General features: G+C 37.8%; 2 protein-coding genes across 2 annotated transcripts; both read left to right on the top strand.

Annotated features, from left to right (window-relative positions):
- Positions 1-30227: 30227 nt before the first annotated feature.
- On the top strand, positions 30228-48676 carry LOC104120645 (uncharacterized). The gene is made up of 3 exons (XM_009632448.1): positions 30228-31205; positions 47237-47262; positions 48076-48676. Exons 1-3 carry the CDS (start codon positions 30228-30230, stop codon positions 48674-48676), a joined length of 1605 nt encoding a protein of 534 aa, XP_009630743.1.
- Positions 48677-57521: 8845 nt separating this feature from the next.
- Positions 57522-60904, top strand: LOC104120635 (phytochrome-interacting ankyrin-repeat protein 2-like). The gene is made up of 3 exons (XM_009632441.4): positions 57522-58526; positions 60091-60262; positions 60369-60904. The coding sequence occupies exons 1-3, from the start codon at positions 58404-58406 to the stop codon at positions 60581-60583; spliced, it is 510 nt and encodes a 169-aa protein (XP_009630736.1). The 5' UTR covers positions 57522-58403; the 3' UTR covers positions 60584-60904.
- Positions 60905-72089: the final 11185 nt, after the last annotated feature.

Below are 72089 nucleotides of genomic sequence, written 5' to 3'. Positions count from 1 at the left end.
AATCCAATTCCGGAAGTTGGAGTAGGTCCGTAATGTTGAATGTGACTTGTGTGCAAAATTTAAGGTCAATCGGACATGATTTGATAGGTTTCAGCATAGATGGTAGAAGTTGAAGTTTCAAAGTTCATTAAGTTTGAATTAGGGTGCGATTCATGATTTCGATGTTGTTTAATGTGATTTGAGGCTTCGAGCAGGTCCGTGTTATGTTATGTTATGGGACAGGCTGGTATGATTGGACGGGGTCCCGAGGGGCTCAGGTGTGTTTCGGGGTGGTTTCAGACCAAATTGGAGTTGTTTGGACTGCTATTGCTGAAGTCTAGTTTCCTTCTTCGCGAACGCGAAGGGAATCACACATTCACGAAGGGGAATTTGAGGGGGACTGTTGGTTGGCCTTCGCGAACGCGAAGCAGGGGACGCAAAAATGAAGAAGGAACTGGGCAAGCCTTCGCGAATGTGGACAAGGCAACGCGAACACGAAGAAGAAAGGAAGAGTGTGGCCTGATATCATTTGGCATTCGCGAACGCGAACGCGAAGGAGCTGGTCAGCTGGTCATCACGAACGCGACAAGGAGTTCGTGAACACGGTGAAGTATTTGAGGCAGTTGGGTTTTGGCCTTCGCGAACGCGAAGCAATGGTCGTGAACGCGAAGAAGGCCTATCTGGGCAGAATTAAAAGTTCCAAAAACGGGGGTTTGAGTTCATAACTCAAAGTCTAATTGGGAGCTCGGTAGCAGACAATTTTTGGAGAGATTCTTGCGTGGGTGTTTGGGGTAAGTGATTCTTAGCCAGTTTCGATTAATTTTCATGATTATATCTTTGAGTCCATCATTTAATTCAGATTTAATGGAGGAAACATCAAGATTTTTGTAAAATCTTCCAAAAACAAAAATTTAAGATTTGGAAGTCGAGTTGTTATTGGAATTTGATAAAATTGGTATGGTTGAACTGGTATCGGAATGGATGTTCGGATTTCATAAAAATTATGTCGGGTTCCTAGGGGCGGGGCCCGCATTGACTTTTATTGACTTTTTGGAATAAAATTTTAAGTCGACGTATTAATATCCGAAATTATTTTCGATGAATTTTAATGAAGTTATACAATTAATCTGGATAGATTTGAGCGGTCCGGAGGTCAATTCAAGCAAGAAAGCGATTTTGGAATATCGGCATAAATTCAAAGAGGTAAGTGTCTTGCTTAACCTCGAGTGGGGAAATTACCCCTTAGGCATCAAATCTTATGTGCCATTTGTAAAATATGAAAAGTCGTGTACGCGAGGTGACAAGTACGTACTCGGCTTATATGTGTAAATTTATATTGAGTTAAAGTCTTGAGCATATTGTGTGATAAATTGGGTAATTGTTGGTATATATTTAATCATTTATTTGTCATGTCTAAATCCTTGTTATTGTTGAATCTGTTGTTATATCACAATTTGATGTGATTGTTACTTGATTATTTATGTGATTTCGTGAATTTGTTGGTTTGATAATTATTGGAATTGAATTTTATTATGGATTTTTACTCTGCAAATAATTAATTAAATAAGCTTAAGAAGAGGTGTTTATAAAATTATTAAAAAATTTGAATTCAATGAAGACTTTGCTTTATGTTGAGTAATTTCTATCTCTATTGGTTGTTTTTGGGTGTTGTACACATTATGTGGAGCTTTGGCTATTTGTTGTGAAATTAATTAATTTTGTTATATACTTGGAATTTGTTGTGGCCATTGAGCAAACTATAATGTGAATTGATTTTGTTATGTTGCCGTGATAATTTGCCGTGTAAATTGTTGTGTTGTGTGAATTATTATTTTGAGGATATAAGGGTGGCATTTCACCGTTGATATTATGTGGGTATAAGGGTGGCATTTCACTGTTGTTGTGTTGTTGGAATATTGTCTGGGCGGAGTGATAAGGGTGGCAATATGAGCGATAAGGGTGGCTATTGATATTCTCTGGGCTGAGCGATAAGGGTGGCTATAGGAGCGATAAGGGTGGCTATAGGAGCGATAAGGGTGGCTATTGTCAGGGACGATATGTGATGATGTGGGGTTGTGGTGTTGATGATTTTCATGAGATGTTGTGATTTTTTTGTGTTTATTCTTACACCTTGTTCAATTTGTCTTGTTGTTGGTAAATTGATAGCAATCTGATTTATGTTAAAATTGAGAGCATGTGGCTATGGCCATGCGGATTATAAAATGAAATGTGGGCACGAGGTGCCGTGAGTAAATAATGAGGATATTTGGCACGTGAATTGTCCGTGCAGTTGTGATATGAAATGTGGGCACGAGGTGCTATGATGAAATGATAATTTGCACGTGAATTGTCCGTGGAGTTGTGATATGATTTAATTATGGGCACGAGGCGCCGTGGGAATATAAAAATGGGCTAAGACCCGTGTTTATGAAAAATATGAAAATGGGTTGTGACCCGTATTTTTTTATGATTATGAAATGAGGTGTCACATGGTGTCTTTTTAATTGAAAGAATTATATTCAAAATATTTATTTGGAAGGATTTTTATTCAAAACGAATTATATGAAAGAATTGTATTTGAAAGATAATTATTTGAGGAAATTATATTTGAAAAGATTTATTGAAAGAATTATATTTGAAAAATAATTATTTGAGAAAACTACATTTGAAAGAGAGTTATTTGGAAGAATTTTATGTGAAGGATATTTATTTGAAAAACTTGATTTAATTGGGCGTACATGTATTATTAATTGTTGAGTGATATTTATGGTATTCTTGTTGTCTTGCTGCGCATACCACTGGTTGTTTTATCCTGCCCTTATTGCTATCTGTTTCCTAGTATTTTGTATATTATATTGCACAAGTTATTAGACTAGTGGGTGTCTTGACTGTACCTCGTCTCTACTCCATTGAGGTTAGTCTCGATACTTACAGGGTACCGACCGTGGCGTACTCATACTACACTTATGCACATTTTTGTGTAGAACCAGGTATTGAAGATAATGGACTTGAGTAGGTTTAAAGCGGGATCGTAAGGATTCAAGGTAGAGCTGCTTGGTCGTCGCAGTCCCTTAGAGTCTTTCCATTTCATTGTACTGTTAACTTGTAATCAAACAGTATTGTATATTCGGTCCTCGTGATCATTCTATGTATTTAGTTAGAGTTCGTGACTCAGTACTACAAGTCTTGGGAGGTTGTACATTGTAATTATTTTCGTTGTTAGTTTAAAAAATATGGCTTCAAAAATGTAATGAAAACCGGCTTACCTAGTTTTAGAGACGAGGTGCCACCACGACTCCTGTGGTGGGACTTTGGGTCATGACAAGTTGGTATCAAAGCTCTAGGTTCATAGGTTCTACGAGTCACGAACGAATCTAGTAGAGTCTTGCGGATCGGTACGGAAACGTCTGTACTTATCTTCGAGAGGCTACAGAACTGTTAGGAAATTTCCATTTCTTTCATTCCTGTCATGCAGAATTTGTTGAATTTGGAATTTGAACCTTTGTATCTCCATTCTCTCACAGATGGTGAGGACACATGCTACTGGGTTAGCTGAGCAGGCATCCGCACATACTGCTAGGGCTGCAAGAGGCCGGGGTCGAGGTAGAGGCCGAGGTAGAGGTCGAGGAAGGGCACGTGTTCCGACTAGAGCACCTGTCAGAACAACAGTTGAGGAGCCACTAGTAGCTCCAGTTGGGGGACAGGTACCAGAAGCACCTGTTGTTACCCCCGGACTTCAGGAGACCTTAGCACAGTTCTTGAGTATGTTTGGTACATTAACTCAGGCGGGATTGATCTGTGTTGCACCAAATATTTCACAGATTGGGGGAGTAGCTCAGACTCCTACCCCAACTCCAGAGCAGCAGGTTCATGTTGGTCAGGTTCCGGGTGTAGTACTGGTACAACCTGTTATTCTGGTTCGGCCTGAGGTCAGGCCGAGGCATTAGAAGAAGAACAAAAGAGACTTGAAAGGTTTAAGAAATATGATCCACCAACTTTCAGTGGCACAGCTACAGAGGATGCCCAAGGATTTCTGAAAAATTGTCACCGGATTCTCCGTACCATGGGTATTGTGGAAGTGAACGGAGTTGCCTTTACTACATTTCAACTGTCAGGCGCAACATATCGGTGGTGGCAAATCTATGAAGAAGGTAGACCAGCCGATGCAACACCACCAACTTGGACTCAATTTTCGGAAATGTTCTTGAAAGAGTTTGTTCCCCAGACTCTCAGAGATGCGTGGCGCGCAGAGTTTGAACGGTTGCGTCAGGGCACTATGACAGTGTCACAATATGCTATCAAGTTTAGTGAGTTAGCCCGTTATGCACCTATCTTGATTCCTACAATTAGAGAGCGGGTCCGCAGATTCATTGAGGGGCTCGAATATGATATTAAAATATGCATGGCTCGAGAATTGCAAACTGATACTCTATTTCAACAAGTAGTGGAGATTACAAGGAAGATTGAGGGTGTTTTAGGCGAGGAAAGGGAGTCTAAGGAGGCCAAAAGGTCTCGAAAATCTGGAGGTTTTAGTGGATTTTACTCTTTAGCTAGAAACCATTATAGCGGAGGCTCGAGCAGTCGGTCAGCCCAGTCCGCACATCAGATTACTCGGAGTGCTCCAGTTTACGTTGCACCACCGACACGAGATTCTTACAGTGGTTATTCCAGTTATCCGACACAGACTTAGTACGAGCAGTCGCGACCTCAGAGGGGTTCTTATGAGTGTGGTGATACTAGGCATATCATGAGAGATTGTCCCAGACTTGGGAGGGGTGGATTTCATCAGAACACTCCAGCTACAAGCTTTATTCCAGCTGATACTCCATGTGCACAGTCAACTAGAGGTGGAGGACATGCGGGTAGTGGGCGCCTAAGAGGTGGAGGCCCGACCCGTTGATATAATCGCTATGTTTGGGCTGAGGCCAATACACGAGATGGTGTTGTTACAGGTACGATCCTGATTTTTATTATAAAAGGATATTTTCCTTAACTTGATTCGGTTCTGAATATTGAGGTGAATCCTCATATTATGCTCCACCTATGGGTGAGCTTCGTATATTTGTGACCCACTTATATGTGTATCCCTGTTGGGAGATTTAAAGATGTGAGCTTGTGTCTGTCATTTTATTTTTGTGCACCGCTGAGGGCTATAAGTCCAAAAGCAAAATTTTATTATGTAATACAGTGGGTTTAATGTGTTTCGAAATAATTGATTCCAATTTTTATGAATTATATGCCCTACCGGTAGGAGGGTTCATTATATGTTGTGAAAATTATTTATGAAATATATTGAAAAGAAGAAAGAAAGGAAATTAAAAATTTCAGTTGGCATAATGTGCAACATACTTGTGATTCGGAGTTGAGGACGAGATCCTCGCATTTTTACATGATGTGAAATATTTAAACTGGGCTGCAAGCCGCGATGGAAGTTATGTAAGGACGAGGTCCTTGTGGTGAAATATTAATGAGTTTAAAATTTTTCCTTTGTGAAATTTAATTGTACAATAGTATTAATAGGGACTCATGCCTGTTAGACTTATTTGATAATTTTTGTATATTTTTCTGTGCATATTCAGTCATTTCTGTGCTGTAAACATTGAGTTTTAACCTATAAGATGAGTGTCGAGGTGGCGTTAAATGTGACTCATTAATCCGAGTAAGCAATCATGAGGTCTTCATGCCTCACATTCTGTTTTCAATGTTGTGAAAATTCGAAATGAGGTGGTGGTTAATATGGGATTAATTATGAACAACTTTTAAGACCTAAGATGTGGTGATGAGCATGTATATGATGTGCTTCATGTCCTGATATCATAATGATAATGCAGTGCTTGTAATGCTGATATTGGTGTTATTTATATATACCTTGAGGTATTTTATTGGGTTGTGGATGTGTTATTATGAGTTGTTTTAGTGTTACTCTGGCAGGTGGATAGGCCCAATTACATGGGAGACTCTCCCGAAATTTCTGAAAATTTTGGGAGTTAGTAAAATTTGAAGGATTGAGAATTGCAAAAGAAGAGATAAATATGTTATGTGTTTGAGGGCGAATGATCCTAAGCGGGGAATAATGCAGTACCCCAAAGAAAGCTTTGAATTACTTCAACACTATCGAGAAAATTGATGTGTGCATAGGCATGAGTTGCTATAGCCAGTTTAGACTAATACCGTGCGTCGAAGTAAAAAAATCAGGCATTTTGGAAATGATTGGAGGGTTAGGGATTTTTGCTCTAAAGCTTATAAGAATGGAGAAAAGAAATAATCTCAATTGAGATGGTGTTGTCGGACCCGTGCTAAATTGCGGGAATGTAGAATCACCCACAAGTATGTGTGCAAGAATATACTTAGTAATTTAAAATCCTTAGAAAGATTCTTAGCACGTTCGAGGACGAACGTTTATTTTAGAGGTGGAGAATGTAATGACCTGACTTGTCGTTTCAAGAGTTTAAGTCCCGTTCGGTGGCATAGGGCCCAGAGCAGCTTCGTATTATGCGTATTGACTTGTGTGCGTGGTTGAATTCAGTTACCGGATGATTCAGAGTGATTTGGGACACATTGTCCCTAAAAAGGAAGCTTAAGTCTTAGGATTTTGACCGTAGTCGGAACTATGTGAAGACAACTCCGGAATGGAGTTCCATCAGTTCGGTTAGCTCCGTATGATGATTTTGGACTTAGGAGCGTGTCCAGAAAATATTTGGAGGTCCGTAGTGGAATTAAGCTTGAAATGGCGAAACTCAAAATTTTGGAAAGTTTGAACGGGGGTTAACTTTTTGATATCTGGGTCGGAATCCGATTTCGGAAGTTGGAGTAGGTCCGTAATGTCGAATGTGACTTGTGTGCAAAATTTGAGGTCAATCGGACGTGATTTGATAGGTTTCGGCATAGATGGTAGAAGTTGAAGTTTCAAAGTTTCTTTAAGTTAGAATTAGGGTGTGATTCATGATTTCGATGTTGTTTAATGTGATTTGAGGCTTCAAAAAGGTCCGTGTTATGTTATGGGACAGGTTGGTATGATTGGACGAGGTCCCGAGGGGCTCGGGTATGTTTCGGGGTGGTTTCAGACCAAATTGGAGCTGTTTGGACTGCTGTTGCTAAAGTCTAGTTTCCTTCCTCGCGAACACGAAGGGAGTCCCGTGTTCGCAAAGGGGAATTTGAGGGGGGCTGTTGGTTGGCCTTCGCGAACGCGAAGCAGGGGATGCGAACGAGAAGAAGGAACTGGGCAAGCCTTCACGAACGCGGCCAAGGCAACGCGAACACGAAGAAGAAAGGAAGAGTGTGGCCTGGGGTAGTTTGGCCTTCGTGAACGCGAAGGAGCTGGTCAGGTGGACATCGCGAACGCGACGAGGAGTTCACGAACGCGAAGAGGAGATGATGGGGCAGAAACAGTTGGTCTTCGCGAACGCGACGAGGAGGTCGCGAAAGCGATGAAGGATTTGAGGCAGTTGGGTTTTGGCCATCGCGAACGCGAAGCAATGGTCGCGAACGCGAAGAAGGCCTATCTGGGCAGAATTAAAAGTTCCAAAAACGGGGGTTTGAGTTCATAACTCAAAATCTAATTGGGAGCTCGGTAGAAGGCGATTTTTGGAGAGATTCTTGCATGGGTGTTTGGAGTAAGTGATTCTTATCCAGTTTTGATTAATTTTCATGATTATGTCTTTGAATCCATCATTTAATTCAGATTTAATGGAGGAAAAATCAAGATTTTTGTAAAATCTTCAAAAAATGAAAATTTAAGATTTGGAAGTCGAGTTGTTTTTGGAATTCGATAAAATTGGTATGGTTGAACTCGTATCAGAATGGATGTTCGTATTTCATGAAAAATATGTCGGGTTCCGAGGGGCGGGTCCCACGTTGACTTTTGTTGACTTTTTAGAATAAAATTTTAAGTCGACGTATTAATATCCAGAATTGTATCTGATAAATTTTAATGAAGTTATATAATTAATTTGGATAGATTTGAGCGGTCTGGAGGTCAATTCCATCAAGAAGGCGATTTTCGAATATCGGCATATCTTTAAAGAGGTAAGTGTCTTCCTTAACCTCGAGTGGGGGAATTACCCCTTATGCATCGAGTCTTATGTGCCATTTGTGAAATGTGAAAAGCCGTGTACACGAGGTGACGAGTACGTACTCGGCTTATATGTGCAAATTTTTATTTGAGTTAAAGTCTTGAGCATATTGTGTGATAAATTGAGTAATTGTTGGTATATAATCATCTATTTGTCGTCCCTAAATTCTTGTTATTGTTGAATCTGTTGTTATATGATAATTTGATGTGATTGTTACTTGATTATTTATGTGATTCCGTGAATTTGTTGGTTTGATAATTATTGGAATTGAATTTCATTATGAATTTTTCCTCTATAAATAATTAATTAAATGAGATTAAGCAGAGGTGTTTATATAATTATTAAAAAATTTGAATTAAATGAAGACTTTACTTTATGTTGAGTAATTTCTATCTCTATTGGTTGTTTTTGGGTGTTGTACACATTGTGTGGAGCTTTTGGCTATTTGTTGTGAAATTAATTAATTTTGTTATATACTTGGAATTTGTTATGGCCATTGAGCAAACTATAATGTGAATTGATTTTGTTATGTTGCAATGATAATTTGCCGTGTAAATTGTTGTGTTGTGTGAATTATTATTTTAAGGATATAAGGGTGGCATTTCACCGTTGATATTATGTGGGTATAAGGGTGGCATTTCACTGTTGTTGTGTTGTTGGAATATTGCCGGGGCGGAGTGATAAGGGTGGCAATATGAGCGATAAGGGTGGCTGTTGATATTGTCTGGGCGGAGCGATAAGGGTGGCTATAGGAGCGATAAGGGTGGCTATTGTCAGGGACGATATGTGATGATGTGGGGTTGTGGTGTTGATGATTTTCACGTGATGTTGTGATTTTTTTGTATTTATTCTTACACCTTGTTCAATTTGTCTTGTTGTTGGTAAATTGATAGCAATTTGATTTATGTTGAAATTGAGAGCATGTGGCTATGGCCAGGCGGATTATAAAATGAAATGTGGGCACGAGGTGCCGTGAGTAAATAATGAGGATATTTGGCACGTGAATTGCCCGTGCAGTTGTGATATGAAATGTGGGCACGAGGTGCTGTGATGAAATGATGATGATAATTGGCACGTGAATTGTCCGTGCAATTGTGATATGATTTAATTATGGGCACGAGGTGCCGTGGAAATATGAGGGGCTGAGACCCGTGTTTACGAAAAATATGAAAATGGGTTGTGGCCTGTATTGTTTTATGATTATGAAATGAGGTGTCACATGGTGACTTTTTAATTGAAAGAATTATATTCAAAATATTTATTTGGAAGGATTTTTATTCAAAAAGAATTATATGAAAGAATTGTATTTGAAAGATAATTATTTGAGGAAATTATATTTGAAAAGATTTATTGAAAGAATTATATTTGAAAAATAATTATTTGAGAAAACTACATTTGAAAGAGAGTTATTTGGAAGAATTTTATGTGAAGGATATTTATTTGAAAAACTTAAATTAATTGGGCGTACATGTATTATTAATTGTTGAGTGATATTTATGGTATTCTTGTTGTCTTGCTGCGCATACCACTGGTTGTTTTATCCTGCCCTTATTGCTATATGTTTCCTAGTATTTTGTATATTATATTGCACAGGTTATTAGACTAGTGAGTGTCTTAACTGTACCTTGTCTCTACTCCATTGAGGTTAGTCTCGATACTTACTGGGTACCGACCGTGGCGTACTCATACTACACTTCTGCACATTTTTGTGCAAAACCAGGTATTGAAGATAATGGACTTGAGCAGATTTAAAGCAGGATCGTAAGGATTTAAGGTAGAGCTGCTTGGTCATCGCAGTCCCTTGGAGTCTTTCCATTTCATTGTACTGTTAACTTGTAATCAAACAGTATTGTATATTTGGTCCTCGTGATCATTCTATGTATTTAGTTATAGTTCGTGACTCAGTACTACAAGTCTTGGGAGGTTGTACATTGTAATTATTTTCGTTGTTAGTTTTAAAAAAATGGATTCAAAAATGTAATGGAAATCGGCTTACCTAGTTTTAGAGACTAGGTGCCATCATGACTCCTGTGGTGGGATTTTGGGTCGTGACAGTTAATTTGGTTATAGCCGGAGTAACCATCCAACAAGCAATAAAATGACCTTCCTGCTAGTCGATCAAGCATTTGATCAATAAAAGGCATATGTAAATGGTCTTGGCAAGTAGCACTATTGAGATTCCGGTAGTCCATGCAAACTCTCCACCCAGTCACCGTCCTCATTGGAATGAGTTCATTTTTGTCATTTTGAATCAAGGACATGCCCCTTTTATTTGGTACACATTACACCGGACTCACCCAACGACTATCGGCAATGGGGTATACAACCCCAACATCCAACCATTTTATGATTTCTTTCTTCACCACCTCTTGCATGGAAGTATTTAACCTCCTTTGATGCTTCACGCTAGGTTTGCTCTCTTTCTCTAGTTGTATCTTGTGCTCACAAATTCTAGCGGGAATCCCTCAGATATCTACTATAGTCGAACCAATGAGCTGTTTGTGCTCCCTCAAGGTCTCCAATAAGTATTCAACATTCACATCATTCAATAAATAAGAAACAATTACGGGTAGAGTTTCATTAGGGCCAAGAAATTTATACCTTAAGTGCGGCGGAAGTGGCTTGAGCTCAAGTTGTGGAGGCTCGACAATTGAAGGCTTAGCAGGAGGAGTGACTCTATTTTCTAAGTCAAGAGAAAGCTTCTTTGGTGCAAAAGTATAGGACCCAAGCCCTTCCATCGCATTCACTGATTCCACGTATCCTTTCATGTACTCACCATCAAAATTCACCAAAATAGCTGCCAATGCCTCACCAAGGAATTCCTCTTCCATCTTCACCTCGATGGCATCCTCTACCACATCAACAACATCAATGACTGAGATACTCTCGTATGCATGTAGCAATTTCATACCCTTACTTGCTTTAAAGGTAACTTCTTCGTCATTAACCCGAAACTTAATCTCATTTCGTTCTGAGTCCATGAGTACTCTCCTGGTATCAAGGAATGGTCTCCTAAAAATGATAGGGATCTCTTTATCAAAAACACAATCGAGAATAACAAAGTCGGCGGGGAGGAGAAACTTCCCCACTTTCACAAGCACATCATCAACTATTCCCACCGGTCGCTTTATTGAACGGTCAATCATTTGCAACCTCATACTTGTAGGCCTAGGCATTCCCAATTGTCACGGCCAAAAATCCAACTAGTCGTGATGGAACCTAACCCAACCCGCTAGGTAAGCCAACTTTCAATTATCCAATTCCAATAATAATTATTAAAGCAATTTAAGTGAATAAAGATCTTAATCCTATACATCCCCCAAGAGCTGGTAGTACAAATCATGAGCTTCTAAGAATAGAGTAAACAAAGCGAAAATGAAATAAATACATAGTCTATTTGAATAATTCATAAACAGAGCTTTTATAAATCTAAGGCTACCCTGAACAAGAGACAGCTACAACAGGAACGCAGGTACATCTTCAAGTCCCGCAACTATTGAGCACAGCAACAACAGCAGCCAACATCTGCACGCAATATATAGAAGTGTAGTATCAGTACAACTGACCCCATGTACTGAGTAAGTAACAAACCTAGCCTTAGGTTAAAAGTAGTGACGAGCTTCTACCAAGGTCGGGTCCAAAACCACTTAGTCTACAAAAATCCATAACAACATAAAGCAAATAATACCAGAAGCAACTCAGAGATAAAATGCTCAACCAAATCATGATTTCAAAAATAATAGTTCTCCCTTTCAAGTACATCAGTGAAAAACCCAAATCGTTTACCGAAATTTCCAAAAATATGAATAAGTTTGAAAGCAATAATTTTCCCAAAATCCTTTCAATAATAAATAAAATATCTCATTTTCTTTCCCAGATAACCAGTGTAATACAAATGCATCACTATGCCCATCTGTCAGCATGTGTGAGATATCATGAATAATGTGATACCGTACAGCATGAGGAAAACACATCTTTATGCATATATGTCATGTGTGCATGTCAATGCAGTGTATCTCAGAGATTGTACTCATGTACTCACACTCTCAGAGTTCTCAATCTCACTGTCTTGCATTCTCTCTCACTGTGCTCAGCACACTCAATCACTCAGCGCTATACAATACTTACTGCGGTGTGCAGCCCGATCCCTGTTTATAGTCGACTGCACTCACTAGGGGTGTACAAACTCATGAGGGGCTCCTACACCCCAAGCGATATAAGCACGGACAACTCACATGCCATAATATAAGTATCTGGATTCGCACGGCCAACTCACGTGATGCACGGCAAACTCACGTGCAATAATAATATAAGGATCTGCACGGCCAACTCACGTGCAATAATAATATAAGGATTCGCACGGCCAACTCACGTGCTGCACGGCCAACTCACATGCAATAATAATATAAGGATCAGCACGGCCAACTCACGTGCTGTACGGCTAACTCACGTGCAATAATAAGCCAATAAGGCCTGCTGCAGGCGGGCAACACCGATCCATATAATAGTAATAATATATATAAAGCCAACATGGCCTGCTGCGGCGTGCAGCCCGATCCCAAAAATATCCTCACAATTAGGCCCTCGGCCTCCCTCAATCATCAATCTCTCCAGTCTCTCTCTCATGGGCTCACAATGTCATGAGAATAGCCCAAAATGATGATATGATGTATCAATAAATAATAACAGAGGCGAGATATGATATGTAATGACATGAATATGACTAAGTATAATTTTCAATTTAAAATAAATAATTCACAGCTATGACCTCTATGGGTCCCAATAATACTGGCACATAGCCTCAACAAGATTTTTAATATGCTTTTCAGCTCAATTTCTTTAACACATAAAACAACATGGAAAATGGCAAGATTATTTAACTACAAAATTCCACAGAAACCATTATGTCACAATTTCTATAGTGCACGCCCATACGCCCGTCACCTAGCATGTGCGTCACCTCCCAACAATTCACATAATACATATATTCAGGGTTCATACCCTCAGCTCCAAGATTAGAAGAGTTACTTACCTCGAACAAGCCAAATCCAATGTCGAGCAAGCTAAGCAATGCTCCAGAAATTCTATTCTGCGCGTATACCTTCCAAACGGCTCGAATCTAGCCACAATTAATTTGTTTCAGCTTACAAAAATTATAGGAATTAATTTCATATCAAAATACTAATATTTTCCAAAAATCCGAAATTACGTCCCAAAAATCACCCGTGGGGCCCACATCTCGTAATCCGATAAAACTCACAAAATCTGAACCCCCATTCAACCACGAGTCCATCCATACCAAAATTACTCAAATCCGACCACAACTCGGCCTTCAATTCCTCAATTAAAGTCTATGCATTTTTCTACTATTTTCAACCCAAAATACTAATTTGTTGATAAAAATAATAATATATTCGTGTAATTTAACCAAAACCGAATTAGAATCACTTACCCCAATCCATATGGTGAAAATCGCCACAAATATCATTTCAATCCGAGCTCCATAGCTCCAAATGTGTTAAAATGGACGAAACCTCAAAATATATCTTCTGTCCAGGCATTTACACTTCGCGATCGCGAAGCACAAAAATTGTCTGCCCAAAATTTGCTTTTCGCGATAGCAAAGAACAAATTCCCAGCACTTCCAAACAGCCTCTAGTATAATGGTCATAACTCTTTTTACAAAACTCCAAATTGCAAATGGTTTAACTTTCTGAAAACTAGACACCAAGGAATATAAATTTCATTTGTTTCTCCTCTTCCAATTCCTTACAGATTTCTAGATATAAGCTTCCAAAGTCAGCCCTGTGCAATGGAGATTTCCAAACTCTTCCCGGACAGCCTATAGTGTATCCACCATAAATCTTGGTACACAACTCCAAATTACAAATGGTTTATATTTCTGCAAATTAGACATCAAGGGCTATAACTTTCATTTTTGGATCATCTCCAAATTCCTTATAGATTGCGAGATATAAGTTTCCAAAGTCGGGTTAGTGCAACAGAGATTTTGTTCTACGCGATCGCAAAAGAGCTTCCGCGATTGCGATTCACAAGGTTCCAAACTGCTATTTGCTCTTCGCGAACTGTTCGCGATCGCGATGCACACCTCTATAGGCAGAAACCAGCAACTAAAAATGGCCTAGAAATGGTCCGAAACCACCTCGAAACTCACCCGAGCCCCTCGGGACCTCAACCAAATATACCAGCAAGTCCCTAAACATCATATGAACTTAGTCGAAGCCTTGAATCACATCAAACAACGCTAAAACTACGAATCGTACCTCAATTCAAGCCTAATGAACTTTGAACTTTCAAATTCTATATCTTGTGCCGAAATACATCAAATCAATTTGGATTGACTTCAAATTTTGCACACAAGTCATAAATAACATAACGAAGCTATTCCAATTTTCAGAATCGGATTCCGACCTCGATATCAAAAAGTCAACCCCCCGGTCAAACTTTCCAAAAATTCAACTTTCGGCATTTCAAGCCTAATTCCATTACGGACCTCCAAAAAAATTTCCGGACATGCTCCGAAGTCCAAAATTATCATACGGAGCTATTGGAATTATCAAAATTCGAATCTGAGGTCGTTTACATATAAGTCCACATCCGGTCACTATTTTAAGTTAAACTTTAAATCTTGGAACTAAGTGTTCCAATTCATTCCAAAACCTCACTGGACCCGAACCAATTACCCCGGCAATTCACACAACAACTGTAAAGTACAATTTGATCAGTAAATGGGGAAACGTGATTGTAATACTCAAAACGACCGGCCAGGTCGTTACATTCTCCCCCACTTAAACATACATTCATCCTCGAACGTGCCAAGAGTTATTTCCAAGCCATCAAATCACTGTTCCATCTTACCACACACGTACCCGGGGGTGATCTCATGTCAACCTATTCTATATAGGCCTGACCACACAATATAACTGAAAATTATTAATTTAACTTTGGCCCATAAACCTTGGAATTTAATTTCCATCCTTTAGAATTTCTTTCAAGACACGAATCTTACATTTACACCCTGTATGAGTTTGAACAAGTTGTATCAAGCCATAACCATAACCATAACCACAGACATAATCACCTAACACATTACACAACTCGCATGCTCATAGCACCATTTCTGACCACAATGACTACTCCAAAACCAACCAAATACTAGTATTGAACCCATATCGAACCAAACCTCATCCCAAAACCTTCGTACACTGTTGATAATAAAAGAAACATGCAAAATTTCATGACCACTTACTAGATCAACAAGTCACGGAGCTCTCTCACCCCAACCAGAACCATAATCACTTTTTGAGTCGACTCTCAATATTATACTCCCGAATATACCGAAATCAAACCTGTTACTACTCATTCTAGGTCTAATGACCTTATATTACTAAACACAACTGTTCCATAGATATACCACACCAATATAACTCAGAGCCACAACCCGTGCAATCCGTGCACCAATAAGCAACAATTCAAATGTACCCAGTCATGGAAAATGACTCAAATGAGAGAATTGCCCCGCCAGATTAACAAGTACCGCCACAACGAAATGCTGAAAATCCATCATACACCATAGAACCATCACCCGATTCTAACACAAGGTTCATACCTTAACATAACTCTGCTGCAATGCATGACCCCATCCAAACGCCGGTCCATAATATATACCTCGAGCCACCCTGCTCAAAATCAATAACCACAGAGAGGCAAAGGACAAAAATGCCACACAAAACCTGAAAGAACATAACCATTACGCAATCGCTCATGCAATACCCAAATATTCTCAAATTCCGCTATAAAGCTTAAATAGAATCGCACCATCTGTGCACATAACCAATGAATCACAACTCCTCGTAGCATAAAGGAGTAACTCACAGATCATTTTAGAACACAGATAAGTTCAACATCAACCGAATGACACATCCCTCAACAATAGCAGTATGGAACTAACCATTCCGGCTCGGTGTAGAATACACATCTTAATTGGGACTACCTATGGACCCCAAATCAACTCTCGTCACCACAATAGATAAATAACCCTCCGAAAATTCACCGCGACTGATTCATAATACATCATATCATCTGACTCGCTTCGGTCACGACTTCACAGTCCACAACCACAAAATAATCTGCTCCTGAGAACTCCCAGTCTCCTAATCCATAGAACACACAAATCACTATTTCTGATTCCATCAAATTTAAATCTCTCTAACTCAACCAAGCCACGCAGGTTGCCAAACCTAAGAGTATTACCACAAAGCACCTGTAGAAAATCCCCACATGATAAGCACTCAAAGAACCGATCATATCTATTACCATACTGATCCAACCTACTACCAAGTTGTCCTATTTCTCCAAGTCCCATCTGAATTTGTCTTGAAATTGATACTTCTCCTTGCTAAAACACCACGATCTTTAACCACAACTCACCCCGCAAACCTTAGCATAGAACCACAACGCCCTACGGTCCATAAGCAACTGTATTCTTCTTAAGCACCTTCAAAAATACCACAATTGTAACACTCGCTCTGAAAATACCCTATGTGAATTTGAAATTGTTCTCCTCACCCTCCTTATACTAAAACATAGAATCCATAGTCATACAGAATTTTCGCAACTCCAGGCACCATCCAGTGTGAATCTCAGGTTTTATCCATACACAAGTTCGGAGAAATTCTCAATTGCTATATAAAATTCTCAAACCCACTAGAATTTTCTCGGGAGTCACCCACTTTGCTCAAATCTAATTGCACCGTCCAAATGGGTCAAAAGACACCTGCCCCATTAGCACAACAACACTCAAAGAAGTAACTCTACTTTAATACCCCCAAACAAATTCATACTCCGTGCGTACTACATCTTTTGAAAATAACAACTCATGCATCCCATGATTTTTCACATAATCATAAAGTACAATATAACCCGTATCCAAGAATTCGTTTACTCAAGTCATTCTCGAACTCCATCTCTGCAAGTCATAACTAATCCACAAGTATGCCTCAGACCAAAACTAAAATTTAATATATAACCATGAAATTAAGCCGTCTGCAGTAGGCTCCCCCACTTGGCTCAAAGCCATAAATTTAAACACTCCATAACTCACAATATCCATACTCTACTACTGCCCTAATACTTCCGTCAGTTCAACAAAAAATTCTTCTCAAGCTCATACAACGCCAACCATAAAAATACCCCAAATCATCTGCTAAGCTTGCAATCATTCTCTTGACACTCAAGTCAACTTTCTCAGCCAGATTCAAATTCAAATCTCCACACGTACGCCCTGCTAGCAGAAAAGTAATTCTCCACTCACATATAATGAACACACCTATGTAGATTACTCTCCAGGAGATAGCCCACCTCCTAAGCCTCAAATTGGCATCTTGTTATATCTTTTCACAATCACAATTACTATGCAATCACTTAGTCAATCTGAGTCCAAACTCATTACCCAGACATGAGAATTTAATTTACCCCAAAATTTAACAATATGAAAGATCCTTCAAAACATTCATACTCGAGATTGTACGTCACATTAAAACGAAAATCAAGCACCCAATGGCCATTTCTTTACATTTCAAGGAAACACTTCTCGTCACATTCAAATCGTCTTAGCACATCACGCGGTCATATCATATCCATCATACCGCCATTCCACCACTCATTGAGCCACAAATTCCACTGTAGGGTCATTACCGGACATATGAGTCCACTTGTACAAGTTATAACTGAAGCTACCGAGCTTAAACTGTTGTCTAACTATGGCCTTAAGTCCTCCAGACTGGCCCATCACCAAAACATAGAATTCTCATCTCGCACATGATCCCTGAAATCACAAGCCGGTGATACACAACTGATACCGAGCGCTCATGTGCGCATACGAATACGTGGAAGGAAATTCAAAGAATTATGTCCCAAGCTGAATCAATCCCACACGATAAGGAAAGAAAGATGGGAAGTATATATCCTAAATGCCCTGTAGCCTCTCGAAGATAAGTATGGACGTCATCATACCGATCCGCAAGACTCTACTAGACACTTGCTCATGACTTGTAGAACGTATGAATCCTAGAGCTCTAATACCACCTTGTCACGACCCAAAATCCAACTAGTTGTGATGGCACCTAACCCAACCCGCTAGGTAAGCCAACTTTCAATTATCCAATTCCAATAATAATTATTAAATCAATTTAAGTGAATAAAGATCTTAATCTTATACATCCCCCAAGAACTGGTAGTACAAATCATGAGCTTCTAAGAATAGAGTAAACAAAACGGAAATGAAATAAATACATAGTCTGTTTGAATAATTCATAAACAGAGCTTTTATAAATCTAAGGCTACCCTGAACAAGAGGCAGCTACAACAAGAACGCAGGTACATCTTCAAGTCCCGCAACCATCGAGCACAGCAACAACAACAGCCAACATCTGCACGCAATGTGCAGAAGTGTAGTATCAATACAACTGACCCCATGTACTGAGTAACTAACAAACCTAGCCTTAGGTTAAAAGTAGTGACGAGCTTCTACCAAGGTCGAGTCCAAAACCACGAGTTCACAATAGTCCATAACAACATAAAGCAAATAATACCAGAAGTAACTCAGAGATAAAATGCTCAGCCAAATCATGATTTCAAATATAATAGTTCTTCCTTTCAAGTACATCAGTGAAAAACCCAAATCGTTTACCGAAATTTCCAAAAATATGAATAAGTTTGAAAGCAATAATTTTCCCAAAATCCTTTCAATAATAAATAAAATATCTCATTTACTTTCCCAGATACCCAGTGTAAAACAAATGCATCACTATGCCCATCTGTTAGCATATGTGAGATATCATGAATAATGTGATATCGTACAGCATGAGGAAAACACATCTCTATGCATATATGTCATGTGTGCATGTCAATGCAGTGTATCTCAGAGATTGTACTCATGTACTCACACTCTCAGAGTTCTCAATCTCACTGTCTTGCATTCTCTCTCACTGTGCTCAGCACACTCAATCACTCAGCGCTATAAAATACATGTTGCGGCATGCAACCCGATCCCTGTTTATAGTCGACTGCGCTCACTGGCGGTGTACAGACTCATGAGGGGCTCCAACAGCCCAAGCGCTATAAGTACGGACAACTCACGTGCCATAATATAAGTATCTGGATCCGCACGGCCAACTCACGTGATGCACGGCCAACTCACGTGCAATAATAATATAAGGATCCACACGGCCAACTGGCGTGCAATAATAATATAATGATCCGCACGGCCAACTGACGTGCAATAATAATATAAGGATCTGCACGGCCAACTCACGTGCTGCACGGCTAACTCACGTGCAATAATAAGCGAATAAGGCTTGCTGTAGGTGGGCAGCCCCGATCCATATAATAGTAATAATATATATAAAGCCAACATGGCCTGCTGCGACATGCAGCCCGATCCCAAAAATATCCTCACAATTAGACCATCGGCCTCCCTCAGTCATCAATCTCTCCAGTCTCTCTCTCATGGGCTCACAATGTCATGAGAATAGCCCAAAAATGATGATATGATGTATCAATAAATAATAACAGAGACTAAGATATGATATGTAATGACATGAATATGACTGAGTATAATTTTCAATTTAAAATAAATAATTCACAGCTATGACCTCTGTGGGTCCCAATAATACTGGCACATAGCCTCAACATGATTTTTAATATGCTTTTCAGCTCAATTTCTTTAACACATAAAACTGCATGAAAAATGGCAAGATTATTTAACTACAAAATTCCACAAAAACAACTATGTCACAATTTCTATAGTGCACGCCCATACGCCCGTCACCTAGCATGTGCGTCACCTCCCAACAATTCACATAATACATATATTCAGGGTTCATACCCTCAGCTCCAAGATTAGAAGAGTTACTTACCTCGAACAAGCCAAATCCAATGTCGAGCAAGCTAAGCAATGCTCCAGAAATTCCATTATGCGTGTATACCTTCCAAACGGCTCGAATCTAGTCACAATTAATTTGTTTCAGCTTACAAAAATTATAGGAATTAATTTCATATCAAAATACTAATATTTTCCAAAAATCCGAAATTACGCCCCAAAAATCACCCGTGGGGCCCACGTCTCGTAATCCGATAAAACTCACAAAATCTGAACCCCCATTCAACCACGAGTCCATCCATACCAAAATTACTCAAATCTGACCACAACTCGGCCTTCAAATCCTCAATTAAAGTCTATGCATTTTTCTACTATTTTCAACCCAAAATACTAATTTGTTGATAAAAACAATAATATATTCATGTAATTTAACCAAAACCGAATTAGAATCACTTACCCCAATCCATATGGTGAAAATCACCTCAAATATCGTTTCAATCCGAGCTCCATAGATCCAAATGTGTTAAAATGGACGAAACCTCAAAATATATCTTCTGTCCAGGCATTTACACTTTGCGATCGCGAAGCACAAAAATTGTCTGCCCAAAATTTGCTTTTCGCGATAGCGAAGAACAAATTCCCAGCACTTCCAAACAGCCTCTAGTATAATGGTCATAACTCTTTTTACAAAACTCCAAATTGCAAATGGTTTAACTTTCTGAAAACCAGACACCAAGGGATATAAATTTCATTTGTTTCTCCTCTTCCAATTCCTTACAGATTTCTAGATATAAGCTTCCAAACTCAGCCCTGTACAACGGAGATTTCCAAACTCTTCCCGGACAGCCTATAGTGTATCCACCATAAATCTTGGTACACAACTCCAAATTACAAATGGTTTATATTTTTGCAAACTAGACATCAAGGGCTATAACTTTCATTTTTGGATCATCTCCAAATTCCTTATAGATTGCGAGATATAAGTAGTTTTCAAAGTCGGGTTAGTGCAACAGAGATTTTGTTCTACGCGATCGCAAAAGAGCTTCCGCGATTGCGATTCACATGGTTCCAAACTGCTGTTTGCTCTTCGCGATCGCGATGCACACCTCTATAGGCAGAAACCAGCAACTAAAAATGGCCTAGAAATGGTCCGAAACCACCCCGAAACTCACCCGAGCCCCTCGGGACCTCAACCAAATATACCAGCAAGTCCCTAAACATCATACGAACTTAGTCGAAGCCGTGAATCACATCAAACAACGCTAAAACTATGAATCACACCTCAATTCAAGTCTAATAAACTTTGAATTTTTAAATTCTATATCTTGTGCCGAAATACATCAAATCAATCTGGATTGACTTCAAATTTTGCACACAAGTCAAAAATAACATAACGAAGCTATTCCAATTTTCAGAATCGGATTCCGACCTCGATATCAAAAAGTCAACCCCCGGTCAAACTTCCCAAAAATTCAACTTTCGGCATTTCAAGCCTAATTCCACTACGGACCTCCAAAAAAAATTCCGGACATGCTCCGAAGTCCAAAATCATCATACGAAGCTATTGGAATTATCAAAATTCGAATCTGAGGTCGTTTACACATAAGTCCACATCCGGTCACTATTTTAACTTAAACTATAAACCTTGGAACTAAATATTCCAATTCATTCCAAAATCTCACTGGACCCGAACCAATTACCCCGGCAATTCACACAACAAGTGTAAAGTACAATTTGATCAGTAAATGGGGAAACGTGGTTGTAATACTCAAAACGACCGGCCGGGTCGTTACATTCTCCCCCACTTAAACATACGTTCATCCTCGAACGTGCCAAGAGTTATTTCCAAGCTATCAAATCACTGTTCCATCTTACCACACACGTACCCGGGGGTGATCTCATGTCACCCTATTCTATATAGGCCTGACCACACAACATAACTGAAAATTATTAATTTAACTTTGGCCCATAAACCTTGGAATTTAATTAACAACCTTTAGAATTTCTTTCAAGACACGAATCTTACATTTACACCCTATATGAGTTTGAACAAGTTGTATCAAGCCATAACCATAACCATAACCACAGACATAATCACCTAACACATTACACAACTCGCATGCTCATAGCACCATTTCTGACCACAATGACTACTCCAAAACCAACCAAATACTAGTATTGAACCCATATCGAACCAAACCTCATCCCAAAACCTTCGTACACTATTGATAATAAAAGAAACATGCGAAATTTCATGACCACTTACCAGATCAACAAGTCACGGAGCTCTCTCACCCCAACAGAACCATAATCACTTTTTGAGTCGACTCTCAATATTATACTCCCGAATAAACCGAAATCAAACCTGATACTACTCATTCTAGGTCCAATGACCTTATATTACTAAACACAACTGTTCCATAGATATACCACACCAATATAACTCAGAGCCATAACCCGTGCAATCCGTGCACCAATAAGCAACAATTCAAATGTACCCAGTCATGGAAAATGACTCAAATAAGAGAATTGCCCCGCCAGATTAACAAGTACCGCCACAACGAAATGCTGAAAATCCATCATACACCGTAGAACCATCACCCGATTCTAACACAAGGTTCATACCTTAACATAACTCTGCTGCAATGCATGACCCCATCCAAACGCCGATCCATAATATATACCTCGAGCTACCCCGCTCAAAATCAATAACCACAGAGAGGCAAAGGACAAAAATGCCACACAAAACCTGAAAGAACATAACCATTACGCAATCGCTCATGCAATACCCAAATATTCTCAAATTCCGCTATAAAGCTTAAATAGAATCGCACCATCTGTGCACATAACCAATGAATCACAACTCCTCGTAGCATAAAGGAGTAACTCACAGATCATTTTAGAACACAGATAAGTTCAACATCAACCGAATGACACATCCCTCAACAATAGCAGTATGGAGCCAACCATTCCGGCTCGGTGTAGAATACACATCTTAATTGGGACTACCTATGGACCCCAAATCAACTCTCGTCACCACAATAGATAAATAACCCTCCGAAAATTCACCGCGACTGATTCATAATACATCATATCATCTGACTCGCTTCGGTCACGACTTCATAGTCCACAACCACAAAATAATCTGCTCCTGAGAACTCCCAATCTCCAAATCCATAGAACACACAAATCACTATTTCTGATTCCATCAAATTTAAATCTCTCTAACTCAACCAAGCCACGCAGGTCGCCAAACCTAAGAGTATTACCACAAAGCACCTGTAGAAAATCCCCACATGATAAGCACTCAAAGAACCGATCATATCTATTACCATACTGATCCAACCTACTACCAAGTTGTCCTATTTCTCCAAGTCCCATCTGAATTTGTCTTGAAATTGATACTTCTCCTTGCTAAAACACCACGATCTTTAACCACAACTCACCCCGCAAACCTTAGCATAGAACCACAACGCCCTACGGTCCATAAGCAACTGTATTCTTCTTAAGCACCTTCAAAAATACCACAATTGTAACACTCGCTCTGAAAATACCCTATGTGAATTTGAAATTGTTCTCCTCACCCTCCTTATACTAAAACATAGAATCCATAGTCATACAGAATTTTCGCAAGTCCAGGCACCATCCAGTGTGAATCTCAGGTTTTATCCATACACAAGTTCGGAGAAATTCTCAATTGCTATATAAAATTCTCAAACCCACTAGAATTTTCTCGGGAGTCACCCACTTTGCTCAAATCTAATTGCACCGTCCAAATGGGTCAAAAGACACCTGCCCCATTAGCACAACAACACTCAAAGAAGTAACTCTACTTTAATACCCCCAAACAAATTCATACTCCGTGCGTACTACATCTTTTGAAAATAACAACTCATGCATCCCATGATTTTTCACATAATCATAAAGTACAATATAACCCGTATCCAAGAATTCGTTTACTCAAGTCATTCTCGAACTCCATCTCTGCAAGTCATAACTAATCCACAAGTATGCCTCAGACCAAAACTAAAATTTAATATATAACCATGAAATTAAGCCGTCTGCAGCAGGCTCCCCCACTTGGCTCAAAGCCATAAATTTAAACACTCCATAACTCACAATATCCATACTCTACTACTGCCCTAATACTTCCGTCAGTTCAACGAAAAATTCTTCTCAAGCTCATACAACGCCAACCATAAAAATACCCCAAATCATCTGCTAAGCTTGCAATCATTCTCTTGACACTCAAGTCAACTTTCTCAGCCAGATTCAAATTCAAATCTCCACACATACACCCTGCTGGCGGAAAAGTAACTCTCCACTCACATATAATGAACACACCTACGTAGATTACTCTCCAGGAGATAGCCCACCTCCCAAGCCTCAAATTGGCATCTTGTTATATCTTTTCACAATCACAATTACTATGCAATCACTTATTCAATCTGAGTCTAAACTCATTACCCAGACATGAGAATTTAATTTACCCCAAAATTTAAAAATATGAAAGATCCTTCAAAACATTCATACTCGAGATTGTACGTCACATTAAAACAAAAATCAAGCACCGAATGGCCATTTCTTTACATTTCAAGGAAACACTTCTCGTCACATTCAAATCGTCTTAACACATCACGCGGTCATATCATATCCATCATACCGCCATTCCACCACTCATCGAGCCATAAATTCCACTGTAGGGTCATTACCGGACATATGAGTCCACTTGTACAAGTTATAACTGAAGCTACCGAGCTTAAACTGTTGTCTAACTATGGCCTTAAGTCCTCGGACTGGCCCATCACCAAAACATAGAATTCTCATCTTGCACATAATCCCTGAAATCACAAGCCGGTGATACACAACTGATACCGAGCGCTCATGTGCGCATATGAATACGTGGAAGGAAATTCAAAGAATTATGTCCCAAGCTGAATCAATCCCACATGATAAGGAAAGAAAGATGGGAAGTATATATCCTAAATGCCCTGTAGCCTCTCGAAGATAAGTATGGACTTCATTATACCGATCCGCAAGACTCTACTAGACACTTGCTCATGACTTGTAGAACCTATGAATCCTAGAGATCTGATACCACCTTGTCACGACCCAAAATCCAACTAGTCGTGATGGCACCTAACCCAACCCGCTAGGTAAGCCAACTTTCAATTATCCAATTCCAAACAATTTAAGTGAATAAAGATCTTAATCTTATACATCCCCCAAGAACTGGTAGTACAAAACATGAGCTTCTAAGAATAGAGTAAACAAAGCGGAAATGAAATAAATACATAGTCTGTTTGAATAATTCATAAATAGAGCTTTTATAAATCTAAGGCTACCCTGAACAAGAGGCAGCTACAACAAGAACGCAGGTACAACTTCAAGTCCCGCAACCATCGAGCACAGCAACAACAGCAGCCAACATCTGCACGCAATGTGCAGAAGTGTAGTATCAATACAACTGACCCCATGTACTGAGTAAGTAACAAACCTAGCCTTAGGTTGAAAGTAGTGACGATCTTCTACCAAGGTCGGGTCCAAAACCACTAGTCCACAACAGTCCATAACAACATAAAGCAAATAATACCAGAAGCAACTCAGAGATAAAATGCTCAGCCAAATCATGATTTCAAAAATAATAGTTCTTCCTTTCAAGTACATCAGTGAAAAACCCAAATCGTTTACCGAAATTTCCAAAAATATGAATAAGTTTGAAAGCAATAATTTTCCCAAAATCCTTTCAATAATTAATAAAATATCTCATTTACTTTCCCAGATAACCAGTGTAAAACAAATGCATCACTATGCCCATCTGTTAGCATGTATGAGATATCCTGAATAATGTGATATCGTACAGCATGAGGAAAACACATCTCTATGCATATATGTCATGTGTGCATGTCAATGCAGTGTATCTCAGAGATTGTACTCATGTACTCACACTCTCAGAGTTCTCAATCTCACTGTCTTGCATTCTCTCTCATTGTCCTCAGCACACTCAATCACTCAGTGCTATAAAATACATGCTGCGGCATGCAACCCGATCCCTGTTTATAGTCGACTGCGCTCACTGGCGGTGTACAGACTCATGAGGGGCTCCTACAGCCCAAGCGCTATAAGTACGGACAACTCACGTGCCATAATATAAGTATCTGGATCCGCATGGCCAACTCACGTGATGCACGGCCAACTCACGTGCAATAATAATATAAGGATCCACACGGCCAACTGGCGTGCAATAATAATATAATGATCCGCACGGCCAACTGACGTGCAATAATAATATAAGAATCTGCACGGCCAACTCACGTGCTGCACGGCTAACTCACGTGCAATAATAAGCAAATAAGGCCTGCTGTAGGTGGGCAGCCCCGATCCATATAATAGTAATAATATATATAAAGCCAACATGGCCTGCTGCGACGTGCAGCCCGATCCCAAAAATATCCTCACAATTAGACCATCGGCCTTCCTCAGTCATCAATCTCTCCAGTCTCTCTCTCATGGGCTTACAATGTCATGAGAATAGCCCAAAAATGATGATATGATGTATCAATAAATAATAACAGAGACTAAGATATGATATGTAATGACATGAATATGACTGAGTATAATTTTCAATTTAAAATAAATAATTCACAGCTATGACCTCTGTAGGTCCCAATAATACTGGCACATAGCCTCAACATGATTTTTAATATGCTTTTCAGCTCAATTTCTTTAACACATAAAACTGCATGAAAAATGGCAAGATTATTTAACTACAAAATTCAACAAAAACAACTATGTCACAATTTCTATAGTGCACGCCCATACGCCCGTCACCTAGCATGTGCGTCACCTCCCAACAATTCACATAATACATATATTCAGGGTTCATACCCTCAGCTCCAAGATTAGAAGAGTTACTTACCTCGAACAAGCCAAATCCAATGTCGAGCAAGCTAAGCAATGCTCCAGAAATTCCATTATGCGCGTATACCTTCCAAACGGCTCGAATCTAGTCACAATTAATTTGTTTTAGCTTACAAAAATTATAGGAATTAATTTCATATCAAAATACTAATATTTTCCAAAAATCCGAAATTACGCCCCCAAAAATACCTGTGGGGCCCACGTCTCGTAATCCGATAAAACTCACAATATCCGAACCCCCATTCAACCACGAGTCCAACCATACCAATATTACTCAAATTCGACCATAACTCGGCCTTCAAATCCTCAATTAAAGTCTATGAATTTTTCTACTATTTTCAACCCAAAACACTAAATTGTTGATATAAACAATAATAGATTCGTGTAATTTTACCAAAACCGAGTTAGAATCACTTACCCCAATCCATATGGTGAAAATCGCCTCAAAAATCGCTTCAATCCGAGCTCCATAGCTCCAAATGTGTTAAAATGGCCGAAACCTCAAAATATATCTTCTGTCCAGGCATTTACACTTCGCGATCGCGAAGCACAAAAATTGTCTGCCCAAAATTTGCCTTTCGCGATCGCGAAGAACAAATTCCCAGCACTTCCAGACAGCCTCTAGTATAATGGTCATAACTCTTTGTACAAAACTCCAAATTGCAAATGGTTTAACTTTCTGAAAACTAGACACCAAGGGATATAAATTTCATTTGTTTCTTCTCTTCCAATTCCTTACAGATTTCTAGATATAAGCTTCCAAAGTCAGCCCTGTGCAACGGAGATTTCCAAACTCTTCCCGAACAGCCTATAGTGTATCCACCATAAATCTTGGTACACAACTCTAAATTACAAATGGTTTATATTTCTGCAAACTAGACATCAAGGGCTATAACCTTCATTTTTGGATCATCTCCAAATTCCTTATAGATTGCGAGATATAAGTTTCCAAAATCGGGTTAGTGCAACAGAGATTTTGTTCTACGCGATCGCAAAAGAGCTTCCGCGTAGGCAAAAACCAGCAACTAAAAATGGCCTAGAAATGGTCCGTAACCACCCCAAAACTCACCCGAGCCCCTCGGGACCTTAACCAAATATACGAACAAGTCCCTAAACATCATACAAACTTAGTCGAAGCCTCGAATCACATCAAACAACGCTAAAACTACGAATCGCACCTCAATTCATGCCTAATGAACTTTGAACTTTCAAATTCTATATCTTGTGCCGAAATACATCAAATCAATCCGAAATGACTTCAAATTTTGCACACAAGTCATAAATAACATAATGAAGCTATTCCAATTTTCAGAATCGGATTCCGACCTCGATATCAAAAAGTCAACCCCCCGGTCAAACTTCCCAAAAATTCAACTTTCGGCATTTCAAGCCTAATTCCACTATGGACCTCCAAAAATATTTCCGGACACGTTCCTAAGTCCAAAATCACCATACGGAGCTATTGGAATTATCAAAATTTGAATCCGAGGTCGTTTACACATAAGTCCATATTTGTTCACTATTTTAACTTAAACTTTAAACCTTGGAACTAAGTATTCCAATTCATTCCAAAACCTCACCGGACCCGAACCAATTACCTCGGCAATTCACACAACAAATGTAAAGTACAATTTGAGAAGTAAATGGGGAAACGAGATTGTAATACTCAAAACGACCGGCCGGGTCGTTACACCAATCCCTCTTGCTTGTAGATAGCTAGGGGAATTAAGTTGATGCTAGCCCCATTATCCCAAAGGGCTAGTGCAAAGTCACACAATCCGATAGTGCATGGAATGGTGAAAGCTCCCGGGTCCTCTTTCTTTTGGACGGCGGTTGTTGCAATGATGGAACTAACTCGGTGAGTGACATTCACCACTTCATTCTTGGTGGTTTTGTTTTTAGTGATCAAGTCCTTCAATTACTTTGCAAAACCCAGCATCTCTTGAAATGCTTTCACAAATGGAATGTGCATCGATAATTGCTTTAGGATGTCATAGTACTTCTCGAGTTTGCTATCATCAACCCTTCTAGCTAGACTTTGAGGGAAAAGAGGGGGAGGTCTAGGAATTGGTGCTAGAGGTTTTGGTGCCTCTATTACCTTTTCCTTAACCTCTTCATGGTTCACTTCTTGAGCTTTCACCTTCTTTGGGAGTCTTTTAACTTCAATAACATTTGGCACCTCAACTTGTGCCTCGACTTCTTGTTCAGAATCTTCCACTTAGACCACTTGTTCATTCTCTCCTTGAAGTAGTTTCCCACTTCAAGTTGTAATGGTCATACAATGATAGGTTGGGCCACTCCCACTACCTTTTGGGTTTGAAATTGTATCACTTGGGAGCGTGCCTTTTTTCTTCGGATTTTGTTCTCATGAGAAATCTCTCATTTGCATCTCCAACTTTTGAATAGATGCGGTGTGAGAACCCACAAGCTTGGTCATATTTTTCATTGAAGTATCGAATCTCTCTTGATTTTGCAATACTCTTTCAAGCATGTTTTCCAACTTGGACTCACTTGAAGAACTCTCCTTCCAATGTGGAGAGTTAGAATATTTCCCCTTTGGTGGAACATAGGGGTTTGAACTCCGATTAGAAAAATTGTTGTTGTTACTCCAATTTTCTTGATTTGAACTACTTTGGTCGTTTCACCATTATTGGTTGCCTTGCCCTTGGGGGTTAGATCTGCATTTGTGGTGTTGTTCGGAACCTTGATAGGGTTGTCTTTGATATCCTCCTTGTGAATTGTTGACATAATATGCTTCTTCGTATTCTTCAATTGACATTGGTTGCACATCTTCCACAATATTCACCTTTTTTGTTTGGCTTTCAGTGAACATTGTGCATCATCATGGAATTGAAGTTGATTCCTCAAAGATTGACGCCATTCAGAAAATGACCGAGCCAAAGAACTTGAGGGAGCTTCAAAGTCTCCAAGGAAACTTAGCATTCATCCGAAGGTTCATCTCTAATCTGGTTGGATGGTGTCAACCCTTCAATCATCTATTGAGGAAGGATATCCCTTTTCATTGGGATCAGTCATGTCAAGATGCTTTTGAAAGCATCAAAATATACTTGCTGAATCCACCTGTGTTAGGGGCGCCAAAGCTTGGGAAGCCATTAATACTCTGCATCGCAGCACAAGAATGTTCACTTGGAGCACTACTTGCTCAAGAGAATAAGGAAGGAAAGGAACAATCCTAGTACTACCTCAGTCGAACTCTGATAGGAGCTGAGTTGAACTATACGCCTGTTGAGATAATATGCCTAGCACTACGTTATGCGATAAAGAAACTAAGGTATTATTTTGAAGCGTACACCATCAAACTCATCTCTCGAGCAGATCCCGTGAAGTTTGTGATGACTCGACCTGTTCTTTCTAGATGCCTAGCAAGATGGTCCATATTGTTTAACCAATATGAGATCACATACACGCCTCAAAAGGCTATGAAAGGAGAAGCACTAGCCAATATTCTGGTTGATCACCCTCTTCCGGCTGAATGGGAGCTTTCTGATGAGTTTCTAGATGAAGATGTTTTGTTCATTGAAGAATTGCCACCATGGACAATGTTCTTTGATGGATCTGCATGTTGTAACGGTGCATGGGCAGGTGTTGTGTTGATCTCTCCAGAAAGACAAGTCTTGCCATTCTCCTTTGCTTTAGGTGAAACGTGCTCTAACAATGCCGCAGAGTACCAAGCTTTGATCGTTGGTCTCGAAATAGCATTAGACATGAAGATTCTACAGTTGGTGATCTACTGCGACTCTATGCTGATCATCATCCAACTAATAGGGAGTTACGACGTAAAGAAGGAAGATCTCTTTCCATATCATCAATATGCTTCTGGTTTACTTGAAAGATTCGACCAAGTGTTCTTAAACCACGTCCCAAAAGAAGAAAATTGCAAGGCTGATACTTTGGCTAACTTGGCCATGACGATGGCACTTGGAGAGAGTGAGTCAACAAAGGTATATGTGTGTTATCGATGGGTTATTCCTAGACTTCTTGATCTTCAAATCAACGAAATCCACCATACGTCTGTTCGAGTGATTAAAGAAGAAGACTGGAGGCAACCACTGATAGAGTACCTTGAACATGGAAAGCTACCTGAGGATTCGCGACAAAAAACATTCATCAAACGAAGAGCTTCACGATTCATCTACAATAAGGGGATATTGTTTCGCTGCTCTTTTGAAGGACTATTCTTGCGATGTCTTGACAAAGAAGAAGCCTGCAAAGCGATGGAGGAAGCACATTCTGGCTCATGTGGAGCACATCAATCTGGTCCCAAGCTCCATTTTCGCATCAAGAAGATGGGCTACTACTGGGCGACTATGGTAAAGGATTGCATGGAGCATGCCAAAAGATGTCAAGCATGTCAATTTCATGCAAACTATGACCACCTGTCACGACTTAATTTAGGGTCATGACCGACGCTTAGGAGCAAGTACTCCCAAGTAAGCTTCAACAGTGTTTTACATAAAATCGGATAGAGTTTTTCCTGTTTTAGGACTTTCCAAAAAGTTTTCCTGTCTCATAAATGAATAACAACAAACCAATATTCACCTAAATCAGTCACAGTCTTCATCAACTAACTGAAAATGGGTTTTCACCAACACTACCAACACTAGCAAACTTACCAATATAATAATATTAAACCTATCTCAAAAATAAGGAAAGAAAGTGCAATACTAGTAACTAGTCCAACATAACGAATGAATACTCATGACACTAATAAAATAACTATGGAGCAACTCTATGAGTTCAAAAGAAAAGATGATAACAATAAATAAACTATTCGCCCACGGGAACTAGTGCGGGGCTCACCAAGAACTATCAACTCGTGTACTGTAATTAACGAAATCCTCGCTCGCATCAACTACTGTCTCTGTAAAAGAAATAGCGGGGAGTGAGTCGCTAGCTCGGTGAGTAATAACACTTAACCACAACCATTTTTAATTGGGGACAAGTCAGAAATACATGCCTGTATAATAGTAATAAAAAATTATTATAAAAATTAAATGTACTTTCAAAACGGTAACAATAATCAGTCTCATCATGTGTTTTCTATAACATAAATCAATTAAATAATTCGCTAATAAACTCAGTAAGCGTTGTCTCATATGAATTCTTTATGTTTGGGAGGTTTCCAAGAAAGGATCATGTAATCTGTATCATTGTGTGGACCCTTTCGTAAAAGGAGTCAAATATAACTGTAGGTCCCTACTCTAGGGAAAACTGTAATTGTATGCTAGTTCTACCTTCCCACTAGCGAGGGCTATAACTGTAATCGGTAATCTGTAAATACAAGGTGCACCAGGTCTAACGAACCCGTCGTTAGCTACGGGATCCTTCAAAGTCTCCTCCCATTTATGCTTTTCTTTGTAAACAGTAAATATTCATACGAAAATAATTTCAAAATAGTACAGGGCATTTCAATTCTTATCAAAACATGTAATCCCATTTAGGTAACAGTAATCATATCTCAAATAACAGTAAAACATGTCTAGTAATAGTGAGAACATTTTAAATAGTTGTAAACATCTCAAGTAAACTGTTCAACACCATATCAAGTAAAGGACTTGTCCCACATGCAATTTCAAACATTCGGTAACAAATATCATTTTCAAAATCATGTATAAACCATGCAAGTTATGAAAACACAAGTTGCGGTAAGATTACTACTCACAATACTCATGCCAAAATATCGAATGCATCACCTCGAACACTCCGTACGACTTTCTTCAGTCTATAATCACATCACATGATCGTGTTAATTACCTTCTTTAGGCTATTTCATAACTAATTTAGAGTACCCAACCCTCGAGATTTTTCACGACCCCAAATTTCCTCTGTAGGAGGTCGTGATGGCACCTAGTCTCTAAGACTAGGTAAGCCTATCAATGCGGAATAATAATAGATATCTGGAATAAATAAACTACAATTCAAATATTTTCAACTCCCAAAACCCGGTAGAAATAAGTCACAAGCTTCTAAGAATTTATTCTATATGGCTCTATACATCAGAGTCTAAAGCAAAATAAGGAATACAACATAGTGAGATAGAAGGGGACTCCGGAGTCTGCGGACGCTGGCAGATATACCTCGAAGTCTCCTCGTACAGCTAGTTACTGATGCTTGGTCTGATAAGATGTACCTGGATCTGCACAAAATGATGTGCAGAAGCGTAGTATGTGTACACCACAGCGTTACCCAGTAAGTGCCAAGCCTAACCTCGGTAGAGTAGTGACGAGGTCAGGTCAGGCCTACTGAAAAAATAAATAATAACATGGTAAAATTTTTAACAATATAATAAGATAAAATGACAATGGAAATGAATCAAGTAGTATGTCACCATTTAATTACACCAAATAATGGTAATTAATACCTCGTGGAAGCAAAACAGAATTCCTTTCAACTTTAAGAAAATCACAACAATAATCAAAGGCAACTGCGGCCATAAATCAATATCCACAAGGGCACTCCCGAGGTAACGCCTCGTAGTCCCAAATCATAAATAAATTCACAATATCTCATTTCCTTATATCACCGAGAGAGACTTCACAATTTATTTTAAAGAAAATATTTTTCCCGAAATAGCATCTCGCGTTTTAGCCATCCTTATCACACCGCATGACTTCTAGTAGTTCCCCTACTAGCCACGCGTATCAAGCCACCCTTATCTCACCGCATGCGTTTCAACACCCAGACCTTATACCACCGCATGCGTACAAAATAAATCAACAATAATATTTTTCCATAATAAAGAGCTCACGGCTCCATCACAATGAGTACGAAAATCTCACAAAATATTCAGCAAAAATAATATTTTACAAATTTAACACCTTGTCTAAATATCAAATTTTTAAATGTAAAATACTTCATTTTTTTATATTTAAATTTAAGAAATTCCACCTTCAAATAATGCACAGAATAAAAAAAATAAGTTTCAGCTAAACAGGTAAAAACAATTAGCAAGAGAGGTTCAAGCAAATTTAAAGTATATAAATCAGATCAATGATAAAGAATATAACAAGATAAAATTATTTAATTAATATGTAACAGTGATCTACACAATTTAAAAACACAATCCTTCACATTTAGCTCGTGTACACACTCGTCACTTCGTGTACACGACATTCATCATATTACAATTATCACATCAATACCAATCCTAGGGGAAATTTCTCCCACACAAGGTTAGACAAGTCACCTACCTCGACTTGCTCCAATTTAATCAAGTAGTATGCCTTTTCCTCAATTTTTCGACTCCGATTGACTCGTATCTAGTCATAATTAATTCGATACAGTCAACAAAAATTGTAGAATCAATTCCATAAGAAAATACTATATTTTTAAATAAAATCTGAAATTAACTCAAAAATTACCCGTTGGGCCCACGTCTCGAAATCCGGCGAAAGTTACGAAATATGAACGCCCGTTCAACCACGAGTCTAACCATACTAAAATGACTAAATTCCAATAACAATTCGACCCTCAATTCCTCAAATCTATCCAAGAAGGTTTTCAAAATTTTCCAACTTAAATCACCAATTAACTAATAAAAACAGTGATGGATTTGGGTAATCTAACCAAAATTGAGGTAAGAACACTTACACCAATATTTTCTCTGAAAATATCCCAAAACTCTCCTCAATCCGAGCTCCAAATCGTTAACAATGGAAAATGGGACGAAGTCCCATTTTCAGAACTTAAACATTCTTCCCAGGCTTTTACTCATCGCGATCGCGAACATCCACACGCGATCGCGAAGCATAAATTACCACTGCCCAAATTAACTCTACGTGATCGCGTATATCCTCATGCGATCGTAAAGCACAGAGTTCCCAGCTCTACGCGATCGCAGTCCTCTTCACGCGATCGCATAGAGCAAATGCGTGACCTCCACTCATGCTCCGTTACTCTACGCGAACGCGACCGTCTTCACGCGTTCGCGAGTCACAAGGTCTGAAAGCTATGCGGTCGCATCCCGCTTTACACGATCACGAAGCACAAAATTTAGCAGCCCTCAATTAACCTTACGCGATCGCAAACAATGCCACGCGATCGTGATGCACAGACTATCTCAACCTACGCGATCGCGGTTGACCTCACGTGATCGTGAAGAACAAAATTAACATTGCCTCAACTATGCCTACGCGATCGCGTCCCAATCTTCGTGATCGCGAAGAAGGTTTAAAATACCAGAAATCAGCAGCTACCAGCAAAGCCAAAATGAAGGAAAATACTCTGAATACCATCCGAAACATGCCCGAGCCCCTCGGGACCTCAATCAAATATACCAACAAGTCCTAAAACATCATACGGACTTAGTCGAGTCTTCAAACCATATCCAACAACACCAAAAACACGAGTCATACATAGATTCAAGCCTAATGAACTTTGAAACTTTCAATTTCTACAAACGACACCAGAACCTATCAAATCAAGTCCGATTGATCTCAAATTTTGCGCGCAAGTCATAAATGACATAACAAAGCTATAAAAATTTTCGGAACTGGATTCCGACCCCGATATCAAAAAGTCAACTCCCCAATCAAACTTTCAAACTTAAATTCCTATTTTAGCCATTCAAGCCTAATTTAACTACGGAATTCTAAATAAAATTTCGAACACACTCCTAAGTCCAAAATTACCATACGGAACTGTTGGAATCATCAAAATTCTATTCTGGGGTCATTTTCTCAAAATGTTGACCGAATTCAAACTTAGCATTTTAAGGCCAACTTAAGGAACCAAGTGTTTCGATTTCAACCCGAACACTTCCAAATCCCGAACCAACCATCCCCACAAGTCATAAATTTATAAAAGCACATACCGGGAGTTTTATTTAGGGGAACGGGGTTCTAAAAGTAAAAATGACTGATTGGGTCATTACATTCTCCACCTCTTAAACAAACGTTCGTCCTCGAACGAGTTTAGAATTATACCTGGAGTGGTAAAAAGATAAGGATAACAGTTGCGTATATCATGCTCGGTCTCCCAAGTCGCCTCTTCGACCGGATGACCCCTCCACTGAATCTTTACGGAAGCAATGTTCTTTGACCTCAGCTTTCGAACCTTCCTGTCCAAAATAGCCATTGATTCCTCAACATAAGATAGATCCTTGTCCAACTGAACTGAACTGAAGTCTAACACATGAGACGGATCGCCGTGATACTTCCGGAGCATAGAAACATGAAATACTGGATGAACTGTAGAGAGACTAGGTGGTAGTATAAGTCTGTAAACCACCTCTCCAACTTTTTCAAGAATCTCAAAAGGCCCAATATATCTAGGTCTCAACTTGCCCTTCTTCCCGAACATCATCACACCCTTCATAGGCAAAACCCGGAGCAGGACTCGCTCACCAACCATGAATGCAATATCACGAACCTTCTGATCCGCATAACTCTTCTGTCTAGATTGGGTTGTACGAAGTCGATCCTGAATTAATTTAACCTTTTCCAAGGCATCATGAACCAAGTCTGTACCCAATAGCCTAGCCTCGCCCGGTTCGAACCAACCCACTGGAGACCGGCATCGCCTACCATACAAGGCCTCAAACGGAGCCATCTGAATGCTCGACTGATAACTGTTGTTGTAAGCAAACTTCGCAAGTGGTAAGAATTGGTCCCAAGCACCCCTTAAAATCTATCACACACGCACGAAGCATATCCCCAGTATCTGAATAGTGCGTTCGGACTGCCCGTCCGTCTGAGGGTAAAATGTTATACTCAACTCCACACGAGTACCCAACTCTCGCTGTACAGCCCTCCAAAATCGTGATGTAAACTGTGTACCCCGGTCAGAGATGATAGATTCCGGTACGCCATGAAGTCTAACAATCTCGCGAATATAGACTTGAGCCAACTGCTCGGAAGAATAGGTAGTCATCACAGGAATGAAATGAGCTGACTTGGTCATTCTATCCACAATCACCCAAACTGCATCAAACTTCCGCTGAGTCTGTGGAAGTCCAACAATGAAATCCATAGTGATCCGCTCCCATTTCCCTTCTGGAATCTCTAACTTCTGAAGCAATCCACCCGGTCGCTTATGCTCATATTTTACTTGTTGATAATTTAAACACCGAGCTACATACTCTACTATGTCTTTCTTCATCCGCCTCCACCAATAGTGTTGTCTCAAGTCCTGATACATCTTTGCAGCACCCGGATGAATGGAGTACCGTGAACTGTGAGCCTTCTGGAGAATCAACTCATGCAAACCATATACATTAGGCACACATAGCATGCCCTGCATCCTTAATACATCGTCATCTCCAATAGTGACTTCTTTGGCATCACCGTGTTGAACTGTATCCTTAAGGACAAGTAGATGGGGGTCATCGTACTGACGCTCTCTGATACGATCATAAAGAGAAGACTGAGAAATCACACAAGCCAAAACTCGGCTCGGCTCGAAAACATCCAACCTGACAAACTGGTTGGCCAAGGCCTGAACAGCCAAGGCTAAAGGTCTCTCTGCTACCTGTAAATATGCTAAGCTGCCCAAACTCCCCGCCTTACGACTCAAGGCATCGACCACTACATTGGCCTTTCCGGAATGATAGAGAATGGTGATATCATAATCCTTAAGAAACTCCAACCATTTCCGCTACCGCAAATTAAGATCCTTCTATTTAAACAGATATTGTAGACTCCGGTGATCGGTGTAGACCTCATAATAGACACCGTACAAATAATGCCGCCAAATCTTCAAGGCATGAACAATAGCTGCTAATTCAAGGACATGGACCGGATAATTCTTCTCATGTACCTTTAAATGTCTGGACGCATAGGCAATCACCCTACTGTCTTACATCAACACTGCACCGAGACCAATACGCGACGCATCACAATACACAGTATAAGACCTTGAACCTATAGGTAATACCAATACTGGGGCTGTAGTCAAAGTTGTCTTGAGCTTTTGGAAGCTCTCCTCATATTCCTCGGTCCATCTGAACGGAGCACCCTTCTGGGTCAATTTGGTCATAGATGCAGCAATAGAAGAGAAACCCTCTACAAATCGGCGATAATACCCTGCCAAACCAAGGAAACTCCGGATCTCCGTAGCTGAGGACGGTCTGGACCAACTCTGTACTGCCTCAATCTTCTTTGGATCTACCTTGATCCCCTCGCACGAAACTATATGACCCAAAAATCCCACTGAATCAAGCCAGAATTCACACTTTGAAAATTTTGCATATAACTTCTTTTCTCTCAAAGTCTGAAGCACAGTCCTCAGGTGTTGTTCATGATCTTCCTGACTCCGGGAATACACCAGAATGTCGTCAATAAACACAATGACGATACCAAGTCTTGAAAGCAGTCTTCGTGATATCTGGCTCCCGAATCTTCAACTGATGATAGCCTGAACGCAAGTCGATCTTAGAAAACACTCTGGCACCCTAAAACTGATCAAATGGGTCATCAATACGTGGCAATGGATACATGTTCTTCACTGTAACCTTGTTCAGCTGGCGGTAATCAATACACATCCGCATAGAACCATCCTTCTTCTTTACAAATAAGACAGGAGCACCCCAAGGTGATACACTGGGCTGAATGAAGCCCTTATCAAGCAATTCCTGAAACTGTTCTTTTAATTCTTTCAACTCTGTTGGGGGCATACGGTATGGTGGAATAGAAATGGGCTCAGTGCCCGATAACAAATCAATGCCAAAGTCAATATCCCTATCGGGTGGCATACCCAAAAGATCTGTTGGAAATACATCAGGAAAATACCTTACTACAGGAACTGACTCCATGGTAGGAGTATCAATATTAACATCTCTCACATAGGCCAGATACACATCATACCCCTTCTCAACCATTCGTTGAGCTTTAAGAAATGAAACAACCCTGCTAGGAACATGATCTGAGGTACCTGTCCCCTCTAGCTGCGGTAAACCTGGCATAGCCAACACCGTCTTGGCATAACAATCAATAATAGCGTGACAGGACGACAACATGTCCATGCCCAAAATAATATCGAAATCCACCATATTGAGCAATAATAAATCAGCTCTGGTCTCAAAACCACTGATAACAATTAAACACGACCGATACACGTGGTCCACAATAATAGATTCACCCACGGGTGTAGATACATAAACATAGGAACTCAAGGAATCATGGAATACGCCCAAATACGGGGCAAAATAAGATGACACATAAGAATAAGTAGAGCCTGGATCAAATAAGACTGATGCATCTCTATGACAGACCGGAATAATACCTATGATAACAGAATCGAATGCAACGACCTCTATCCTAGCAGGAAGGGAATAATATCTGGCCTGGCCTCCCACTCTAGGGCGACCTCTACCTGTCCGACCTCCACCTCTAGCTGGATGTGCAGGTGGGTAACTGGTGCAGTAATCATGGCTTGAGAAGCCTGAGGGCCATGTGAAATAGGTGGGGCCTGAGAAATCTGTAGAGGTGCACCCCTTCTAAATCTGGGGAAATCTCTCATGATATGACGAGTGTCACCACACTCAAAACAAACCCTCGGAGGATGTGGCTGCTGGGACTGGCTCGGTCCTGATCGACTAGACTGTCCGCTGAAAGCACCCCGTACATGAGGTACAGTAGACACTAGCGGTGCAAAATATGGAACCTAAGGTCTGGGAGTAGACGGAATACCACTGGAAGCTGGAAGTGCTGAATGAATAGGACGGCTCACATAACCTCTACCATGACGGGATGTAACTGGGCACGAGAATTATTATATGTGCCAGAATCTCGAGATCTCTTAGCTTCCCTCTCTTCCCTCTCCCGGATCCGCATACCTTCCAATCTCCTAGCAATTGACAACACCTGTTGATATGTGATGTCCATCTATAGCTCTCGGTCCATACTGAATCTGATACTAGGGTTGAGACCCTCAATAAATCTGCGAACCCGCTCTCGAACTATAGTAACTAAGGCTGATGCATGCCTAGCCAAATTACTGAATCAGACCGCATATTCCGACACGGTCATAGAACCCTGGCGTAGCTTCTCAAACTCTGTGCGCCATGCATCGCTAAGACTCTGAGGAACATACTCCTTTAAGAACATATCTGAAAAAATTGAGTCCAAGTAAGTGAAGCTGCCTCAACCGGACTAATCCAACTCATATGCCCGCCACCACTGGTAGGCTGCTCCTCTAAGCTGAAATGTCGTGAAAGAAATCCCACTGGAATCCACAATACCCATAGTACGGAGGATACGGTGACATTCCTCCAGAAAACCCTAAGCATCATCTGAAGCTAAACCGCTGAAAGTGGGAGGGTGGTACTTCTTGTACCTCTCGAGCCTGAGCTGCTCCTCCTCTGAAACTGTTGTCCTAATCTCGGGCCGAACTGGGGCAACTGGCTGCACTGGTATAACCTTTGGGGCATGGTCAACTTGGGCCCGTGGCTCTAGAGTACGGGCGGCGGGAGTCTGTGCTCCTCCCCCGGCCTGAGATGTGGTAGGAGCAAGTAGAATTAACCCTGCCTGAGCTAGAGTGCCAAACATGCTCAAAAACTGGGCAATAGTCTCCTGAAGTGCAGAAGCGTAGTATGAGTATATCACAACGGTACCCAGTAGGGCCTGACCTGATCTCGTCACTACTCTACCGAGGTTAGGCTTGGCACTTACTGGGTACCAGTGTGGTGTACTCATACTACGCTTCTGCATATCTTTTTGTGCAGATCCAGGTACATCTTATCAGACCAGGCATCAGTAAACTAGTTGTATGAGGAGACTTCGAAGTATATCTGCCAGCGTCCGCAGACTCCGGAGTCCCCTTCTATTTAACTATATTGTCTTCCTTATTTGCTTTAGACTCTGATGTATAGAGACATAGAGAATAAATTTTTAGAAGTTTGTGACTTATTTCTACCGGATTTTGGAAGTTGAAATTGTTTGAATTGTAGTTTATTTATTTTAGATATCTATTATTATTCTGCATTGATAGGCTTACCTAGTCTTAGAGATTAGGTGCCATCACGACCTCCTACGGAGGAAATTTGGGATCGTGGCAAGATTACACCTTTAATTGTCAATTCGTCCAATTAATATCTATCCATGCTCTGGGTTACTCAACACATTCAATATTTATTCTTCTATTAAAAAGGTGTCATATTATTTATTCATGGTATTGTTCAACAAAATATTTTTCTCTTAAACATGTTAATAAGCCCAAATTTAATAGCGTTGCTGGCTATACATGTATAATTGATATTTAATATTCATGACCCAATGGAATTTCCATATACACAAAGAGTAAACTCAAGCAAACCATAAGTAAGAAAAATTACTTTGGAATTGAAAGGTGGCTTCTACTATTTGCCTTTGCTTCTGTGTTCCTTGACACAAGATTCCACCACAAATGCTATTTGATCACCATCCTTTTGTCCTTCACGGTGAATTGCCAAAGAGTCCCCTCCTTGTTTTCAATTTCAATTGCTTTCAGTTCCTTGGCCGACCACAGTCCTTGTCTTTTGCCCAAATATTAATCTGTTTTTTCTTCTTCTTCTTTGTTTTGGTGGCTAATACACTTATCTTTATAAAACCCTTAAGACTTCATGGTATCAGGTAGAGGCTTCGGCCCATTAAGATGCTTTATACATATTTCTTTTCTTCTTTTTTTATTTTTTATTTGGCTAAATGGCAATTATGCCCTTATTTTAATTATAGGATATTACATTCTCTCCACCTTATGAAATTTGGTCCCAGAATTTTAAACAAATACATAACTGTAGACTGAAATAAGTGAGGATATTTGACTCACACACCTTCTTCCACTTCTCTAGCAGCTTCTTAAACTGTATGGTTTCTCCATAAGACTTTCACGAACACAATATTTTTTTACCGTAACTTCCTTATTGTCTGTCAACAATAGTTACCGGCTCCTCCTCGTAGAATAAGTTCCCATTTAATTCTATAATCAGTGCTTCAATCACATGTGGGGAGTCTTATGTGCATTTTCTTAGTATAGAAACATAAAATACTTAATTTATGAAAGACAATTTAGGAAGAAGTGCCAAACAATATACCAGAACTCACACTTGGTCTAGTATCACGTACGACCTTATAAACCTCAGGCTAATCTTACTTCTTCTTTTTTCTGAATTACATCACGTATTTCATATGGGAGAGTAATAGGGACTTCTCTGTCCCCCAATTGTGAAAACTAAGTTCATTCTCCTCGTATCCCCATAAGGCTTTTTTCTACTTTTAGTTGTGAGAAATCTTTGCTTGATCAACTCGACCTTGTCCATAACTTCTTGTACTAGATCAGATCCCCATAAGTTAATCTCACCAGCTTCAACCCATCTGATAGGAGAACAACATCTTTTACCAGGTGCTATCTGAATGCTGGATTGAAAGTTATTATTGTAGGAAAATTCAACTAAAGATAGGTAGGCATCCCAATAAACTTCAAACTCAAGAATGCAATTTCTCACATATCCTCCAAGATTTGTATAGTACATTTAGACTTTGCATTTGTCTGTGATAAAAATTAGTACTAAGATCTACTCGTGTGCCCAACGTTTCTTGAAAAGATTTTCACATCGTGAGGTGAATTGTGATCCTTTATCAGAGATGATGGATAATAAAGCTCTACTGAGAATTTTTTTATGTTCATGTATATTTGTACATATTTCACCTTACTATAAGAATTTTTGACTAGCAAGAAATATGCCTACTTTGTAAGCCAATTTATAACCTTTCCACATATAATCATACCTCTAATGGTTTGGTAATCTAGTCATATAATGTAATTATGTTGTATTTCTACTTCAAAATCTTAAGTTGTTGTAGTGGGACTTTGAGTCGCAAGTGCTTGCCTTAACATGCTAACATGTCAAATAGTTAGAAACAAGGTTAACGAATTTTTCTTCTTCTTTCTTTTCCAACCAATCCAAAAAAACTTTCCTAGTCATAATGCATCTTATGGACCTGAGATATACAGTGTATCTAGAGTTTTGAGCTCAATCACGAATAGCTTGTCTCAACCCATATATGTTTGCTACACCTAATAGATTACCTAATCGAAGAATACTATCACTATTAACAGTCATATCCTTGCTTTTACCAGCTAAGAAGTAATCTCAATACTTGAACAATTGCTCATCCTCGTATTGACTAGCCTTTATGCACTTTACATCAGGCTTGACCAATAGCCAATAATGTCCTTCAATTTTTTTCACATTAAATCTAATACGTGTACCCTCTAGTCTATGCATATCTTTATCTAGAAGTATCTTTACATGAGCTATATGCCCAAATTACCCATGGTTTATTTTTTTTTTTGCCTAAAGTATTATATTTATCTTTCCGGAACAATACAAAATAGTATAATTATATCTTCAATAGTTCCCTCCATCAGCATTGGTAAATATTTATATCTCTGCTGGTTTTTAATGTACTTCAGGCTCTTGTGCTAGGTATAATCTCATAGGTTTCTTCCTATAAATAGTGTCTCTAAATCCAAAAAAGAAATATCAGTATGACCATCTCCAAATCATGAGGGGCATAATACAACTTGAGCTTCTTCAATTTTCTTGGAGCATAAGCTTTCACCCGACCAGTTTACATAAAAAATATCCTAATCCTACCCTCGTAGCATCACAGAACATCGTATATCCTCTAGAATCTATTGGAATAAGGCTAATAATGGTGTGATTGTCAAATATCCCTTAGGCTTCTGGAGTCTCATCGTACATTCCTCCATCCACTGAATTTTGACGAATTTCTATGTTAACTTGGTGAGTGGTGGTGCTATTCTAATGAAATCCTACCCAAATGCCTATAGTAATCTGTTAAGCCAAAAAACAAAATCAATTTCTGTAGGAGAAATGGATCTCGGCCATTTATGAACTGCTTTTATCTTCTTAGATTCTACCATCTTTTCATTCTTAGTTACCATGTGCCCTAAGAATACCACCGAGTCTAGCTAAGACTCACAATTGACGACTCGGCAAAAAAGTGATTTTTCTGCAACATTTGTTTTACATATTTTTCAAGTTATTCTCGTGCTCTTATTGTCTAAGAGAATATACCAAAATATAATAAGTAAAAATTATGAATTTGTTTCTTTCAAAAATAACTTTGAACACCATATCCATTATATACATTTATGCAGTTAGAGCATTGGCCAGTCTAAAGGACATCACAAGTAACTCATAATGTTTGTACCAAGTACTAGAGGCAAACATCAAAATATCTTTCTTTCTTATTTTAAGTTGATGATAACCAGACTAAAGATCAATGACTCCTTGTAACAGATCAAACAAGTTATCTATACAAGACAATGGGTATTTATTGTGTATTGTTATCTTATTTAATTATCTGTCGTTGATGCACATTCTTAAGAACTTATCCCCCTTCTGTTTTCAAACAATATTGGTGTACCCCATGGTGAAATACTCGATATGATAAAACCCGTATCCAGTAGGTCTCACAATTGTTCAATCAGCTCTCTCAACTTCATCGGTTCCATATGATATGGTTTGCATGTCATGTGTCGAATCAATACCGAAGTCTATTTCTCATATTGGAGGTAGTCCTGGTAAATCCTTAGGAATACATTAGAAAATCTCTCACTATTATACTTTTATTTTTCAAACTAAGTTTCACATCTCTTGGATCTCTTTAAGAAAGTTGCGAGACCCTAACTACTCTTACTCAATAATTGTAGAGCCTTTTTAAATGATATAACCTCGACTATCACTGGGATATGCATATCTAGAAAACCTTTGCATGGTAATAAAAAGTAATGTAATAAGATAATAACCAATCACACCTATAAGCACGTCAAAATTAACAAGGTCAAGTACAATATGGCTAGATAGGGTATGATTTCTCTCACTTTGAATCTGATAAGCTTAATAGAAAGTTTCAATTGTACGATACTCTTCCATAAAAGTAGCAACTATTAAAGGATCTCATAATATCTCATTTATCTAACTCTTCGTCCCATAGAAGAAAAAGAAATTCATACTACGAAATTTTCTAGTCTCTACCTTCTCAAATGAATTCTTAGTTGCATGCCAATCACATCCAGTTCTTAATTTTTTTTCTTTTTTTTCCTAGAAAGTTTAACTTTCACATAATAGGTAAGAGTCTTCGTATGTGAGATTATTGCCTTGTTTAAATGGTTAATCAATAATTAGACAAGCCTCTCAACCTAAGGCGGCATGTCCTAGATAGCTGATAAAGTCTGGGGTCACGTGTCAGTACATCTATCATCTGAATTAATTTCTTACGTACCTATCAAGTTTGTACTTTTGACTATCGAGAAGGAAGCGATTCATAAAAAGTTTACTAAACTTATTTCTAAGTCATTTGTGTCACTCCTAACCGCATCCCTAACAATATGGATACATTTCATATATTCGTCATGTACTCTAGTCGATAAGTTGCTAGATCCACAAGCCTTTCGCTGGAACATTATAGAGCTCATAATGCTTTAAATGTTTAGCCAAAAACTTCTAAGGATGATTAAAGTGTCAAAAACAATAAACTTTATGTTTTCAATTTTAGGAACTCTAATAACTCTATGCTCCGGACAATCTTAATACGAGATGCCTAAAGCTTTTATATCCATAATCTATTACCCTTTTTTTTTGTCCTGTCCACCAATTATATCTATCAAGCTCTCAATTATTCTCTACATGGAGGTAAGTACCTCAATGATAATAATTTCCTAGCCATGATGGTGATCTAGTACTTAATTCAAGAGTGAATTTTATTACATATCTTAGTGGTATGGAAGCCCCTCATTGTGGTGCAACAATCTTTCATTGGCCTTATTTAATACTTCTATTGATGTCCTTTGCTAGGAGACAGTTGCTGTCCAGTGGCAGTATTTTAATGTCCTTAAACCTTTGGCCAAACTCTATTATTGAATGACTGGTCTGCGCCATACATGAACAAGATAAAAGGCGACGTTCAGTTATTTGACCCTAATCTCCACATGCGTATGGAGGAATAAGAAAGAAAGACAAGAAACATCCTATCACGCCCATGCAGAATCACGATTATGGGAATGACCGGCTACATAACCATAATTGAGATTCAACTACCGATATGTGCTCCATTAATCACAAGAACAACCTAAAGCTCTTATACCAACTTTGTCACGACCCAATTTAGGGTCGTGACCGGCGCTTACGAGCAAGTACTCCCAAGTAAGTCTCATCGATATTTTACAGAAAATCGGACGGAGTTTTCCCTGTTTTAGGACTTTCCAAAAAGTTTTCCTGTCTCATAAATAAATAACAACCAACCAATATTCACCTAAATCAGTCACAGTCTTCATCAACTAACTGAAAATGAGTTTTAACCAACACTACCAACACTAGAAACCTTACCAATATAATAATACTAAACCCATCTCAAAAATACGAAAAGAAAGTGCAATACTAGTAACTAGTCCAACATAACGAATGAATACTCATGACACTAATAAAAATAATTATGGAGCGACTTTAAGAGTTCAAAATAAAAGACGATAACAATAAATAAACTATTCGCCCACGCGAACTAGTGTGGGGCTCATCAGGAACTATCAACTCGTGTACTCTAATTAACGAAATCCTCCCTCACATCAACTGTTGATCTATAAAATAAATAGTGGGGAGTGAGTCTCTAACTCAGTGAGTAATAAATTTTAACCACAACCGTTTTTAATTGGAGACACGTCAGAAATACATGCATGTATAACATTAATCAAAAGTTATTACAAAAACTAAATGTACTTTCAAAACGGTAACAATAATCAGTCTCATCATGTGTTTCCTGTAACAAAAATTAATTAAATAATTCGGTAATAAACTCGGTAAGCGCTGTGTCATATCAATTCTTTATATTTGGGAGGTTTCCAAGAAAGTATCATGTAATATGTATTATTGTGTGTACCCTTTCATAAAAGGAGTCAAATATAATTGTACGTCCCTACTCGAGGGAAAACTGTAATTGTATGCTAGTTCTACCTTCCCACTAGCGAGGGCTATAACTATAATCGATAATCTATAAATACAAGGTGCACCCGGTATAACGAACCCATCGTTAGCTACAGGATCCTTCAAAGTCTCCTCCCATTTATACTTTTCTTTGTAAAAAGTAAATATTCATACGAAAACAATTTCAAAATAGTACAGGGCATTTCAATTCTTATCAAATCATGTAATCCCATTTAGGTAACAATAATCATATCTCAAATAACAGTAAAACATGTCTAGTAACAGTGAGAACATTTTAAATAGTTGTAAACATCTCAAGTAAACTGTTCAGTACCATATCAAGTAAAGGACTTGTCCCACATATAATTTTAAAGATTCGGTAACAAATATCATTTTCAAAATCATGTATAAACTATGCAGGTTATGAAAACACAAGTTGCGGTAAGGTTACTACTCACAGTACTCATGCCGAAATATCGAATGCGTCACCTCGAACACTCCGTACGACTTTCTTCGGTCTATAATCACATCACTTGATCGTGTTAATTGCCTTCTTTAGGCTATTTCATAACTAATTTAGAGTACCCAACCCTCGAGATTACACCTTTAATTGTCAATTCGTCCAATTAATATTTATCCATGCTTCAAGTTACTCAACACATTCAATATTTATTCTTCTATTAAAAAGCTGTCATATTATTTAATCATGGTATTGTTCAACAAAATATTTTTCTCTTAAACATGTGAATAAGCCCAGATTTAATAGCGTTGCTGGCTATACATATATAATTGGTATTTAATATTCATTACCCCATGAAATTTTCATATACACAAAGAGTAAACTCAAGCAAACCGTAAGTAAGAAAAATTACTTTGGGATTGAAAGGTGGCTTCTACTATTTTCTTTCGCTTCTGTGTTCCATGACACAAGATTCCACCACAAAAGCTATTTGATCACCATCCTTTTGTCCTTCATGGTTAATTTCCAAAGCATCCCTTGTTTTTAATTTCAATTACTTTCAGTTCCTTGGCCGACCAAAGTCCTTATCTTTTGCCCAAATATTAATCTGTTTTTTTCTTCTTCTTTATTTTGGTGGCTAATATGCTTATCTTTATAAAACCCTTAAGACTTCATGGTATCAGGTAGAGGCTTCGGCCCATTAAGATGCTTTATACATACTTCTTTTCTTCATTTTATTTTCTATTTTATTTTTAAAGTTTTTGCCTAAATGAAAATTATCCCCTTATTTTAATTATAGGATATTACACCATCGATCTCCAAAGCCTCTTCATCCAACTGTAGCTTCATGGCCTTTTAATGCATGGGGACTTGATATTGTTGGACCGCTTCCAAAGTCATCAAAGGGACATATGTACATGTTGGCCGCTATAAACTACTTCTCTAGATGGGCTGAAGTTGTTCTACTCAAGGAGCTGAAAAAGGAAACTGATGTCGATTTTATCTCGTCATATATAATTTTTAGATATAGCATACCAAGATACATAATCACTGATAATGGAATGACATTTGACAATAAGCTCGTGAAGAGTCTGTGCGAGAAGTTCGGGTTCAAGCAACATAAGTCTTCAATGTATAATGCACCCGCCAACGGCCTTGCTGAAGCTTTTAACAAGGCGCTTGGTAATCTTTTGAAGAAAGTTGTTGCAAAGAATAAGATAGACTGGCATGAGAAAATTGGTGAGGCTTTGTGGGCATACCGGATAACCTTCAGAACTTCTACACAATCAGCTCCTAACTCTTTGGTGTATGGCATAGAAGCAGTCCTTCCAATGGAGCAACAAATTCCATCATTGCGGATCGCAATCCAAAAAGAACTCACATCCGAAGAGAATGCTTAACTTCACCTAGCAGAGCTAGAGGCATTGGATGAGAAAAGATTGAAAGCGCAACAAAAATTGGAGTGCTATCAAGCTTGATTAGCTAAAGCCTTTAACAAGAAAGTGTGACCACGATCATTCCAAGTGGGAGACTTGGTCCTAGCTGTTCGAAGACACATAATCCTCAACAAACGCATGAGCGACAAGTTTACATCAAAATGGGATGGGCCGTATGTTATGAAGGAAGCTTATTCAAGTGGCACATACAAAATCGTTGATAAGGAAGGTCTCAGAGTAGGTCCAATCAACGGCAAGTTTCTCAAGCAGTACTTCCCATGAAAGTCATCTATGCTCCTCGATGCACGAGCCTAAACTGCAAGTTATGACGCTCCTTGATGCATGAGCCTAAACTGCACGTTGTTGTGCTCCTTGACGCACAAGCCTAAACTGTAAGTCATGACGCTCCTTGACGCATGAGCCTAAACTGCACGTTGCTGCACTCCTTGACACACAAGCCTAAACTACAAGTCATGACGCTCCTTGGCGCATGAGCCTAAACTACACATTGTTACACTCCTGACCCGTATGAGTCTAAACTGTGTACGGCAAAAAAAAAAGATCTGCTATGTTAAAAACCTCAAAACAGGTGGCCTAGGCAAAAGTCAAGACAAAAAAAAGGCTTGGTTGAAAACAGTCTTGGTTGAAAACATCACGGGAGGCGGCCTAGGCAAAAAAAATTAGGACATAAAAAAAACAAAAAAAAAACTCATCCATTTGAACTACGTTATGACTTGATCCTCTTCACCAAGGTACGTAGGCAGCTTAGACTTTCATTCTAAGTTCAGTAGCGTGAGTTTTATAAAAAAAAAAGGGTTTTGCTTATGGGATCATCACATTAACTCTTTCAAGTACTGGGACATATATAAATACGAGAAGGAAGACAATTTCCATTGAAGTGTAAAAGATATTTTATTGCTTCAATGTTACAAACGTTGATACATCCAAAATTGTGGAGACGAAAGAGATTAGACATTATCCTATACAAAGCCTAAGTAATGAAAATGATCGTAAACTAGGCTTTGTTGCTGACGCGTCTTAAATGCTTTTCCAAGTCTGTATGACGTCTCTACATTTAATGCCATTCTCGATGTATGTCTCTCGCGTTCAGTAGTTGTGATGATCTCTTGACCACGTATCTTGTTGTTAGAGCTCGCGCATGATAGTTTTTTTCTCTTGTGCAAGTGTTGGTTGAAGGTCCCATATATGAGAAGTTGTCTCTCTTGAAAAACCTTCAATCACCATGGGAGCCGCCACTGATGAACTTCAAGACTATCAACAAATCAAGTGCAACAATTGGTGAAGGGGTGGCTTCACATCTTGTATGACACCTCAGTCTGATATCTGGACCCCTTGAGCTTCTTTGCGAGTATGCAAAAGAAATAAATGAAGAGATAATATTTGTGATGCATGATAGCTAAATTTACTACATGCAAGACTCTAGAGTCAATTTCAAGAAGAAAAAAACATTTGTAGGACAACTCAGAGAGCATAGAGTTGGAAAGCAAGCTCAACGGACGACGGAATCAACTTTGGAAAACTAATGCGGTCCATCTGGATGATGTTCTGCCCCTAACATTTTATATGTTGTAGATTTGGATGTCTAATTTCCAACAACATAAACCGTTTGTGATTTGGAAGCTTCTAGCTCAAGATACGATTCTTTTTGCCGGAACTATACGAATCTGAAAGTTTACTGTAGCTAGGTCGCACTTTGAGAATTTTCTGTTTTCAGCCCAAAAGAAGTTTTACCATGAAATTCATATGTGATGCAGCTCTATGAGTTTACTTTCTAATGGCGCAAACTGATCATAATTGGAGATTTGTAGCTCAAGATATGAATTTTTCCACTGGAGCGCGCAAAGCCAAAAAGCAGCAAGGCAGATGTCTAGAACAATTTCAAGAAATTGTTACGGCCAATCTGGAAGGAATAATTCTATGATATTTCTAATTTTCTTATCTCTGAGTCTTCTTTCAGTAGGCGTAAACGGTTTGTGATTTCAACATTTCTAGCCAAAGATATGTTTTCTTTATCTAGAGTGCGCAAATTTAGAAATCAAGTGTGGCAGATGTCTGTAGCAACTTTAAAATATTATGGCAGACGTTCTGAAAGGATTTTTGCCTTTGTATTTAAAAATTTTTGAGTTTCGGAGTTGTCTTTCCAACAGTACAGATGGCTCGTGATTCCGAAACCCGAAGCTCAAAATATAAATTTCTCGATGGGAGTTGTCACGACCCAAAATACATTAGTCGTGATAGCATCTAACCCAACCCGTTAGGTCAGCCAATTGACAGTTAACACAATTCTAATAAAATAAAGGTGATCAACAAATGCTACATTTGGATTTCCATACAATATCTCAAGAACTGGTAGTACAAGTTATGAGCTACTAAGAGTGGATTATTGCAAAAACTAATATGAAATAGATACAACTTCTGTTTGAAATGTACATAAACTGAATTCAATTTTAAAACTACCTAGGGACAAGTGGTAGCCACACCTGGAAGGCACGAACATCTTCAGAGTGGGCTCCCATCATCCACCGCAGCTCCGCTCCAAGATCTGTACATAAGGTACAAAAGTGTAGTATGAGTACAACCGACCCTATGTACTTAGTAAGTATCTTGACTAACCTCGGTGAAGTAGTGACGAGACTTTTTAGTTAAAAGATACTCACTGATATAACATGTAAAGTAAAGTAGCAATAGAACAATACTACAATATAACAAAAAAGAGTACACGAAACGAATATGCGAAGCAATAAATGAGTATTAGAAGAGATCACAATTTAATATTTCCCAATATCTCGACCAATCCTTTCCTTAGAGTGATAACTAATAAACCAAGATAGTAACTCCATAACTTTCATAATGTGAGAAATGTACTCAAGATATCAAGTCAATGGCACGGCAACACCCTTCGTGCATTTATCTCATCCTCACCAAATATACGTATAACAGTACCAACCGGGTGAAAGAAATACAAATAAAAATAATGACAAAGTGAAAAATACACAGGTAGCAATAACGAACAAGGCAGTACATATGGACAACGGTAACAGACTAGATATAAGGCATAGAAATTATGATAGTAAATGAGAAAGAAGAATATAAATTTCACTAACTAGCATGGTAGAAGGCCTAGGTGTAGATATAACAAACAAGAAGGAAATCATGATCTTTATGATCTAACAACTAGAAGGCATAAATAACTAACATGATAGGAAGCTTATATGAAAGTGCAACAAATGAGGAACGACATGGATGTAGATATAACAACAAGAAGGAAAACATGATATTTGCAAGTTAAAGAAATAGAAGGCATGGGCAACACAACAACAATTGAGATAGAGAACAAAGACAGAACAACAACGACAAGTTACATAGAAAACATAGGTACAACAGTAACAACTCAAGGTAAAGGCATGAACGTATACACAAGAAAAATATATCACAACATAATGCATGTCCCTCGTCCTCGCCTGCACAGAAATATCCTTCGTGCCATGAACCCATGATAATATAAAAGCATGATAATATATATGAAATGGCACGGCATCACCCTTCGTGCTTTTACACTCATCCTCACATGTTAATGTAAATGAGAACACGATAATATAAATGAAACGGCACAACATCACCTTTCGTGCTTTTACTCTCATCCTCACATGATAATGTAAATGATATCATGATAATGTAAGTGAAATGACACAGCATCACCCTTCGTGCTTTTACTTTCATCCTCACATGATAATGTGAATAAAATAGCACGACATCATCCTTCGTGTTTTACACTCTTCCTCACATGATAATGTATATGCAATAGCACGGCATCACCCTTCGTGCTTTACGCTCTTCCTCACCAAGTATATGTATACCAATGATAAGCAAGGCAGGAAGCATGAATAACATCAAGGAGAGTGTTTAAGCAAATATTCCAAATGAATATCAATTACAACTTTCAAGCCAATAACTATTCAATAAACCTCAAGTACTTTATTATTCAAGTATTTTAACAAGTCTCAAAAGTGATCTTTAACTCAAGTATAGAATCCAATATCACAAGAATAACGGCTGTAGCGATGTATTAATGATTAAACATAGTGATGGCCGAATTTAACACATCAATGGTTTCACAAAAATCCGTCAAATTTTAATCAAGTTATAATAAGCTAAATCTCGGTTTCTAATATTTAATTTCATATTCTTAGTAATCTAGAAGTCAAGTAAGACATGAAACAAGAAGGTCACATAATTCTACAAGGCACAATTAATCATATAATTTACCCCCGAGTATGATTAACCCTGGTACATGCATATACACTCGTCACCTCATATATGTATCACCCCCGCATGTAGCAAACAATGGCAATTAGTATGGAAAATTTCCTCAATAAAGTTAGGCAAGACACTTACCTTAAACAAGCCAAATTGATATACTAGAAGCACCATCCAGCTCAAATCATCATTCGAATGGCTCGAAACTAGCCAAAAGCAACTCAAAATCATCAAATAATGCCATAGGAAGCAAACCCAATCGATAAAGGTCGAATCTTTACACATTTACTCAAAGTCAACTAAAGAGTCAAACCTGGGCTCGCACCTTAGAACCCGATGAAACTCATAAAATCTGATAACCCATTCAATTACGAGTCCAACCATACTAGTTTCACTCAAATTCGACTCCGAATCGATGTTCAAAACTCAAAAAATCACTTTATAAAATTTTAGACACCCCCTCCCCTCCAAATTTAACTTTGAAATCACCAATCAAATGCCAAAATCGAAGATGGATTCATAAAATATAACCAAAAATGAGTATAGAATACTTATCCCAATCTATGTGGTAAAAAATCTCCTCCAAAATTTCTCAAATCCGAGCTCCCCGACTCAAAATATGACCAAATGAACAAACCATCGATATTAAATATTTCTGCCCAGTTGTTTTGCCTTGTTTCTTATAGCAAATGATCTAGAAACTCGCTTTTGATACCTCCAATGGATTTTTTGCGAAATTTCAATCAAGTTAGGCTTTTGAATAACTCCATTTGACATTATAATGAAGCAGATATGATATTTCCAAGATTTAAAGGAAATCTAAAAATTTAAGAGACAAAGATGACATTTTTGTAATTATTTTACACCAGAAAATCAGCAACGAAAGAATTTTCGTTTTAGCACCCAAAACTCATTCGGAATCTCTCGTATACAAACCATATATGTATTTCAACCATAAAACATGTTACGAACCTGTTCGCGTATTCAAAACACAGAAAATAGGTCATCTTGACCCGATATTGACTATGGTCAAACTCCAAATTCTTAACTTAACTGGTTTCTCAACCAATAATCAAAAACACACCCGAGCTCTACGGGACCCCATTCAATCATACCAACAAGTCCTAAAATACGAGACGAACTTATTCTAAACTTCAAATCACATCAAACAACGTAAAAATCACAAATCGCACCTCAAATCAAACTTAATAAACTTTTGAACTTTCAACTTCCAAAACTCGTGCCGAACCATATCAAATCAACTCGGAATGACCTCAAATTTTGCACACAAGTTTCAAATGACATAACGAAGATATTCTAACTCTAGGAACCAAAATTCGAACCTGATATCACCAAAGTCAACTCGCGGACAAACTTATGAACCTTCTAAATCTTCAAATTTCCAACTTTCGCCAGTTAGTGCCGAAACCTTCTAGAATTATCCAAATGCAAATCCGGACATACGCTCGAGTCCAAAATTACCATCCGGACCTAACAGAACCATCAAAACTCTGTCCCGGGGTGAAATACACAAAAGTCAAACTTGGTCAACTCTTCCAACTTAAAGCTTTCTAGTTGAGAATTATTCTTCTAAATCAACTCTGGATCACCTGAAAATCAAAACGATGATTCATAATACATCATATGAAGCTACTCAAGGTTTCAAACAGCTGAACAGAATAAAAATGCTCAAAACGATCGGTTGGATCGTTACAAGAGTGCACAAAGCTGAAACGCAGCAAGGTAGACATCAGTAGCGACTTCGGAATAGTATTGCCGCCAATCTAAAAGGAATTTTACCACAATTTTTCAGGTGTTGCAGGTCTTGAACTTGTATTTCTGATGGCATATACGTCTTGCGATTTGGGCGTTCTGAGTTTGAGATATGTACTTTACAATGACAACATGTAGTGTTGTGAAGTCGAAATGACAGACTTGTGCATCGTCTTCGAAAGTTCATTCCGACTTGTTCTGATGAAATTTGGCGATATGTTGATGTGGTGCAAGTTTTGATTTTGTAGAACTAAGCGGATTACGGTTTGGACACTCCTAGGTCGAGATACAATTTTTTCAATAAGAACATGAAATGCTATAAAGTCAAAGCAGCAGAGACGCGCCAGGTGCTTGCTTGCCGAAGTTGGAAAGGCCTACTCTAGTTGTCTTTCTCGCCAGCCTACAATAATATGATATGGTACATGTTGTGCTCGCCAATGATGAAATATGGTCTCTCCGAGCCTCCAAGAGTAGGGATTTCGCCGCCGAGGTTGAAAGGACACTTCATGTGTCTCTATCACCGAGCCGCAACAAAGAGACGAGTGGTTCGCTAGCAATTCATCTTCCTAGAGATATCAAGATCGCTGGAACTCTCTCAAATCCTGCAAAGGAAAATATTTTCGGTGCCAATAGCACGACGTTTCAGCAACACGACACTTTAAATCGACTCATAAATATCTATGTAGACGACATGAAGCTTTTGATTTCACATAATTGTTTAGCGTCAAGATGTTGCACTTCGCCTCAATAGTAAGTTCCAATGTCAATGGCACATCAATTCACTGACTCCAATATTTAATAAAGAAGTGCTCTATTGCATCAATGCCATAGGCAGCTTCGTCGTCAACATTATCTATGGTTCACGTAATCATCGTTGCAACTACTAGTGCCTGTAGTTGGGTGACCTATTGGTGCAGAGGATGATAGAGATGCTTTTGTCCTTATGAGATTCTTTGAACAGAAGAGACAATCGCCTAAGCGGATATGTACCTGAAACACGCAAGGAAAATAATAAGGGATTGGTTTAAAGAAAATGGAAAAATAAGTAGTATCTACTCAGAGTTCGAATCGACATGATAGGTAGCGACGCCTACGACGCGAAGCTTTAAACTATGGCAAGTTCAATGTCAAAGCAACAATCTCCATTGCTCAAAGTTTGCAAATTTGAACTTCCTTTGTTGGTACTTCGGTGCCTGAAAAAAAAGTTGTGAACAAGAGCAAACAAAAAGAAAAGCGCAAGAGAAAGGGAATTCTTGAGATAGGTTTCGGCTGATGATAATGATGTCTGCTATGAGACGAAGCCAAAAGTTAACTATTCTTGTTAACGAGGTTCTACTATTTATAAGTTTGTTGAGGCGGCAGAAGTAAAAATCTTTTAGTGGGACTCAAATTAGACTTTTCTAGTATGACCTAAATTCAATTTGGAGGAGTTACGTTGCTGTTGATAATTCAGAATCCTTGGGGTCATATGACTCCCTTTTTTTTTTGGTGTTATCTGCGATATTGTTTCTATCATGGTTAATAAAATCACCTTGTAGTCTTACATGGAGTAGATACATCATAGGGGGATTGGGTCATCTATTGTTTTTAACCAAAATCTTATATAAGGCAGCCATAGAATTGGTTAATTTTGTTGTCACACATTAGGTGCCATATATTATGATTAATTTCAATTATATTGGATTAATGTATACTTCATGTCAAGTCTTTAATACTATAAATATGATAAGAGTTGAAGTAGGGGCATTTGTAGACATATAAAATTTATTGGGTCTAATTCATACAAAATTTGAATTAAATTCAATTGGGTTAAATAACTAATTTGGACTTTACAAATTAAATTAGTCCATTTTATTATTTTCAAGCCCAAGGTCCATTTCATCTTAAGGCCCAGACTCATGCCATGTGTCAAGTAACATGGCACATCCAGTCAAACTCAAAGCCAACAAGATGGTGCCACGTGTTAAATGATGTGGCAATCCCAGTCCAAAACAGTGATCAGTCAAGAATCACCAATTGTCTAAAATGACATGCCTTGGCCAATCACAAGCAAGCTTATCACATAGCTTTTGTGATAAATTTGATGACTCACATGAACCAATCAGAATCAAGCAAGAGAGTTCATATGTAGCTGGACTGTCCATCATCTACAACTATAAATAGAGGAGTTATATAACTCTCTGGGACATTCAGAATTGGAGAAGAGCATTCCGCAATTGGTGAAGGCATCCGCAAACAGAGGGATCAATCATCAAGTGCAAAGTTCTTCAACAAAGGAGTGATCAACAGAGTTCTTCCCGGAGATCTACCCGAAACAACAAAGTGTTGCTCGATCTTCTTGGCGATTAAATACATCACAAGTAGGTCTGCATCATCCTATATTCGAGAAAGACGCTTCTCAAGCCCTCGAATCACGCATAATTTCAGAGAGGATAATCAAGGGATACATAGAATTGTACTCACAAATATTCATCAATAAAATCTCCTTTTCTTCATATTATTTTTGTTGCAGTCTATTTTTTCGTACTACGAAAATTTATTGCGAACATGACTATTTTTTAATTAGCGGTTGCAGATCAGAATATTTTTTATTTTTACACAAGTTTATTTATTTATTTGTTTTGGAAGAATGCTCCTAGATGAAAAGAAGCCTTTGGACGCAAAATAGAACTTGGACTAATAAGGCATCAAATCTTATTTCATGGGACCACAAAATGCGCTTATTTAACTTACATATATAAACTCCCAACAAAATTCCATACCGTCCATTCTCTACCATCCTTTGATATTCTAGGGTTTCTTTCTTCCTCCCAATTCCCAATTCCCCAATTCCTTCAACTCCCAAATCAAACACTACGACTCCCATATCAACACATATGCAACCTCCAAACTCATTCCAAATTCCTCTAGGATTCATTTAATTTCCCCTTTTCCTATTCTATTTAGGAAAAAAAAGAAATTCTTGTGTGGTTTATTAAATTGATAATGATAATCTCTGCCTTTCTTCGTTTCACTTCATCGTATGTGTTCAACAAACTTACAAATCTTCGTGTATTTGGCCCTGGTTTGAACCCTTTCAGTCCTTACAACTTGGCTAATCATTCCTCTCGCTAAACCCCTTAAAACTTTTCTGGGATTTTCTTGAAATTGGAAGAAAGATCAATCTTGTTGGGAAAAGAAGTTTTATTTTTCCTTCAAATTTGTTAGTTTTCCTGTGGTTTGCGTTCAACTATGTAAAAGGGGCTTGATTTTGAGTATTAAGATTCAGTCTTTGGACTTGTTGATTAGCTTTCAAAATTCTTGGGTTCTTTGTCCCTTAATCATGTAAATTAAAGGGTGTTTTGAGCAAAGTATCAGTTCTTATTTCTGGGTTTTTCTTGAAATTGGAAAAAAAGATCAATCTTGTTTGAAATATCCTAATTTTAGTTGTGCTTTTTAGGTTCAATTATGTAAAGGGTCTTGATTTTGAGAATCAACATTCAGTAACTGAGATAAAAGTTCAATCTTTGGGCTTGTCAAAAAGAGATTTCGTGAGAAGGAAAAGAAAAAGAGTTTACTTTCATTAGGTACTTGTTTCTGTTTGGGGCAAATAAGATTTGACCATTGGAACTTGGTTTAGTAAGAAGGCGGAAAGAGAAAAATGGAGGAGGATAGGGTTGGTTTAATTAGACGCTCGAGGAGAATGCAGATGACTGCAGGTGATACAGATGATCGTGGTTGGACTCCTCTTCACATTGTTGCTCGGAAGGGTGACCTGAAACAGGTACTTTATATTTTATGCATCAGATGTTATTAATTCAGTTTTTATTTGATCGATGAAACGTTTCTGTTATTTATGATTTGCTATTGGGCAATTGATTAGTGTGTAGAGATTTTGCCAAATACGTTCTAGTTAGCTTAATGAGTTGCAGTTTTATCTTAACAAGACTATTTGTGGAGATGATAATTTAGGAAAAATGTCCAACATCGAAGCACTTTGATTATATCGTAGGGCTTAATTAAAGAGGAGGGTTATGGTATGGTGATGGCCAATGCAAAAATAGTCAACATCTATATAGAGGACTTGTGTGGCCGATGCCAGCTAGTACGGGATTTTGTCAACCTATTATGTAGCTGTGTAGGTTAGCATTGTCTCCTTTTTTCTTTTGTATCGAAATACCCTTGCCAACACATTAAAATAAGGGGTATTAAGTAAATTGTTTCATTTCTTCAGAGCACACAGATTTTCGCTGTAGTAACAAACGGAGTGCTTCATGATCCACAAAATCATGACTATTGTAATCTAAAAAAAAATCATGACTATTGTAAATCAACAGTTCCAGTAAATCCTCATTATCCAAAGTCCGAACAGTATGGTTCAAACGTCTTATCTCTCCTCCAAAGCAGGGTGTTTCCCCAACCAACCTAATCATGGCCGACTTATTTGTGATAGGTGCTCTTATTTCCGGTGGCGTATGCAAAAAGAATTACAAAGCGGTGTCACGTTTAAAAGAGTGAACAGATGAATTTGAAACGACATTGCAAAAAAGAAAGAAGAATAATTTAGATCATAACAATAAACATAATTCAAGCATGCTAAGGGAATATAACTCATTAGTAGCAGCTTTGGCTCGGTGACTCGTATGTTTTGAAGTTTTGATGAAGTTCACGGGTTCGAAACTTGCCAACTCCTCTATTATTTTTTAACAGTTGTAGCTCCAAAACTTTAAAAAAGGAAAATGCATTGGTTGAGGCTCGAACTCCAGATCCTAACCTCAATCATTGAAGCCCCTTAACATTGGCCCGAGTAGTCCAGATTGACCAAGCAGTGTCATACTGTGTTTACGTATTTTGTTCCTTTCGCGTATTATTTATATAGGTATTTAGTAAAATTTTCTGGCGAAGCGGTGTCACGGGACACTGTTTGGCCTAAGGTAAATCTGCCCCTGCCTATTTCATGGCAAATTATGAAGGACAAAGAAGTCAGTTGATTCATATTGAACCCAGTATGTGTAAAAGATGAATCCATCTTAGCGGAACATTGGATTTCTATTATGCCAAACCCAGCCTTACTAAGCATTTCTGATGACAGTTAAGAATTGTGAGGGATTTGCTTCACAGCTTTTAATTGATGAAGTTAACAGACACAGTCCTGTATTATACTATAATTTTTGGAGAAAACTCGGTTACAAATTCTTTTCTTTCTCCAAAACTTTTGTGTGGTTCCATTTCTTTTTGATAAAGTTTCCTGTGCCGTAATAGAATGATTCTTTCCTGTCATGTGCAATCTTCACGTTGGTCTAGGTTTCGTATGTTATATGATTGTATTTCTTTTTTTTCTGGGACAGGTTAGAAGACTTCTTAATGAAGGCATGGATGCAAATGTGATGGCAGGGGGCCCTAAATCATATGGTATGACCCCACTCCATCTTGCTGCCAAGGGAGGTCACGTGCGAGTTATGGATGAATTGCTTGAGAGAGGTGCTGATATCGATGCTCGAGCCAAGGGTGCATGTGCATGTAAGTGCATGTTTTATTTCTTAGTAAAAAAAAAAAAATAAAGGCTATGTTGTTTCTTCCTTTCAAAATCATTACTGTTATCATCATGTCTCTTTTGTTGTTTCAGGGACTCCACTCCATCATGCTGCTAAAGAGAGAAAGAAGAAAGCAATTAAATTCTTGATTAGAAACGGTGCTTTTCTGCCAGATGACATCTCTGACACCAGGTTCAATCCACCACTCCACTATTGTCCTGGTCTCGAATGGGCTTATGAGGAGATGAAGCTGCTTCAGCTAGAGAGTTCATCATCTGGTGAGGCCTCCTACAGCTCGGAAAACTGAGGTGGAGTTGCAGGTTCTGAAGTGTTGATGTTGTAGAGTTCAGGACTCCTCGCGACATATTCTACTCCGTGTTAAGTATTGTCTGTCCGTCAACTGTAGAGTTCCATTTGGATTGTGTGTTTTGGATATCTTAATGGTTTCTTTCTTTGTTTGGATTGCGTGTTTGGTATTGCCTAGTAGACTACTATGTAGGGGTGATACTCACATGAATTGTTATGGTGAATCGTGTGTCGTGGTAGTGTAAGAAAGCAATCTATGTGTGTGATTTTGTCCACCGTCTGGATGTCGCAACTTTTCTTGGTGATGAATAAACCTTTTATAGCTGTGTTTCTGCTCTCTGAATGGATTCCGAGGGCTAGTTTTCCTTGGAAATAACTTGCATGTGCTCTCGCCCTTTTTGGCATGCAACTGCATATGCTTTCATTCTTTTGAAACATCTTTTGTGAATTGAGGACATAGATATTAAGCAGATGAAGCTCACACGCGAAGCCTTAACAATGGGTGAATAAAGGTTTTCTTAATACTACTATTACAATCGGTAAAGTTGCTGCCATGTGACTAGGGTTAGGGGTTAGAGCTGTGGAAACAACATCTTTCAAAAATACAAGGTAAGGCTGCATACGATAGACCCTTGTGGTTCGGCCTTCCCCGGATCCTGCGCATAGCAGGAGCTTAGTGCACTTGGGCTGCCCTTTAATACTACTATTACAACTGCTATAACAAGAAGCTGAAAGCCTTGACAGGTTGGAGTTAGCTATATGAGTATCATTGTTCATGTCGCTTTAGTTCAAGTCATTGGATGAAATACTAATTGTAAGTTAATGGAGTATATATTTTGCTTGTGGATTAGAGTCTTAATTCGTAGAACATATATTATTCTTAGTTCTCTGATAATTTAATAATTAAGACCTTTTTGGTCTGATTTGCATATTATAATCCCCTTTCTTGTTTATATCATCTAATTTTGAATATTTAGGACTTCCCTAACTCGGTGCAGCTTTTAAAATTTATCGGAAATAGACTCTTGCAGAAATGTAGGGTAAGACTGCTTACAATAAACCTTTGTAGTCCGGTCCTTTCTCGGACTCCGCGCATAGCGGGAGTTTAGTGCACCGGGCTGTTTTTAATGTTGTGACATATATTGGAAAGTTTGAAACAAGCATTTTTAATGCAGATTTGAGGTTAGTTTTATGATTTTTTTCTTTTTTTCTAGACTTATATATTTGAATAACATGAATTTGCTAATATGCTGAAAGGTGAAAGCTCAATGAATTCCAATATCATTTTAACTTTTTAATTTGCCTAGACAGAAATTTGTTTTTTTTACTGATGCACCACTCGAGCTTCAAAAGGTGAGTGTTGTAGTGACAATGAATACTTAGATGACTGAGATGAGATGATTGAGATCCCTCAACTTTAATTCAAAAAATTTAGATTTGAACCGTTGGAGTGGAAACCTTTCGGTAAAGAGCGCTTTATCCTTATTAGTTGGTCTGTCCTATGTAAACAAACTTAGTGCGGCCAATAAACTTTGAACCTACCCTTAAGTATGCACATAACAATTTTGGTCCTTTAAGTTTGTGAGTAGTTAATATTATTGATTTCTGTCAACAACAATAACATCAACAACAAATTCAGTAAAATCTTTCAAATGGGTTTGGAGAAGGTAATGTGTATGTAGACCTTATCCCTTCCTTATAAAAGTAGAGAGCTTGTTTTTGATAGTTCCTTGACAATGTTATTGGTTTCTGTCAAATATATAATGAACTTTGTCCATTATATTTGACGGGAACTGTTAAAAACAAAAATAAAATTGGTGAGAACTTAAATTTAGAGGTACAATTTTTGTAGTTTTTGATAATTTTGATCTATTTATAGAGTCTAGTGCAGGATTTTAAGGTATAATTTCTGCTTTTTTTGGTATCTTTTTGGTGTCTAGTACAATTTGTGTTGTATTTTTTCGGATTTGATGGGACATTCCTAGTGTTTAAGATTAAATCCATTTTTTCCCATAGTTTCTTTCAAATCTAACGAACATAAATTATTAAGTATTTGATGGAGACAAAAAATCTTAACTTTTAACAAACTTAAAAGGACTAAAATTGCTCAGTGCGTACTTAACAGACTATTTTGAAACTACTCTCAAACATAAGAGATTATTTTTATCATTTTCTCAAGTATTTATTATTAGGAACGTGTGTAAAAATAAGCACGGGCTAACCAGTTTTCGGACTGATAATTGAAAAATAGCCAGCGTTTGCAACGTCATTGAAAAATAGTCACTATTTGCTGCAACACGGAAAGTTCCAGCATAATATACTGGAGATTGGAATACATGTGTATGAACTTCCAACATATTATGCTGGAAGTTCACATGTAAAAAATTTGAACTCTAGTATATTATGCTGGAATATTTTTCGGATTTTAAAGAGTTTTCGTTCAAATTTATCTTTACATGAAAAATGGCTAAATTTCAATTACTTTTGAAACTGTAATTATTTTTCAATTATCACTTGTAAATTTGGCTATTTTTGAATTTCACCCGGAACGTGTCGGTTTGGCCCATTCAAATTTGGTTGGACGTCGGTCTATATCTTCAAAGAATAATGTAAATGCTATCTATTATAACAATGACATATGAATTCATGCAGTCCATAACAATAAATTACGTAATCAAACAATACACATCTTCAAGTTTTCAACCTTTTTTTTGGGCATGAAATTATTACATCCAACGGAAGCTAAAATTGTGTGTTGCTTAGTGCTATTTTTGGTAATTTTGTTTTATCCATTTCTTACTAGATTTTTCCAAAAAAGTAAACGGTCCCATTAGTCATATGGACAAGGACAACCAGGGGTATATGAGTCGAGTTGGTTCGGATTTTCTAATTATCAAATCAAACAAATTGGATCAGGTTATTAAATTTAAATACCCAACCAAATCAATAAAAGTCGGATTTTTTTAATCTCGAGTTTTAGAATTTTTTCGGTTTTTTCCCCATTAAGTCTTCATAGCACAAAACATAAAATTTGTGCTCAAAATATTTCTTTAATCCTAGTAAGACAGAACTATATAAGATGTTTTCAATAAAATAACATAAATATGAGATGAGTCATGGCATTGTACTAAAATATTAAACAATAAAGATAATAAAATCGCATAAAATAAATATTATTAATAAGCCATAATGAAAACAAACATAATTTAAAATTATGACTAATAAGTACTATTATTTACATGACCACTGAAAGAAAAATAAGTTATACATTTTATCTAAACCATGAAAAAACTAAAAAATAGATATCCAACACTATTTTCATTCATAGTACAATTGAATTGAATGTCTTTTATTAGCATTAGTATTGATTTGATTTTGGTTTAGGATTTATTTGAGTTACTAACATTTATGGACTATAAAATTATTGGAGCATCCAAAACTTATAAGCCCAAGTTTGAAATAATATGTTAAAAGATAAAACTATGAAAAAGCTTAAGAAATATTTATTATAAACTACACTACCATAAATATTTTTATGTATTAAATATATTTAAAACTTCTATACATATAATGTCGGGTTGGTTTGGTTTCGGTTTGACTTTTTTTTTAGTTAAAACTAAACAAAACAAAATATGGTCGGGTTTTTTTTCTAACACCAAACCATAGTCGGGTTTTTTTTTCTCGATTTGACTCGAATTATCGGGTTGGTGCGGTTTGTCGGTTTTATTTGTACACCCCAATGGACAACTATGGACGAAGCTAGAGGGGCGCAAGAGGGTTATCCGAACTTTCTCGTCAGACAATTATACTGGTATATAATGTTTGATTTATATATATATATATATTAAATGTTTGAATCCTTTGATTTCTTTACGTGTTTATTTTCGTATTTTGGAAATTCCACAAATAAAATTTTTGCCTTCGCCAATATAGACCACTACATTAAGTTCCAAAGGGAAAAAGAGAAATGAAAGAAGGAATCTCCATCCCTTTCAATAAGGAATGGTCACAAGCAGGACAAGTTGAAGCAGACTTTAGAGAGTTTACAGCTAATTGTTCAAACGTTATACTATTTGTGTAATTCAATTGATTATAACAACGCCGTTACTCTATTTTTTAAGTTATCGTATCAAACTTGATATCATATTACTACTTGTTGTACCTTAATTTAACTTAATACAACAAAAAAGTTCATTATAGTGTCTGTATAAACCCATTTAGAAAAAAATTAACTTCAATATATATATATATATATATATATATATATATATATATATATATATATATATTTAATATGTTGATTACTTTTACATTGTTTTGTAGTTTAACTTGTTATAACAAATTATTACAAATTAAACTTATTATACAGAGTTACATTTTTTTTTTACATACTGTCACATGTCATTATAAGTCATCTTAATCAAAGCATTGAAAAAATATACACTATGCACCCCAAAAACTCTTTAACGTAGGTTTCTACTTTGAATCAGTACCAAGATAGTGAAGTTAGTCGGGGAAAAGAAATACTCTCCATAGTTCGCATGATCGTCAAATTAATTAATTTTAATGTGAATTCGGATATAAAATGTTCAATTTTGTAAGAATAAAATTTACTTATTTAAAAATTACGTAAAAATTACTATAAGTCGCAATAGTTAACAATTAATTTTTTCAAAAATATATTTGAAAAAGTATAATAAACAACTTATTTAACTCTTTAAATAGTATTAGAGTCACAGAAAAAGGAACTCAAATTTTGCTATAAAATCTTGTGCCATGGAGTGAATCATACTTTGTATAGCGATAACCCGAATCCCCACTCTTCAAAATGAATAAATAAGTAAATAAATAAAGAGGACAGCATGGGAGAAAAGAAATAGAAACGTAAAAGTTTTGGTACTGGAAAAAAAAAGATCTAGTGGTGCTATCCGTAGACTTAAATGAATAGCCATCGGTGTTAAGAACAACCGAGATCCGATCCAACGAGAATTTGCGCGTAGCTTCTGGTCTTTGAAAGTTGTAATAACGAAAGAGACATGTGAGAATTTGGTCTTAGCTAGTGGAACAAGAAAGATATGGATAGTTTGCAAAGTCATTAAAAATAGTCAATGTTTGTTGAAACACGAAATATTCTAGCATAATGTGCTGGATTATGGAGCTCTTGCGTATAAATTTTCAGTATATTACGTTGGAACTCCAGCACACGGAAAATTTCAGTATAATATGCTGGATTATGGAGCTCATGCGTTTAAACTTATAGCATATTATATTGGAACTCTAGCATAGTATGAATTTCCAGCATATTATGTTGGAATCTCATATGTAAAAAATTCGAATTTCACCATATTATCCTGGATTTTTTCCGGATTTTTAAGAGTGGTTTTGTTCAGATTTAATCTTTACATGAAAAAATAGCTAAATTTCGATTACTCTTAAAATTGTGGCTATTTTTTAATTACCAATTGTAAATCTAGTTATTTCTGATTTTTTCCCCCTATTCTAAATGATGGTGAAAAAAATTCAGTTCTCGAGTATTGTCAGCTGTATAATCATATCTTTTGAATATTTCCCTCAGCGTTAAAGTTCCGCACACGCAACGTTAGTAAAATTTCTATCTAATATTACGAGTGAGGTGGAACATATAAGATTCGTTCTAATTAGATATCTCGAGTTGAGTTTTGGAGATTAAAAAATCATTGATAAGGAACACTTTTCTTATAACAGATCGTCGTACCAAACATTACGTGAATTCAAATTAAACGGATCAGCAGGTATAGAACAAGCTTAGTGCACTTGGGCTGCCCTTTAATACTACTAATACAACTGCTATAACAAGAAGCTGAAAGCCTAACACGTTGAAGTTAGCTATATGAGTATCATTGTTCATGTCGCATTAGTTCAAGTCATTGGATGAAATACTAATTGTAAGTTAATGGAGTATATATTTTGCTTGTGGATAAGAGTCTTAATTCTTAGAACATATATTATTCTTAGTTCTCTAATAATTTAATAATTAAGACCTTTTTGGTCTGATTTGCATATTATAATCTCCTTTCTTGTTTATATCATCTAATTTTGAATATTTAGGACTTCCCTAACTCGGTGCAGCTTTGCAGAAATGCAGCCTCTTGCAGAAATGTAGGGTAAGACTGCTTACAATAAACCTTTGTAGTCCGGTCCTTTCTCGGACCCCGCGCATAGCGGAAGCTTAGTGCACCGGATCACTTTTAATGTTGTGACATATATCGGAAAGTTTGAAACAAGCATTTTTAATGCAGATTTGAGGTTAGCTTTCTGATTTTTTTCTTTTTTTCTAGACTTATATATTTGAATTCCATGAATTTGCTAATATGCTGAAAGGTGAAAGCTCAATGAATTCCAATATCATTTTAACTTTTTAATTTGCCTAGACAGAAATTTGTTTTTTTACTGATGCACCTCTCAACTCGAGCTTCAAAAGGTGAGTGTTGTAGTGACAATGAATACTTAGACGACTGAGATGAGATGATTGAGATCCCTCAACTTTAATTCAAAAAATTTAGATTTGAACCGTTGAAGTGGAAACCTTTTGGTAAAGAGCGCTTTATCCTTATTAGTTGGTCTGTGATATGTAAACTTGACTTAGTGCGGCCAATAAACTTTGAACCTACCCTTAAGTATGCACATAACAATTTTGGTCCTTTAAGTTTGTGAGTAGTTAATATTATTGATTTCTGTCAACAACAATAACATCAACAACAAATTGAGTGAAATCTCTCAAATGAGTTTGGAGAAGGTAATGTGTATGTAGACCTTATCCTTCCTTATAAAGGTAATGTGTATGGCCTTCGCGAACGCGAAGAAGGTGTATCCGGGCAGAATTAAAAGTCTCAAAAATGGGGGTTTGAGTTCATAACTCAAAATCAAATTGGGAGCTCGGTAGAAGGCGATTTTGGAGAGATTCTTGCGTGAGTGTTTGGAGTAAGTGATTCTTATCCAGTTTTGATTAATTTTCATGATTATGTCTTTGAATCCATCATTTAATTCGGATTTAATAGAAGAAAAATTAAGATTTTTGTAAAATCTTTCAAAAACGAAAATTGAAGATTTGGAGGTCGATTTGTTATTGGAATTCGATAAAATTAGTATGGTTGAAATCGTATCGGAATGGGTGTTCGGATTTCATGAAAATTATGTCGGGTTCCGAGAGGCGGGTCCCGCGTTGACTTTTGTTGATTTTTGGAATAAATTTTTAAGTCGACATATTATTATCCGGAATTATTTCCGATGAATTTTAATGGAGTTATACAATTAATTTGGATAGATTTGAGCTGTCCGTAGGTCAATTCTAGCAAAAAGGCTATTTTGGAATATCGGCCTAACTTCAAAAAGGTAAGTGTCTTGCTTAACCTCGAGTGGGGGAAATTCCCCTTAGGCATTGAGTCTTATGTGCAACTTGGGTAATTGAAAACCATGTACGCGAGGTGACGAGTACGTACTTGGTTTATATATGCAAATTTTATGGAGTTAAAATCTTGAACATATTGTGTAGTAAATTGAATAATGATTGGCATATATTTAATCATCTACTTGTCGTGCCTAAACCCTTGTTGTTGACTCTATTGTTATATGACAATGTGATGTAATTGTTATTTGATTATTTATAAAATTCGTGAATTTACTGGCTTGATAATTATTGAAATTTAATTCCATTTTGGATTTTCTCCTCTGCAAATAATTAATTAAATGAGCTTAAGAAAAGGTGTTTATATAATTATTAAAAATTTGACCTTTTATGAAGACTTTGCTTTATGTTGAGTAATTTCTATCTCTATTGATTATTTTTAAGTGTTATACACATTGTGTGGATCATTTGGCTATTTGCTGTGAAATTAATTGACTTGGTTGTAGCTTTGAAATTTGATTGTGGCCATTGAAAAAATTGTGATATGAATTAATTTTTGTTATGTTGTGATAATTTCTCGTGTAAATTGTTGTGTACTCTGCGTTGTTGTGAGAAATCAGGCCTTTTGAAAATATTGGAGCGTAAGAATATGGCCTTAAAGTTTACAAATATGTATAAAAGAGATAATCTCAAGTGAGATGATGTTGTCGGACTTATCTCAAATGTGGTAACGTGGAACCAACCGTGAGTATATGTGTAAAAGTAAAAATCATCAATTCAGTAACCTCAGAATAATTCTTAGAACGTTCGAGGACGAACGTTTGTTTAAGAGGTGGAGAATGTAACGACCCAACTTGTCGTTTTAAGAATTTATGCCCCGTCCAGTGACTTAAGGTTTTGAGCAGCCTCGCAATATGTATTATGACCCGCGTGTGTGGTCGAGTTTGATTTACGGATGATTCGGAGTGATTTGGGACACTTAGTCCCTAAGACGGAAGCTTAAGTTTTAGGATTTTGACCGTAGTCGGAACTGTGTGAAGACGACTCCGGAATGGAGTTTTGACGGTTCCGTTAGCTCCGTTGGGTGATTTTGGACTTAGGAGCGTGTCTGGACTGTGAATCTGAGGTCTGTAGCCAATTTAGGCTTAAAATGGCGAAAGTCGAATTTTTGGAAAGTTTGACCGGGAGATTGACTTTTTGATATCGGGTTCGGAATGCAATTCCGAGAGTTGCAATAGCTCCGTCATGTTATTTGGGACTTGTCTGCAAAATTTGACGTCATTCCGGGTTGGTTTGATAGGTTTCGGCACGAGTTTTAGAAGTTGGAAGTTTTGGAAGTTCATAAGTTCGATTCGTGGTGCGATTTGCATTTCCGGCGTTATTTGATGTGATTTGAAACCTCGAGCGAGTCCATGATAGATTATGGAACTTATTGGTATGTTTAGACGGGGTCCCGAGGGGCTCGGGTGTGTTTCGGGGCGGTTTCGAACCAAATTGGAGCTATTTGGACTGCTGTTGTTGAAGTCTGGTTTCCTTCTTCGCGAACGCGAAGGGAGTCCCGCGTTCGCGAAGAGGAATTTGAGGGGCTGATGATTTGTCCTTCGCGAACGCGAAGAAGGAGAAGGGCAAGCCCTCGCGAACGCGGCCCAGGCAACGCGAACGCGAAGAAGAAAAGGAAGATAGAGGCCTGAAGTCGTTTGGCCTTCGCGAACGCGACGCGAACGCGATGAAGTTGGTCAGCTGGGCATCGCGAACGCAACGAGAACTTCGCGAACGTGAAGAAGAAATGATGGGGCAGAAGCAGTTGGCCTTCGCGAACATGAAGGAGGATTTGAGGCAGCTGGATTTTGGCCTTCGCGAACGCGAAGAAGGTGTATCTGGGCAGAATTAAAAGTCCCAAAAACGGGGGTTTGAGTTCATAACTCAAAATCAAATTGGGAGCTCGGTAGAAGGCGATATCTGGAGAGATTCTTGCGTGGGTGTTTGGGGTATGTGATTCTTATCCAGTTTTGATTAATTTCCATGATTATGTCTTTGAATCCATCATTTAATTCGGATTTAATGGAAGAAAAATCAAAATTTTTGTAAAATCTTTCAAAAACGAAAATTTAAGATTTAGAGGTCGATTTGTTATTGGAATTCGATAAAATTGGTATGATTGAACTCGTATCGGAATGGGTGTTCGAATTTCATGAAAATTATGTCGGGTTCCGAGAGGCGGGTCCCGTATTGATATTTTTTTACTTTTTGAAATAAATTTTTAAGTCGACATATTATTATCCGGAATTGTTTCCGACGAATTTTAATGGAGTTATACAATTTATTTGGATAGATTTGAGCTGACCGGAGGTCAATTCAAGCAAGAAGTCTATTTTGGAATATCGGCCTAACTTCAAAAAGGTAAGTGTCTTACTTAACCTCGAGTGAAAAAAATTTCCCTTAGGCATTGAGTCTTATGTGCAACTTGAGTTTTTGAAAACCATGTACGCGAGGTGACGAGTACGTACTTGGTTTATATGTGCAAATTTTATGGAGTTAAAGTCTTGAACATATTGTGTTGTAAATTGAATAATGGTTGGCATATATTTAATCATCTACTTGTCGTGCCTAAACCCTTGTTGTTGACTCTGTTGTTATATGACAATGTGATGTGATTATTATTTGATTATTTATGAAATTTCGTGAATTTGCTGGCTTGATAATTATTGGAATTTAATTCCATTTTGGATTTTTTCCTCTGCAAATAATTAATTAAATGAGCTTAAGAAGAGGTGTTTATATAATTATTGAAAATTTGACCTTTTATGAAGACTTTACTTTATGTTGAGTAATTTCTATCTCTATTGATTGTTTTTGGGTGTTGTACACATTGTGTGGATCATTTGGCTATTTGTTATAAAATTAATTGACTTGGTTGTAGCTTTGAAATTTGGTTGTGGCCATTGGGCAAATTGTGATATGAATTGATTTTTGTTATGTTGTGATAATTTTCCGTGTAAATTGTTATGTTGTGTGAGTTGTTATTTTGGGAAGATAAGGGTGGCATTTCATCGTTGATGTTATGTGGTTATAAGGGTGACATTTCACTGTTGTGTTTGTTGGCTATTGATATTGTCTTGGCGGAGCGATAAGGGTGGCAATAAGAGCGATAAGGGTGGCTATTGATATTGTCTGGGTGGAGCGATAAGGGTGGCTATAGGAGCGATAAGGGTGGCAATATGAGCGACAAGGGTGGCTATTGTCAGGGACGATATGTGATGATGTGGGGTTGTGGTGTTGACAATTTTCATGTGATGTTGTGATTTTCTTGTGTTTATTTTTATACCTTGTGCAACTTGTCTTGTTGTTAGTAAATTGATAATAATCCGATTTATGTTGAAATTGGGAGCCTGTGGCTATTTTCAGGCGGTTTATAAAATAAAATGTGAGCACGAGGTTCCATGAATTTTGATATGAGATGGGGATATTGGCATGTGAATTGCCCGTACAGTTGTGATATAAAATGTGGGCACAAGGTACTGTGATGAAATGATAATGATAATGATATTTGGCACGTGAATTGTCCATCCAGTTATGATATGAAATGAGGGCATGAGGTTCCGGACAAATATGATGATTAATTTATGGGCACGAGGTGCCGTTAAAATATGAAAAATGGGGTGAGACCCGTATTTTGATGATTTTTAAATGAGGTGTCAGATGGTGACTTTTTAATTGAAAATATTATATTCAAAATATTTATTTGGAAGGATTTTTTCTTAGAAAGTATTATATAAAAGAATTATATTTTGAAAGATATTTATTTGAGGAAATTGTATTTGAAAAGATTTATTGAAAGAATTATATTTGAAAAATAATTATTTGAGAAAATTATATTTGAAAGAGAGTTATCTGGAAGAACTATGTGAAAGACATTTATTTGAAGGGCTTGATTTAATTGGGTGTAATTGTGTTTATTAATTGTTGAGTGATATTAACGATATTCTTGTTATCTGTTGAGCATATCACTGGTTATTTTATCCTGCCTTTATTATTATTTATTTCCTATTATTTTGTATATTATATTGTACAGGTTATTAGACTAGTGAGTGTCTTGACTGTATCTCGTCTCTACTCCATTGAG

Source organism: Nicotiana tomentosiformis, chromosome 12 (assembly GCF_000390325.3).
Source record: "Nicotiana tomentosiformis chromosome 12, ASM39032v3, whole genome shotgun sequence".
Classification (NCBI taxonomy): Eukaryota; Viridiplantae; Streptophyta; class Magnoliopsida; order Solanales; family Solanaceae; genus Nicotiana; species Nicotiana tomentosiformis.
Note: the sequence above shows the minus strand (reverse complement) of the source record. Positions and strands in the feature narration are given on the sequence as shown.

Coding starts and splice junctions, on each gene's coding strand:
- LOC104120635 (XM_009632441.4), top strand. CDS start 58,404: ATGGAGGAGGATAGGGTTGGTTTAATTAGACGCTCGAGGAGAATGCAG. Junction 58,527..60,090: donor GGAAGGGTGACCTGAAACAG/GTACTTTATATT, acceptor TTTCTGGGACAG/GTTAGAAGACTTCTTAATGA. Junction 60,263..60,368: donor AGCCAAGGGTGCATGTGCAT/GTAAGTGCATGT, acceptor TTGTTGTTTCAG/GGACTCCACTCCATCATGCT.
- LOC104120645 (XM_009632448.1), top strand. CDS start 30,228: ATGACTCGACCTGTTCTTTCTAGATGCCTAGCAAGATGGTCCATATTG. Junction 31,206..47,236: donor GCTACTACTGGGCGACTATG/GTAAAGGATTGC, acceptor TAAACTATGCAG/GTTATGAAAACACAAGTTGC. Junction 47,263..48,075: donor AAAACACAAGTTGCGGTAAG/GTTACTACTCAC, acceptor TTTTAATTATAG/GATATTACACCATCGATCTC.